The 72,089-nt window shown below is 41.0% G+C and overlaps 2 protein-coding genes across 5 annotated transcripts in view; both read right to left on the bottom strand.

Annotated features, from left to right (window-relative positions):
• Positions 1-13,400: 13,400 nt before the first annotated feature.
• Positions 13,401-39,187, bottom strand: LOC141272977 (uncharacterized). Of its 2 annotated transcripts, none has more exons than XM_073684220.1 (9): positions 39,070-39,187; positions 30,771-30,919; positions 30,445-30,630; positions 30,237-30,360; positions 28,853-28,947; positions 27,520-27,595; positions 20,496-20,584; positions 20,250-20,355; positions 13,401-16,118 (listed from the first exon to the last, which is right to left on the bottom strand). In XM_073684220.1, exons 2-9 carry the CDS (start codon positions 30,846-30,848, stop codon positions 15,028-15,030), a joined length of 1,845 nt encoding a protein of 614 aa, XP_073540321.1. In that variant the 5' UTR covers positions 30,849-30,919; positions 39,070-39,187; the 3' UTR covers positions 13,401-15,027. The 2 variants fall into 2 exon arrangements, with proteins under 2 accessions (XP_073540321.1, XP_073540320.1); XM_073684219.1 differs by having other exon boundaries at positions 20,250-20,379.
• A 9,094-nt stretch (positions 39,188-48,281) lies between these two features.
• The window catches only part of LOC141272978 (uncharacterized), a 26,448-nt gene continuing 2,640 nt past the window's right edge, over positions 48,282-72,089 (bottom strand). Inside the window, exons 2-5 of one of the 3 annotated variants that reach the window (XM_073684222.1) lie at positions 65,701-65,823; positions 65,414-65,605; positions 64,135-64,258; positions 48,282-54,697 (exon numbers count right to left, since the gene is read on the bottom strand). In XM_073684222.1, coding sequence (XP_073540323.1) covers positions 53,313-54,697; positions 64,135-64,258; positions 65,414-65,605; positions 65,701-65,808 — 1,809 coding nt within the window. In that variant the 5' untranslated portion in view covers positions 65,809-65,823 and the 3' untranslated portion in view covers positions 48,282-53,312. Of the gene's footprint in view, positions 54,698-64,134; positions 64,259-65,413; positions 65,606-65,700; positions 65,846-72,089 lie in introns of all 3 variants that reach the window. The other 2 variants (XM_073684224.1, XM_073684221.1) reach the window with 2 other exon arrangements.

Below are 72,089 nucleotides of genomic sequence, written 5' to 3' on the forward strand. Positions count from 1 at the left end.
GTAGAGCTGTGAAAATGTAAAAAAAAAAAAAAATATCTCATTTTTCCCACAAAAATGTACATTTAGCCCCAATTTTTTTTATTTTCACAAGGGTAACAGGAGAAAATGGACCTCAAAATTTGTTGTGCAATTGCTCCTGAGTACGGACATACCCCATATGTAGGGGAAAACTATTGTTTGGGTGCACGACAGGGCTTGGAAAGGAAGAAGCGACGTTTGGAACGCAGAGTTTGATGGAATGGTCTGCAGGCGTCATGTCACGTTGGAAGACCCCTGATGTGCCTTAACAGTGGAAAACCCCGACAAGTTACCCCATTTTGGAAACTACAACCCTCAAGGATTTTATTCAGGGGAATAGTTTTTACATTTTGAACCCACAAGTACTACACAGAATTTGATAACATTAGTTCGTCATATTGAGAGTTTCATTTTTTTTCCTGAAAATGTGGTTTTAGCTCCAAATTTGTAATTTTTTCCATTAATAATGGGAGAAAACGGACCCCCTAATTTGTTATGCTATTTCTCCCGAACGCAATGATGTCCCATACGTCTCAGAAATTACTGTTAGGCCACACGTCAGGGCTAAGAAGGAAGGAGCACTATTTGGCTTTTAGAGCATAGATTTGGTAGAATAGTTTGTGGACGACATTTGCGGAGCCCCTAAGGTGCATGAAAAGCAGAAAACCCCCAAAAGTGACCCCACTGTAGAAATTACACATCTCAATGAATTCATCTACTGTTGCAGTGACTATTATGCAATATCCACGACAGGCTTTATTCTGGAGAATTGCAAATATACCAGTTTAGTGCCTATATACTGTGCCCTCAAAGTGTAGTGCCCCCATATGTTGTATTCTCCTGGTGACACACACCCCGTAAATTGCTAAGTGCGCTCTCCCCGCTACAATAATGCCCAACATGTGGCCACTTACTGTGGTTTAGGCACAGTGGGGCTCAGAAGGAGGGGGGCGTTTGGATTTGGGAGCGCAGAATTTTATTTATGGATTTTATTTGAAGGGGTAGGAGCTGTCGCTTTTCCAGAGTCTTTGTTCTACCAGTAACGTGGAACCCTCTATTGTTCCAGTGAGAGATGACGGACCTGAGAGGGGGCTGGTTTTGTGTGCATTTAGGTGAAGGGTACATTGCTGGAAAAGGAAAAAAAAAAAAACTCTTTAAATCTCTTAGTTTGCGAGTGTGAACGAGCTGCGTGTGTCCGGAGTGTAAGTGCGAACGAAAGTAAGTGTGTGTCTTGTTTATGAGTGACTTTAGATTCAGGGAGTTTGGAAGGGAGGACTTAGGACTGAATTGCTGACTGTATTTCATTCTTTCTTTCTTTACTTTACTTTTTACTTAATTAATCCACCTGACCTACTTATCTGATTCCCCCGTCCATACTTGATACTTAATTGATCCCCCGTCCATACTTAACTGATCCCCCGCCGATATCTATTTGATACACTTGCACATCCCTAATTGATCCCCGTCCATACACCTATATATAAATAATTGTGTTTTGTACTTGTATATATATACTGACTGTATCCCCATATTTAGAATGACGTCCATTTTGGCCGGAGCCGTGCAGTGTACATCTTGCGCAATGTATGCATTCCGTGAGCAACCGCTCGAGGATCCATACTGCTGCGAGAGATGTGAGCATATTGTGCACTTGGAAGCCCAAATTCTGGATCTAAGTGCTCAGATAGCGGTACTGAGGAGCATCGACAACATGGAACGGAGTTTGCTGCTCACCGAGCAGACACTCAATGGGTCAATACTGGGGGTGGAGCATAGAGGGGAAGTGTAGGCTGAACAGGCAGGGAGCTGGATAACAGTTAGGAGGGATAGAGGGAAGAAGTATAGGAAGGCTGGTTCAGAACCGGCATTATTGGAGCACGACAGATCCTCTGACCGCCGGGGGAGTGTATGCTCCAGTAATGAGGGGGAGGGGGGAAGTGTAGGGCAGGCAAGACAGGTTCTGGTAGTGGGTGACTATTATTAGGGGGACAGACAGGGCAATCTGTCACAAAGACCGGGATCGCCGAACGGTGTGCTGCCTCCCTGGCGCTCGAGTCCGGCACATCGCGGATCGGGTTGACAGGTTACTGGGTGGGGCTGGCGAAGACCCAGCGGTCATGGTCCACATCGGCACCAATGACAAAGTGAGTGGTAGATGGAGGGTCCTTAAAAATGATTTCAGGGACCTAGGTAGGAAGCTTAGGGCAAGGACCTCCAAGGTAGTTTTCTCAGAAATACTACCAATCCCGCGAGCCACACAGGAGCGCCAAAGGGAAGTTAGGGAGGTGAATAAGTGGCTAAAGAGTTGGTGCAAGGCAGAAGGGTTTGGGTTCATGGAGAACTGGGCCGACTTCGCGGTCGGCTACAGGCTCTACCGTAGGGACGGGCTGCACCTCAATGGGGAGGGTGCAGCGGTGCTGGGGAAGAAGATGGCTAATAGGTTGGAGGAGTTTTTAAACTAGAGACGGGGGGGGGGAACCAAGGAAATAGGTGGGATGTGAGGCAAGCAAGGGGGAAGGGGAGAAGTGAATATAATGAGGGTGGAGAGGGGGGTGGGGATAGTACAGTTAGATCGTTAGAGAAGAATAGGATGCTAAATAACCCCAAAGTTTTATCTTGCATGCTGACCAACGCAAGAAGCCTGACCAATAAGGCGGATGAGCTGCAGGCGCTTATATCGGAGGAGAGGTATGACATCGTAGGTATAACAGAGACTTGGCTAAACGATAGCTACGACTGGGCGGTAAATTTATTAGATTATAGTTTATTTAGAAGGGACCGGAAACAGGGGAAAGGCGGAGGAGTCTGCTTATATGTAAAGTCATGTCTAAAACCCAGACTAAGGGAAGATATAGGAGAGGGAGAAGAGGGGGTCGAGTCCATGTGGGTAGAGATAGAGGGAACTAAAAATAATAATAAAATATTACTGGGGGTCTGCTATAAGCCACCAAATATAACAGAGGAGAATGAGAATCTGCTATTAGGACAAATAGACAAAGTAGCAAAACATAATGAAGTGATTGTAATGGGGGATTTCAACTACCCGGATATTGACTGGGAAACAGAAACCTGTAGATCTCAGAAAGGAAAAAGGTTCTTGACAAATATTAAGGATAATTATCTCTCCCAACTAGTGCAGGAACCAACGAGAGGGAAGGCCGTGTTGGACTTAATATTGACTAAATAGGCCTGATAGAATAACTGAGGTACAGATAGGGGGGCACCTAGGTAATAGCGACCATAATATTATCGACTTCAAAATGCCCTTCAGTAGGGTTATCAATAAGGGAACAACAAAAACATTAAACTTTAGGAGGGCGAAGTTTGATCAGCTGATAGAAAACCTTCAACTTATTGACTGGGACAAAGTTCTTAATCAAAGGAATACGAATAGTAAATGGGAAACCTTCAAAAGAATTCTGAATACTCAGTGCGAGAGGTATATACCGTATGGGAATAAAAGGGCCAGAAATAAGAGGAAACCAATATGGTTGAACAAGAACGTAAAAGGGGCGTTAAATAGCAAAAAAGAGGCATTCAAGAGATTAAAACAGGAAAACAGTAAGGAGGCACTAATATGTTACAAGGAAAAAACGAGAACCTGTAAAAAACAAATAAAAATAGCGAAGGAGGAAACAGAGAGACGTATTGCTAGGGAAAGTAGATCAAATCCCAAACTGTTCCTTACGTATATAAATAGTAAAAGGATTAAATCGGATAATATTGGACCGATAAAAAGTGAGGAAGGCAAAATCATAGAGAAAGATGAGGATAAAGCTAATCTATTAAATAATTTTTTTTCGACAACTTTCACAAAGGAAATCGAACTAACAGGAGAAATGAGAAGTGACAAACTTAATCCTCCACTAAGTATGACAAATCTAACCCAAGCTGGGGTACAGAAACGCCTCAGTAACATTAAAATAAACAAATCACCAGGACCTGATGGCATACACCCACGGGTACTAAGGGAACTAAGTAATGTGATAGACAGACCGTTATATCTTATATTTAAGGACTCTGTTGAGACTGGGTCTGTGCCACTTGATTGGCGACAGGCGAATGTAGTGCCAATATTCAAAAAGGGAGCAAAAAGTGGCGCCGGAAACTATCGGCCGGTGAGTCTGACGTCCGTTGTGGGCAAAATTTTTGAAAGCTTCATTAAAGAGGCAATTACGGAGCATCTTGATGCTAATAATCTTTTAATCCCGAACCAACATGGATTCATGAGGAATCGCTCCTGCCAAACAAACCTGATTGACTTCTACGAGGAGGTTAGCTCTCGATTAGATCAGGGGGAACCAGTGGATGTCGTGTATCTCGACTTCTCAAAAGCGTTCGATAGCGTGCCACATAATAGGTTGGTATACAAAATGAGAATGATGGGGCTGGGGGAAAATGTCTGCAAGTGGGTAGCTAACTGGCTAAAGGATAGAAGGCAGAGGGTGGTTATAAATGGAATATACTCAGATTGGGTAAGCGTCACTAGTGGGGTACCACAGGGGTCTGTACTAGGCCCAATGTTATTTAATATCTTTATTAACGACATAGTCAACGGGATAAACCGTAAAATATCAATATTTGCAGATGACACAAAGTTATGTAAAACAATTAATACAAAAGAGGACAGTGCAGACCTACAGAGGGATTTGGATAAGCTGGGTAGGTGGAGCATTAAATGGCAAATGAGGTTTAACGAGGAGAAATGTAAGGTCATACATATGGGAAGGAAAAATGGAAGTCACCAGTACTCACTGAATGGGAAACCATTGGGGAATTCAGAGATGGAGAAGGACTTGGGCATCTTGATTGATAGCAAACTAAATTGGAGTGCCCAAAGTCAGGCCGCTGCTGTAAGGGCAAACAGGGTAATGGGATGTATCAGAAGAGGTATAGCTGCAAAGGATGAGAACATTGTTCTTCCACTGTACAAAGCACTGGTCAGACCACACTTGGAATACTGTGCTCAGTTATGGGCCCCAATATATAGAAAGGATATAAATGAGCTTGAAAAGGTACAAAGGAGGGCAACAAAATTAATAAAGGGAATGGAGGGACTGCAATACCCAGAGAGGTTGGCAAAACTAGGACTATTCAGCCTGGAAAAGAGAAAGTTGAGGGGGGACATAATAAATGTGTACAAATATGTTAGGGGACAGTATAGAGATCTTGCCCGGGATTTGTTCAAAAGGAGGGATATTACGGTAACAAGAGGGCACTCACTAAGACTGGAAGAGAAAAGGTTTCAGCACCAGCATAGGAAGGGGTTCTTTACGGTAAGAGCAGTGAGAATATGGAATTCACTGAGTGAGGAGACGGTAATGTCGGATTCACTACACCAGTTCAAGCGGGGACTGGATGCATTTCTAGATACCAGGCAGATTTCAGCATATACTTAAAAATAAAATAAAATAGTAGGTTGATACAGGGATTTATTCTGACTGCTGGTTTCAGAGTCGGGAGGGAATTTTTCCTCAGGTGAAGATTGGCCAAATCATTTGGGGTTTTTGCCCTCCTCTGGATCAACTTTAGCAATTACAGAACTAACAGGTCGAACTTGATAGACGCAAGTCTTTATTCGGCTGTACAAACTATGTTACTATGTGTGGGATAAATTAGGGGTTTTATTGGTAACATTTTGGGGTACATAATTTTCGATCGCTTTCAGAATAAGACTGGATCGCCAGACTACACTGAGCACTTACGTCAGGGTTTCTGTGTAAATCCCACAAAAATGTGATTCAGAAGAAACCACCCACATAATGAGGCAGATGGAGAGACTTTGGAGTCCGTTTATTGTCTGCTCCAGTAATCTCCATCTTTTTAGGCACACACAGATCTGTGGTCGTCCACACTTGTGCGCTAAAAAAAAAGCTTAAAATAATGGGACGCTGCAGAACAGAGACCGGTTCAAAGGGACTCAATCGGCCTCATAAGTGAGTGGCTCCATCTGGGGTTTTGTCTGAATTACGGTTTTGGGGAATTTACACGGAAAACCCAACATAAGCATTCAACGGAAGAGCGCAGGATAAATGTGAGCCGAGCCATATTCCGATTTTTTTGGAGGCAGAATAAACAATAGACAGCAGTACAAGAATAGTCCTTATTTTTATTTTTGCGCCATTCACCGTGCGGTATAAGTGATAAGGCAGATTTATTCTTCGGGACGGTGCGATTACAGTGATACCATATTTATATGTTTGGTTTTTTTTTAGGTTTTGCAGTCACGAAGTAAAAATGCTTTTTTTTATAAAAAGTTTTTATCGTCGCTATATTCTGAGAGCTGTAACTTTTTTATTTTTTGGTGAACAGAGCTATATGAGAACTTATTTTTTGCGGCACGAGTTGCAGATTTTTTTGGTACCATTTTGGGGCACATAGTAATTTTTGATCACTTTTTATTCTGATTTTTCAGACGAGGAATGAACAAAAACCAGCAATTCAGTTATTTTTTTTATTTTTTCGCCGTTAACCGTGCAGTAAAAGTGATAAGACAGATTTGTTCGCTGGCTCGGTACGATTACGGCGATACCAGATTTATATTGTTTTTTTATGCTTTGCTATTTTTACACACTATAAACAGTATTTTACAAAAAAAAAATGATTTTGCATTGTCATATTCTATTTCTGAGAGCTGTAACTGTTTTATTTTTTTACCGAATGAGCCATATTATGGCTTGATTTTTGCGGGACGGTTGGCGCTTTTATTTCCATGCAACTTTTTGATAGCTTTTTATTCACTTTTTTGCGCTTCAGTATGATGAAAAAGCGTGTTTTTATTATTTTTTTTACACCGTTCGCCAAAAGGAATAAATAACGTGACAGTGTTATAGAGCGGGTCGTTCCCGACACGGTGATACCAATTATGTGTACATTTTTTTGTTTATTTTTGTTTTATCACAAACGCTGCGTTTTGAGTGGCGAAACAGATTTCAGTGATTTTTTTTATAGTTTTTTTTTTACATATTTTATTACTTTTTCACTAAGTCCCACTGTGGTACATATATATTTTTTATTTTGATCGCTGGTCTTATACACTGCAGTACTCCTTACTCCTGTACTGCAGTGCATGAGACCTGTCAGTGAGTCACTGACTCTGCCTGTGAGACCCAGCTTATTGCTGGATCTCACAGGCCACCGAACCCTGGGATCATCACATGATTTCAGGGTACCATGGTAACCATCGGGACCCTCGATTCTCATCGAGGGGGTCCGATGGTTACTAAGGGGGTCTTGCGACCCCCTTTAACCATTTAAATGGCGCGGTCACAATTGACAGCGGTATTTAAGGGGTTAATTGGCCCCGATCGACATCAAAACCGGCCGAGGCCGATACTGCAGGGTGTCAGCTGTCTGTGACAGCAGACACCCTGTCGGAATTGCCGCCAGACGGCGCTATTCACTTATTCCTCAGCGCCATGAAAGAGCGGTGCTGAGGGATAAGTACCCTTAACTGCCGCCGTAAAAATGCGTTACGGTGGTCGGTAAGGGGTTAATTGGTGGGGCATTGTTTACTTTAACACTATATGACTAATTTAATTACCACTAATTCAAACATATTTTAACCCCCTTCGCAACCCTGGGATTTTCCGTTTTTGCATTTTCGTTTTTTGCTTCCCTTGTTCCCAGAGCCATAGTGTTTTTATTTTTTGGTCAATATGGCCATGTGAGGGCTTATTTTTTGCGGGACGAATTGTACTTTTGAACGACATTACTGGTTTTACCATATAGTGTACGGGAAAAAAAACTCCAAGTGCGGTGAAATTGCAAAAAAAGTGCAATACCTCAGATATTTTTATTTTTTTTTTACCACGTTCACTGAATGCTAAAACTGACCTACCACTATTATTCTCCTGGTCATTATGAGTTCGTAGTCACCAAACATGTACAGGTTCTTTTTTATAGTTTGCTAAAAAAAAAAAAAAAATGGCGCCATTTTCCAAGACCCTTAGCGTGTCCATTTTTCGGGATCTGGAGCCGGGCGAGAGCTTATTTTTTGCGTGCCGAGCTGAAGTTTTTATTGATACCTTTTTGGGGTAGATCCGATGTTTTGTTCGCCCGTTATTGCATTTTACTGCAATGCTGCGGCGACCAAAAAACGTAATACTGGCGTTTAGAATTTTTTTCTCGCTACGCCGTTTACCGATCAGATTAATTTGTTTTTTATATTGATAGATCGGGCAATTCTGAACGCGGCGATACCAAATATGTGTATGTGGTTTTTTTTTTTTATTATTTCATTTTGAATGGGGCGAAAGGGGGGTGATTTAAACTTTTATATTTTTTTCAAAACATTTTTTTTCACTTTGCTTTGCTTTTTGCTTGCTTCTATTGTCTCTATAGGAGACTAGAAGCAGCACTTGTCTGATCGCCTCTGCTACATAGAGGTGATCAGCAGATCACCTCTATGTAGCAGAAATGCTCCTGTGCTATGAGCGCCGACCACTAGGTGGTGCTCATAGCGATCAGCTCATGACAACCACTGGAGTCTGCTCACCCATCAGTGACCCACGATCATGTGACGGGGTCACCGATGGGCGGGGCTAAGGCCATGCTTCCGGCGCGGCGATGTTAAATGCCGCTGTCGGAGATTGACAGCGGCATTTAACATGTTAACAGCCGCAGGTGAATCGCGATTCCACCCGTGGCTGTTGCGGGCACATGTCAGCTGTAAGAATCTGCTGACATGTGCCCTGTTCAGTGCGGGCTCAGCACCGGAGCCCCCGCTGAACCGGGGGTTGCAGCCTGGTGCGTCCCAGGCTGTAAAAGGGGTTTTAATATGAGTGGGGAGAAACAAAAATATTGCTTTTAAAAAAAAAAAAAAAAAAAGTACAAATCACCTTTTTAATGGGCATATTGATCTCCATTGGAAACCAAGGGGACTCATGTGAAGAAGTTAAGTGTACCCTTTTGATTACTATGGACTATTTTTGTTAACTGTACTTTCTATAGGGAAATACCTAGGGACATCCATCATTGAGTGAGGGTGCCATAACGCTCATTAGAGTGCCAACCTCTGGGGTAAGGCAGGGAGCAGTCATTTTTAAGGGCCTTTTATACGTTCTACAAGTGCTTTTCACTAAATTAGAATATCATCAAAAAGTTAATTTATTTCAGTTCTTCAATACAAAAAGTGAAACGCATATATTATATAGAGTCACTACAAACAGAGTGATCTATTTCAAGTGTTTATTTCTGTTAATGTTGATGATTATGGCTTACAGCCAATGAAAACACAAAAGTCATTATCTCAGTAAATTATAACAAAAAACACCTGCAAAGGCTTCCAATGCGTTACAAAAGGTCCCTTAGTCTGTTTCAGTGGGCTCCACAATCATGGGGAAGACTGCTGACTTGACAGTTGTCCAGAAGGCAGTCATTGACACACTCCACGAGGGTAAGGCACAAAAGGTCATTGCTAAAGAAGCTGGCTGTTCACGGAGTGCTGTATCCAAGCATATTAATGGAAAGTTGAGTGGAAGGAAAAAGTGTGGTAGCAAAAGGTACACAAGCAACCGGGATAACCGCAGCCTTGAAAGGATTGTTAAGAAAGGGCCATTCAAAAATTTGGGGGAGATTCACAAGGAATGGACTGCTGCTGGAGTCATTGCGTCAAGAGCCACCACACACAGACGTATCCAGGACATGGGTTGCAAGTGTTGCATTCCTTGTGTCAAGCCACTCATAACCAATAGATAACGCTAAAAGCGTCTTACCTGGGCCAAGGAGTAAAAGACCTGGGCTGTTGCTCAGTGGTCCAAGGTGTTGTTTTCTGATGAAAGTAAATTTTGCATTTCATTTGGAAATCAGGGTCCCAGAGTCTGGAGGAGGAGTGGAGAGGCACACAATCCAAGCTGCTTGAGGTCTAGTGTGAAGTTTCCACAATCAGTGATGGTTTGGGGAGCCATGTCATCTGCTGGTGTAGGTCCACTGTGTTTTATCAAGACCAAAGTCAGCACAGCCGTCTACCAGGAAATTTTAGAGCACTTAATGCTTTCCTCTGCCGACAAGCTTTTTGGAGATGGAAATTTCATTCTCCAAAAGGGTTTGGCACCTGTCCACACTGCCAAAAGTACCAATACCTGGTTTACAAACAACAGTATCACTGTGCTTGATTGGCCAGCAAACCCGCCTGACCTTAACCCCATAGAGAATCTATGGGGTATTGTCAAAAGGAAGATGAGAGACAAGACCCAACAATGCAGACGAGCTGAAGGCTGCTATCAAAGCAACCTGGGCTTCCATAACACCTCAGCAGTGCCACAGGCTGATCGCCTCCATGCCACGCCACATTGATGCAGTAATTGATGCAAAAGGAGCCCCGACCAAGTATTGAGTGCATTTACTGAACATACATTTCAGCAGGCCAACATTTTGGATTTTAAAAATATTCTTCAAGCTGTTGTTATAAAGTATTCTAATTTACTGAGCTACTGTGTTTTCTTTGGCTGTAAGCCATAATCATCAACATTAACAGAAAGGACTGAAATAAATTAACTTTTTGATGATATTTTAATTTAGTGAGAAGCACTTGTGTATCGATTATTTTTCTACTTTTCTATTTTTTTTGTCCTCTTTTTAGATCTCTTCTGGGAAAAAAAGTACATAATATTGTTGTACATTTGACCAATACTTGCTGATAGTATTGATACTACTTTCCTATTTGGATTATGAATTTTATATTATATGTCTTTGTAATATGGGATTATTTTAATAATTATAAAGATTTACTACTTTAGTACATGTGGGCTTTCTTCTGGAGTCATTATAAGTAATCTTAGCTTGCTTTGATATTTGCGATTAGAGACAGGTGATGGCTGTATAACACAACTGGCACTCGCTGTCTATGGAGCAGGCTCAAGTCCTTAACCACTTTACAGCCTGGGACGTATTAGTATTAGCTCCAGCGGTGAGCCCGCACTGAACCGGGCACATGTCAGCTGATTCTTACGTCTGACATGTGCCTGCAACAGCCGCGGGTGGAATCGCGATCCACCCGCGGCTGTTAATATGTTAAATGCCGCTGTCAATCTGACAGCGGCATTTAACATTGCCGCGTCGGAAGCATGGCCTTAGCCCGGCCCATCGGTGACCCCGTCACGTGATCGCGGGTCACTGATGGGTGAGCAGACTCCAGTGGCTGTCATGAGCTGATCGCTATGAGCGCCACCTAGTGGTCGGCGCTAATAGCATAGGAGCATTTCTGCTACATTGAGGTGATCTACTGATCACCTCTATGTAGCAGAGGCGATCAGACAAGTGCTGCTTCTAGTCTTCTATGGAGACTATAGAAGCAAGCAAAAAGTGAGAAAAAAAATGTTTTTAAAAATATAAAAAAAAAATATAAAAGTTTAAATCACCCCCCTTTCGCCCCATTCAAAATAAAATAATAAAAACCCCCACATACACATATTTGGTATCGCCGTGTTCAGAATCGCCCGATCTATCAATATAAAAAAAAATGAATCCGATCTGTAAACGGCGTAACGAGAAAAAAATTCTAAACGCCAGAATTACGTTTTTTGGTCTCCGCAGCATTGCAATAAAATGCAATAACGGGCAATCAAAACATCGGATCTACCCCAAAATGGTATCAATAAAAACTTCAGCTCGGCACGCAAAAAATAAGCCCTCACCCGGCCCCAGATCCCGAAAAATGGAGACGCTACGGGTCTCAGAAAATGGCGTGGTTTTTTTTGTTTTGTTTTTTAAGCACATTTTGGATTTTTTTTTCACCACTTAAATAAAAAAGAACCTATATATATTTAGTGTCTACAAACTTGTAATGACCTGGAGAATAATAATGGCAGGTCATTTTTAGCATTCAGTGAACGGGATAAAAAAAAATAAAAAAAAAACATCTGTGGTATTGCACTTTTTTTGCAATTTCACCGCACTTGGAAAAAGCAAAAAACAAATGCAAAAATGGAAAATCCCAGGGTTGCGAAGAGGTTAACATCCTCCTTACCTGTGCACCCAACATCCGCTATACATGTATGGCAGATGTCGGGAAAGGGTTTAAATATATAACTTGTTTTTATTTATAAACCATGCATTTATCAAATTGTGACGCATCTGTACATAACATTAGAACACACAGACCTATTAGAACCACCTTATCTGTGAATTGTTCATTAAAGTGCTTGGCAACTGTGTTTCGAATTCTAACAAATGTTCTAATTTGCCATCTCTCCCCCAATAAATTTCTAGGCAATAGGTTAGCGAGATGACGTGCTGTGCAATTCACCCAGTTAAACTTTTTTTGTATGTCCTGACACAATTATCTAATTAGTGAGTGGTGTGATGGTAAAAAGAGATACAACAGAAACATTGTCTTCATATAAAAGGACATTTACTCTTATATTTTATTAAATTTACTGTACTTTACAAAACATTTTATACTATACAGAGACGCCAAAATTATAAACTGTACTGATTGTTGGTACTTACCCATGCGGGATGTCTGGATAATACACTGTGTGCACAATTATAAGGCTTTTTGTAGATTAATTTTATTATGGAGCAACTACAGAGCTATCGATCAATCCAAAATGTTAATAAACCTGAATATTTAAGAAAGTAAAAGTGAGGTTTTGTCTTTCTTAGGAGACTATATATTTGTGCAGAATTATTGGGCAACCATTAGTGTACAGAATTATTATGCATCTAAATGAAAAACGTAAATTTTCCTATCTCAGTTGTTAAAGTGAGAATAATAACCAAATAACTCAATGTAGAAAAATACATTTCTGACATTTCCCTAAAAAATATCAGTGACCAATATAGCTGCCCTTCTTTTCAATACCAGTCATAAGCCTTCCAGTCATGGAGTCTATCAGTATCTTAAAGCGCACCTGTCAGCAGGATTGTGCTCAGTAAACTACATACACTGTCAGGTGGGCGACATTACACTGATTAAAATGATACCTTGGTTGATGAAATCCATCCTGTGGTTCTTATTTAATCTTTACTTTCAGTTTGGTGATAATGATATGCCCGTGCTTCGGGGTGGCCTGTGGGGGGGTGGAGCTCTATCTGATGCTCTGCTTACATATTCATCTGTATGCTTTTATGACAGGTTACAGACCCTTCACTAACCTGCCTCCTATTTAACCTAACCCCACCCTACTAGATGCATTATGTAAAATAGGAGGCAAGTCAGTGAAGAATCAGTGAGCTGTCATAAGAGCATCCAGATGAATAAGTAAGCATATTATACCAGATAGAGCCCCCCCCCCCCGCCACTCTGGAGCACGAGCATATCATTATCTCCAAACTGAAAGTAAAGATTACACAAGAACCAGAGGACAGATTTAATCAACCAAGGTATCATTTTAATCAGTGTAGTGTCACCTACCTGACAGTGTATGTAGTTTACTGAGTACAATCCTGCTGACAGGTGCACTTTAATCCGTTGATGATCAACGTTTTTGGCAGCACCAACCACAGCCTTCCAGACACTGTTCAGAGAGGTGTACTATTTTCCTTCACCATAAATCTTCCATTTAAGAAGAGCCCACAGGTTCTCAGTAGGCTTTAGGTGAGGTGAGGAAGGGTACAGGTCATTATCCTTTCATCTTTAAGGCCATTACTGGCAGCCAAGCAGTGGAGACTTCAATACATATGATGGAGAATTGTCCTACATTAAAATCATAGTTTCCTTGAAAGATGAAGACGTTTTCCTGTACCACTGCTTGAAGAAAGAGTCCGCTAAAAACTGGCAGTACGTTTCGGAGTTGATTAGGAGTCCATTTTCAACCCAAAAAGGTCCAACTAGCTCATCGTTAATAATATCAGCCCATAGCAGTATCATACCTCCACCTTTCTTGCTTCTGGGTCAAAGTGAAGGTCTTTACCCCTTACTGATCCAGCCACGTGCCCATCCATCTGGTCCCTCAAGAACCAGTCTCATCTCATCAGTCCATTAAACCTTTCAAAAATCAGTCTTCAGATATTTCTTGGTCCAGTCTTGACGTTTCAACTTCTGTGTCTTGTTCAGTGGTGGTTTGGTTTCAGCCTCCTTACCTTTCCTTACCTTGGCCATGTCTTTGAACACTGAACACCTTGTATTTCTGGAATATGACAGCACAGGAGGATAATGGCTTCCTGGTCGCTTCAAGTTATATTCTTCTGAAATCTTTGACAGTTAATGTGAGGCTTTTTGTTTCAACATGTTTTTCGTGAACATGTTGACTGTTTGCAACAAAATGTTTGATGGGTCTGTGCTGACACCTTAATATGTTAGCAATTTCTAGAGTTCTGCATCCCTGTATAAGACTTGTAACAATTTTTGACTTTCCAGGGTCAGTTAAATCTCTTTTTGCCCTATTTTACCTGAGAAAAACAAACTGCCTAATAATTCTGCACACCTTGATAAAGGGTGTTGTATCCTGAGTCCACAGCCTCCCTCATTACACAAATACACATCACCTGATCTGCTTCATCCAATAAGCATTCAGGTTTATACAGCGTGAAGTTGGAAAATCTGCATAAAAATGATGATATGGTCGAAATACTCACTTGCCTAATAATTGTGCACACAATGTAGAAGGACCAAACCAATTATTACACAAATTAACTAAAATACACTACTATAAACAGCACTAAAATGAAGCTGCAGTGACAGCGGTGCTCGTTTGTCAAATGAAAAAAACGAAAAACTTCTACTTGTCTCTTTAGGTTACCAATTCACAGTAAGCCAATCTATAACTGGTCTATGTCTATCCTTAGTGTGAATAGGATAATTCTGTTAATCAAAGTCAACAAACTAGTTTGCTAAGCTCTACCTGGAATCTGTCCACAGCCTTTTAAATTAGTGACCTTAGTGTCAGCCTTATGAAGGTAGTTTTCCTATTTGCTTTAGGTTTTTACAATTGTGTGTCTTTCTTGGAGGATTCATGATCCAGGGTTACATAAAGTTTCAATTATTCACTAGTCACCTCTTTATCCTTTAAAAAAATCACCACTCAATGGCTGTAAATTTTTTAGTAAACTAATTTCATGTTCTAATCATAAAGTTGACTTCTCTTCTATATGTTTTCTCTGATGATGAACAAGACTTGATTTCCTGGTAAAACATTTTCCACACTGAGAACACAAATACGGTTTCTCACCAGTGTGAGTTCTCTGATGAATCCCAAGTTTAACTTTAGTAATAAAGCATTTCCCACATTCAGAGCATAGAAATGGTTTCTCCTCTGTGTGAATTTTCTGATGGTAAGCAAGATCTGATTTCTGGGTAAAACGTTTTCCACATTCCGAACATGGATATGGCTTTTCACCAGTATGAAACTTCTGATGTTTAAGAAGGTTTGATTTCTGAGTAAAACGTTTCCCACATTCTGAACATGAATGTGGTTTCTCCCCAGAATGAATTCTCAGATGTTCAACAAGAACATATTTCTGGATAAAAGCTTTACCACATTGTGAACATGCAAATGGCTTCTCCCCTGTGTGAATTCTCTGGTGATCCCGGAGTGTGGTTTTACTAATAAAACATTTCCAACATTCTGAACAAGAAAATGGTTTCTCCCCTGTGTGAATTCGCTGATGTTCAACAAGACCTGATTTCTTTGTAAAACATTTCCCACATTCAGAACAAGTAAGTGCAAATGGTTTCTCACCTGTGTGGAGTATTTTGTGTCTGGAAAGAAATGAATTTCTAGTAAAACATTTGCCACATTCTGAACATGAAAACGGCTTCTCCCCTGTATGAGTCCTTTCATGCTGGTGGAGACCCGATTGACAGGTAAAACATTTCCCACATTCTGAACATGAGTATGGCTTCTCTCCTGTGTGAATTCTTTGGTGCACAAAAAGATTTGACTTTTTTGCAAACCATTTTGCGCATTCATCACATTGAAACATTTTAGTCCCTTTGTGGTCTGTACTTGGGATGGCAATCTGTGATTGATCAAGAGTAGGTAGCTCATTATTTGGGAAGTTAAAAGAGGGTTGATTTGTACTGTAAAGATCCAGATATCCTTTAGGGGCAATGACATTTTCTTCCAAAGAATGCTGCATGAGATTTTTGTCTTCTACTTTATGATTATTAGGCAATTCGAGAAAATTTCCGTCCAAACTGCTGCTGGGATTATTTGCTAAAATTAAAGAAAAACAATTTAATTTTTTTCACTATTGTCAAAACATAAACACTTTTTAACAATCGTATTCTAAAGCTTTGCTTAAAATAAACGTTTAATGCAGAAGGCTAAAACACTCGTCTTCACACTACTTAGTGTTGTACAACTAAGCGCAATATAAAATACCAATTTAGCCAATTTTAAAGTGGAAATCAAGTGAAAGTTTCCTGAACAGCCCTCTATTATTTTTCTTTTTTAAAGAGACCATAGGAATCTACATTTGCTTTTTTCACTTGAAAAAGACGCCGATACAGCGTTGAAACGCTTTGTGAATAAAAAGCCTTTTTATCATCATCATCATCTCTGAAGAATTGATTTACTCCAGCAGCGCAGCCCATGTAACGTGTTCATCCAACTGAATACTAGGAATCTACAAAGGCACAGGACACTTTTTCATTAATCAGGTGCAATGGCACAATCAAAACAAAGTAGGTAAACTGTTTGCATTCTTCACTGAGTCTGTTCAATTCCCAATCTATTTTTAATTAAAGTAGGCTAACCATATAACATACCCGGCTGCCCCAATGGCAATAAACCCTGTAGGAGACTTCCGATTAAAGAAGCACTTCAGGATTATATTTGTTTCCACGCAGGTTAGCCTCCCATTTTCTTCTCTTCATATTTCACTTAGCTTTTTTCTCATCTTTGCTGAGCTATGCATCAGCACATCAACACATGGACACTTAGAGACAGAAACACATCTGCCTGCTGGAAGGACAGTGTGATCATCTTTCTTTTTATGTTCCCTACAATCACGGGGGCTGAACTGTCATCATCTTTATTATTACTGTGATAGGAGCTGTCTAATTGTTATCAGTAACTGTGATGAGAGGGACTAATTACAGAATGAATTAAAAAATTTTTTAAAAACGACGAAACAGGAAAGAGCTATGATTCCATCTCCATACTTAAAAATCCAAAAATAGTATGTAGACATCTCTAACTAATATTATCTCATTTAAAGGGGAGGTCAAAGAAATTTTAATCTGAATCCCTATCTAACTGATGCCGTAATTTGAACAAATTTCTAATATGCTTGCACTAAAAATTCCCTACTGTTCCCCAACTACACTAACAGCTATTGTACTTTTTTTCCACCTACTTCCCGTGTGATGATGCTTCGTTTGAGAATCCCAGTGCATGCTGGGATATTAAAACGAAGCGTCATCAGAGCAAAGGCCAGAGGCTGCGGTTATTGTCAGAGCTCCTGAACCCTCCCTGAAACAAAGCGTCATCAGTGATGCTCATTATACGAGCTGGGCTAGTCCTTGCTCTTTCCCTGCACACTGTGCTATATGCACAATTACAGCACACGCTATGTGTTGCCAGCTCAGATCAGTAGTAACGAGCCGGTAACACATAGAAGAGCGCAATGTCAGAGTGCGGTGTTAGGGTACCTAGCATTCAGAGACCAGCGTTGCCCCCCGTAGTTTAGATTATGGCATCAAATAGATAGACAATACAAGTATAGCAATCTAACAACAAACTAACGGTGAACTCAACTATCAGAGCATATTAGACTATAAAAGTATGGACTTCTCTCATAAAAGAGCAATGGTGCTTCAAACCCCTTAAAGTGTAACCGTCGTTTCAATTTTTATTTTATAAATCAAATCATGAAAATAAGCTACTTTGTAATACTCTGCTTCTTTCTACTCCTGGGCTGATCTTTCACTCTCAGTTCATGGATAAAATCTGTAAAATTTGTACTGAGTGAAGACAGATTTTTACATTAATGAGACAGGCAATTAGAGTTGGTGCTTTTAGGATTTTATGGAGAGGGGAGGAGGAGAGATGAGCTAGAGGCAGATACAGACATACTCATTCTACTGTAAGTTCTATAGAACTTTACCTGAGAGTTGAGAATGTTGAGAATCAAAGCTCAGTCCAGGAGGAGAAAGTAGCATTTTTCTCTGATAACATATATTATAAAGTTACATATTTTCAAATGTATTATTGATTTATGAATTAAACAACTGAAACAGTTCTTTTGTTAACACCATTAACAGAATATAGGTAGCTTCTCCCTCTGTCTCTCCACTTCCCTCTCCATAGGATGTTCTAAATATCAACTGTCATCTCCCAGCGTCCCCTGGGCTGTGCGCGCGCCCCAGCGTCCCCTGGGCTGTGCATGTACTGCTGCATGTTCTTTTCAAAATTCATCGCCTGAGCTCCAAACCGATAAAAACTTGGAAAATCAGTTGCGAGTAGTATCATCACTACGATCTAACATCACAGCTGCACTAAAGAAAAGCATCACCAGCCATCACATTAGGGGTGAGTTAGTTAATTGTTTGACCACTGTAACACTGCTACTCACTTGGGAGCGATCTGAGATAACGCATGAAACGTTTCTATTTAAAAGTCCGGCTGTTTATTGCAGTCCTCATAAACCACATCACAGGAAACTTAAATACAGCTCTTGTACGGCACAAAATAAAACAAAGACCATACAATAGTTCTGGTTAGCCGGCCTGGCTTAGAGTCCATCTTCTGAGTCCTTTAGTAAAAGCACCCAAACCAGGTGATCTGCACACCTCCGTACACACAGACATGTGAGACAAACAGGCCTCATTTTACAAAGTGAACCACACCCAGGGGTGGAGATATGGTGAGCAGCCATCTCTCCCAACTCTTCAGATGCTCATAATCAACCTGTCATGGCTGATTAACCCCTTTTAGTCCTATATCTAGTAAAGCATTACTTCAGGTTGTTCAATAAAATATTAAGTTAAGAGTACCATGATTTTTGTCCAGGCCTATTTCATGAGTTTAATTTTTTTTTTAATTCTGTGGAAGCAGAAAAGCAATGTCTGACTTTAATTTATTCATTTTCATAAATTTTTATTTTATTATTACTTTTGTCAGATCCAAGTTATTTCTGTGACCATTGTGGGTTTTTCTTTCATTAAACGAGGGGTACCAACAATTTTGACCATGTGTGTAGCAGGATAAATTTCAAGTTAATAATTTTGTATGGTCCTCGAATTATGAAATAAATATCCAAATGGCCCCTGGCAGAAAAAAGGTTTCCCACCCCTGCTTTAATCAGTTCATGATCGGACCAATTTTTTTCTCAGTCGGATATTCAAATAAATTTGACCTCTTTTTTTCATGACACATGGGTCTCAATTTTTAAGCCATTTTTATATTCTTTTTTTCCTGATATCAGGAGAAAGTGTAAAGAAAAATAGGAAATAAGTGTCTGCGTATGTTTCACTTCTCTATTTTTTTTCACGACCATAAAGGACAACTAAAGACATTTTAAATTGTGTTCTCCTTTCCATATAAACTATTGGGGGAGGGGGGGGGGCATTTTAACATTGATACATTCTTTTTTGGGGGGGTGATTATCCTTGTAACTAAGGCTGGTATATTAGCCTTACCTATAGGGAAATTTCAACCTGAAGGCTGCATAGCAGAGATGTCTGGGTTTCCTAGGATCCAGCAGCTTCTGTTTCCTCCCTGCACCCATTGATCACATATTCACTGAGTCCAGTGGAGGAAGCAATGTAAGTGCATCCTAATCTATAAACACAGCACTAGTTAAGCACTGTGTATACAGAGATAGACAAAATAAACATGATAATAAACCAAGTCCATCTTCTCTGTGGGAAGTCTGGCTGTGTCTGACATACAACTTCCCTTCCCCACAGCTCTGCCGTCTTGTTAAAGCTGATTAGACTGCACTGACCTTTTATAACATCAATGCAAGAATATAAATGGACTGCCTGGGTCTATGGGCACCTCCATAAGTGTAAAGCAGAAGAGTAAAATTACCAAAGTGTTTTGCAAACATTATGAGAACTGTAACAATAAATAATTTTGCGCTACTGTTGTGTGTTGAAAAAAAGGGTAAAATGAACTGTTTAACTAATATCTGTGATTGTCATATGAGTTGTTACTATACAGTAAAAAAAAAACGTGAAAGGGACCGAGCACTACACCAGCGCTGCTGCACCTTCATACTCTGAGACCGTAGGGGACATTGAGGTCAGAAGCCCACTGATTGGGAATACCGTCTTCAATGTGACTTTTAGGTGGAGCTTCACTTTAACAAACCTCTCCAGTTAAATGGGCATTACTTACCAATACCAACATCTACTAGTGTCTTCTCCTCCTTGCATTGCTGGTCACCACTCACACGTGTCTCCTCTTCTTCAGCTTCTACTTTAATGTTAGTCACATCTTCTCCCTGATTTAAGGTGGAGTTTAAAGTCTAAGATTTTTATAAAAAAAACATCACACTCATTATGAGTACAAGAGACCAAAAAGATCCAGGCAAGCCCAATACATACTTGGTTACTTGGCATTGAGAGACTCTACTTCATCTACCTGATTATCTTGTAAGGCAGGAACATTTTCCTGTGGACAGTCCTGGGAATTCAGATCGGGAACATCAGGACATCTCTTACTGGATTCATCTGTCGGACAAACAGTAACGTTAAACCACATTGCCAAAGCAGTTGATACTAAAATATATTTAACAAATAATAACTGGTATAATTAAACAATGAAATGTATGACTTTTTTCATCTCAGTTTACTAAATATAGAAAGTGATTTGAAAAATCAGGCAATCTCATGAAAGAAATGTACTTTAGGTTACATGTATTAAAGGGGTTTTCACAAAACTGACATTTATTACCCATCCAAAAGGAGTAGTCTAGCCACTTGGGGCCCCACCGTCAGGACTCCAAAAAATCCCCAGACCAGGGGAGTTGAGTGAAATGGTGGTCGAGCATGCAAGGTGTCGCTCCTTTGAAAGTCTATGGGACAGACGTATGTATACATGCTCAACTGTTTTCCATGGGCCCTATACACAGAATCTAACCCAATGTAAAGGCCGGACAGCAGACACTATAAAGTTCTTCATAATTAAAGGGGTTTCAGGTTTTGGAAAATCCCTGTTCCCAGCAGCAGTTTGTATTGAAATAAAGCCCACAGTCGAAAAAAAAAAAAAGGCTATCTTTATCCATCCTCCTCAGCTCCAGTGCTGAGTCTACGCTGTTGACCTGAGGTTCTTTTATTGTCATCAGCACTAACGACAGTGCCACAGCCAATAACTGAGGAGCTTGGGTAGAACTTAGTTATCGGCTGCAGCTTTATCGACAAGAAGTCAGCGCTGCAAACAAAAACAGAGACCGGGGTGAGCGGAGGAGACTCAGTGCTGGACCAGGGGAGAGCGAGTAAGAAACAGTTTGCTTGCCTTTTATAAACAAACTCCAAGCAGGGAATAGGGGTATTCACAAACCGGAAACCCCTTTAACCCCTTAATAACATCTGACGTACTAATACGCGTCTGTGCCCTGGGACTTAAGAGCCAGACCCGTATTAGTACGTCATCGCGATCGCGCGCGCACACAGGCTGTGCGGGCGCGATCGCCGCCGGGTGTCAGCTGATTGTCACAGCTGACACCCGGTACTATGTGCAGGGAGCGGTCCTGCACCGCTCCCAGCACATTAACCCCCGTGATGCTGCGATCGAAGTCGATCGAAGTCGATCGCGGCATTGCGGGGGCAAGGGGAGGTGATCGGCGATACTCACCTCCTCTTCCGGCTTCCAGCGCAGTCTGCAAAGGCTTCCCGGGTGTTGCCATGACGACCCGATGTCGTCATGACAACATCCGGGTCACCAGAGAGCAGGAAGATTGCTTGGACATGCGCAGTGCATCTCCAAGCAATCTTCACACTGTGCACTTCTGACAGCCTTCATGGCATAGGGATGGTGCTCCATTCCTGTGCCATGCAGGCGATCAGAAAAAAAAAAAGTGAAAGTCCCAGAGTGGGACAAAGTAATAAAGTGTATAAACTGTGTGAAAGTGGGAAAAAAAAAAAAAAAAAAAGGGCAAAAATATTATAAAAAAAAAAAAAATAAATAATACACCAAAAATAAAAATATAATGTACCCATCAATAAATATTATTATAAAAAAAAAACAATAAAAGTACACATATTTGGTATCGCCGCGTCCGGAACAACCTGACCTATAAAACTATCCCACTAGTTAACCCCTTCAGTGAACACGGTAAAAAAAAAAAAAAAAAAACGAAGCAAAAAACAATGCTTTATCACCATACCGCCAAACAAAAAGTGGAATAACACGCGATCAAAAAGACGCATATAAATAAAAATGATACCGCTGAAAACGTCATCTCGTCCCGCAAAAAACAAGCCGCCATACAGCTCCATCAGCCGAAAAATAAAAAAGTTATAGCTCTCAGAATAAAGCGATACTAAAAAATATTTTTTTCTATAAAATAGCTTTTATTGTGTATAAGCGCCAAAACATAGAAAAATGATACAAATGTGGTACCGCTGTAAACGTACTGACCCGAAGAATAAAGCTACCTCATCAATTTTACCACACGCGGAACAGAATAAAAAATAAAAAAAAAAAACAATTCCTGAATTGTTGGTTTTTGTTTATTCTGCCTCCCAAAAATCGGAATAGAAAGCGATCAAAAAATGTCACGTGCCTGAAAATGGCACCAATAACAACGTCAAGTCATCCCGCAAAAAACGAGCCGTCACATGACTGTCTGCCAAAATCTGGAAAAATTATAGCTCTCAAAATATGGCGATGCAAAAACTAGATTTTACAAAAAATGCGTCTTTTAGTGTGTGACAGCTGTCAGTCATAAAAACCCCATATGATTCTGGCATTGCTGTAATCACACCGACCCGAAGAATAAAGTCGTCTAATCACTAATACCGCACAAGGAACGGCGTCAAAAATAAACTCTTGGGTTAGGATTGGGCTAGGGTTAGGGCTGGGTTTGGGGCTAGGGTTGTGCTGGGGCTAGGGTTGTGCTGGGGCTAGGGTTGTGCTGGGGCTAGGGTTGTGCTAGGGTTAGGGCTGGGGTTGGGATTTTTTTCAAAAGTAAGAAAAAAAGATGACGATATGGTGACTAGTGTTGAGAGCAAGTGCTCGCTACTTGAGTTTGCATCGGGTGCTCTGGTATGCATTGAGTATCGTGGGTATTTGAGTGACATGCTCGAGTCTCTGCCCCATATGCTTCGCGGCCAAAAAACTTTACGGGGATTGCCTGCCATGCACGAGCGATCCCCGCATGTTTTTTTTTGGGTGTCTAATAACCGTGAAACATGCGGAGCAGGGACTCGAGCATGTCACTCGAGCACACGCTGTACATGGTGCATACCTGAGTACCCGATGCAAACTCAAGTAGCGAGCACTTGCGCTCAAGACTAATGACAACTTATTCAATATGATGACCTAATGTAAACAAATAATGTGCCGTACCTTTGGGTTCAAAATGTTCACTATACACCTTAATAAAATCCTTGAGGGGTATAGTTTCCAAAATGGGGACACTTGTGGGGGAGCTCCACTGTTTAGGCACATCACGGGCTCTCCAAACGCGACATGGTGTCCGCTAACAAATTGAATGGAAAATCGGCTCAAATTGTTAGCGGACGCCATGTTGCGTTTGGAGAGCCCCTGTGTGCCCAAACATTGGAGCTCCCCCACAAGTGACCCCATTTTGGAAACCAGACCCCCCAAGGCACCTATCTAGATGCATAGTGAGCACTTGGAACCCCCAGGTGCTTCACAAATTGATTCGTAAAAATGAAAAAGTGAAAAAAAAAACACTTTTTCATTTTTATGAATCAATTTGTGAAGCACCTGGGGTTCCAAGTGCTCACTATGAATCTAGATAGGTGCCTTGGGGGGTCTAGTTTCCAAAATGGGGTCACTTGTGGGGGAGCTCCAATGTTTGGGCACACAGGGACTCTCTAAATGCAACATGGTATCCGCTAACAAATTGAATGGAAAATCGGCTCAAATTGTTAGCGGACACACATTGCGTTTGGAGAGCCCCTCTGTGCCCAAACTTTGGAGCTCCCCCACAAGTGACCCCATTTTGGAAACTAGACCCCCCAAGGCACCTTTCTAGATGCATAGTGAGCACTTGGAACCCCCAGGTGCTTCACAAATTGATTCGTAAAAGTGAAAAAAAAAACACTTTTTCATTTTTATGAATCAATTTGTGAAGCACCTGGGGTTCCAAGTGCTCACTATGAATCTAGATAGGTGCCTTGGGGGGTCTAGTTTCCAAAATGGGGTCACTTGTGGGGGAGCTCCAATGTTTGGGCACACAGGGACTCTCTAAATGCAACATGGTATCCGCTAACAAATTGAATGGAAAATCGGCTCAAATTGTTAGCGGATATCATGTTGCATTTGGAGAGTCCCTGTGTGCCCAAACATTGGAGCTCCCCCACAAGTGACCCCATTTTGGAAACTAGACCCCCCAAGGCCCCTATCTAGATGCATAGTGAGCACTTGGAACCCCAGGTGCTTCACAAATTGATTCATAAAAATGAAAAAGTGTTTTTTTTTCACTTTTTCATTATTACGAATCAATTTGTGAAGCACCTGGGGGTTCCAAGTGCTCACTATGCATCTAGAAAGGTGCCTTGGGGGGTCTAGTTTCCAAAATGGGGTCACTTGTGGGGGAGCTCCAAACGCAATGTGGCGTCCGCTAACAATTTGAGCCGATTTTCCATTCAATTTGTTAGCGGATACCATGTTGCATTTAGAGAGTCCCTGTGTGCCCAAACATTGGAGCTCCCCCACAAGTAACCCCATTTTGGAAACTAGACCCCCCAAGGCACCTATCTAGATGCATAGTGAGCACTTGGAACCCCTAGGTGCTTCACAAATTGATTCGTAAAAATGAAAAAGTGTTTTTTTTTTCACTTTTTCATTATTACAAATCAATTTGTGAAGCACCTGGGGGTTCCAAGTGCTCACTATGCATCTAGAAAGGTGCCTTGGGGGGGTCTAGTTTCCAAAATGGGGTCACTTGTGGGGGAGCTCCAAAGTTTGGGCACAGAGGGGCTCTCCAAACGCAATGTGGTGTCCGCTAACAATTTGAGCCGATTTTCCATTCAATTTGTTAGCGGATACCATGTTGCATTTAGAGAGTCCCTGTGTGCCCAAACATTGGAGCTCCCCCACAAGTGACCCCATTTTGGAAACTAGACCCCCCAAGGCACCTATCTAGATGCATAGTGAGCAGTTGGAACCCCCAGGTGCTTCACAAATTGATTCATAAAAATGAAAAAGTGTTTTTTTTTTCACTTTTTCATTGTTACGAATCAATTTGTGAAGCACCTGGGGGATCCAAGTGCTCACGATGCATCTAGATAGGTGCCTTGGGGGGTCTATTTTCCAAAATGGGGTCACTTGTGGGGGAGCACCAATGTTTGGGCACACAGCGGCTCTCCAAACGCAACATGGTGTCGCTAACAATTTGAGCCAATTTTGCGTTAAATTTGTTAGCGGACACCATGTTGCATTTAGAGAGCCGCTGTGTGCCCAAATATTGGAGCTCCCCCACAAGTGACCCCATTTTGGAAACTAGACCACCCAAGGCACCTATCTAGATGCATAGTGAGCACTTGGAACCCTCAGGTGCTTCACAAATTGATTCATAAAAATGAAAAAGTGTTTTTTTTTTCACTTTTTCATTGTTACGAATCAATTTGTGAAGCACCTGGGGGTTCCAAGTGCTCACTATGCATCTAGAAAGGTGCCTTGGGGGGTCTAGTTTCCAAAATGGGGTCACTTGTGGGGGAGCTCCAAAGTTTGGGCACACATGGGCTCTCCAAACACAACATGGCGTCCGCTAATTATTCAAGCAAATTTTACAATCAAAAAGTCAAATGGCGCTCCTTCCCTTCCGAGCCCTGCCGTGCGCCTAAACAGTGTTTTTTCCCCAAATATTGGGTATCTGCGTGCCCAGGGGAAATTGCACAACAAATTTTGGGGTCCATTTTTTCTTGTTACCCCTGTGAAAATAAAAAAAATTGGGTCTAAAGTAACATTTTTGTGAAAAAAGTTAAATGTTCATTTTTTTCTTCCACATTCAAAAACTTCCTGTGAAGCACCTGAAGGGTTAATAAAGTTCTTGAATGTGGTTTTAAGCACCTTGAGGGGTGCAGTTTTTAGAATGGTGTCACTTTTGGGTATTTTCTGTCATAAAGACCTCTCAAAGTGACTTCAAATGTGATGTGGTCCCTAAAAAAATGGTTTTGTAAATTTTGTTGGAAAAATGAGAAATCGCTGGTCAACTTTTAACCCTTATAGCTCCCTAACAAATAAAAATTTTGGTTCCAAAATTGTGCTGATGTAAAGTAGACATGTGGGAAATGTTATTTATTAATGCTTTTGTGTGACATATCGCTCTGATTTCAGGGCTTAAAAATTCAAATTTTGAAAATTGCAAAATTTTCAAATTTTCGCCAAATTTCCGTTTTTTTCACAAATAAACGCAAGTGATATCGAAGAAATTTTTCCACAATCATGAAGTACAATATGTCACGAAAAAACAATCTCAGAATCAGGGGGATCCGTTGAAGCGTTCCAGAGTAATTACCTCATAAAGTGACAGTGGTCAGAATTGTAAAAATTGGCCCGGTCATTAACGTGCAAACCACCCGCGGGGCTTAAGGGGTTAAGAAGGTGGCGGTCAAGTGAGTAGTCACAATAAAGTTACCCTGGCTCCATTCTTCTCTGTGCAGTTGCTGAAAACGTTGTTGCTTTCACAGGAGCGAGTGGAGCCAGTAAGGCTGTGTGCCCACAATGCGTTTTTGGTGCGTTTTTTGGTGCGGATTTGCTGCTCGGAAAAGCTCCAGAAACGCATTGCATACCTTATCCCATGACTTCCTATGACATTCTGCAAGTTCTGTGCACATGGTGAGGATTTTTTCTGCGTGGATTTTACTTGCAGAAAAAATCCGGACATGACCAATTCTTGTGCGTTTCTGCATGCAGTTTTGCCTATACAATGCATTGGAAAAACGCATAGCAAATATGCATGCAAAAACGCATGTACCATCCACATGCGTTTTTCTGCCAAGGAGATGCAGAAATGCTCAGGAAATGTTCTGCTTCATTTCTGCATCGTGGACACATGGACAAAAGCAGTCCTGTGATTACTCACATGACCTCTGCTATATGGAAGTGGTGACCGCTGCTGCTCGTGGGAAGCAGAGGGGTCTGAAACACTGCACAGTGGCAAGCAAGGGGGTTACTTATGATTGCAAGTAACTGTTTAGGGCAATTTATAAATGTCCCCACCAGGGTAGCCAACCCCTTTTAGCAAAATAGGAGAAAAATAATCATGCATAGATTTAATTTTCTAACCATCATACAAGTGAAAATGCACCAAAGGTGTGCTCCTTAATAAGTTTGGAGCAAATCAAGTGACCCCTTTATAATTAGACTAGAGTAACAAAAAATGCATAAGTAAAAGATGAGAGCCATTGTCTTTAGATGATGATGAGATGATAAATGTATCTTGGGACCCTCAAACCTCGTCTTTGCTTACACTGCTGTCCTACCCTGGTATACAGATCCTCTTTTTCATCAACAACTTCAATTTTAATATCAAGGAGATCTTCACCCTATAGACATAATAAAGAAAGGAAGAGGTCAAGTAAAAATACCTTAAAGGGTTAGTTAGAAACTAAAATGTATTTTAATCCTAAATGCCTATTTAATTCTATAATTGATTCTCTTTTCTAATATACGTTAATTTAAAAGATCCTACCAATCCCTCCCTACTCTAACTGCTTTATTTTTTTTACTACTTCCTCTTCTATGATGCTTCATTTGAGAATACTCAGTGCATGTTGGGATAGTCAAACATATCATTATTACACAGGAAGTAGTATAATAAAAAAAAGCATGTAGATAGATTAGTGAGGGAACAGTAGGGACTTTTTAATTCAAACATATTAGAAATGATTAGATTATGACATTAAATAGATAGGCATTTTGGATTAAAATAAATTTTAGTTTCGGACCACCCCTTTAAGTCTTGAAGTTAAAGGGGTTTCCCCACTAAGCTAAATCAGTCTAAAGTTATGCATGAGTTAAAAACAAACATATTTGCTCTCTATCCCGCTCTCCATCTTACTGTATTGATGTACATGGGAAAGCCGCAGTAAAACGTTTTGCATACTGGGAGGCGGAGGACTGTGCATGCACAATAGGGACCAACAATGAAGACTCACTGCTGGACCCAAGGAGAGTGAGAAATGAACAGGTTTTTTTTAGATAAAATAAAAAACTGCAGCCGGGTGACAAGGGTTTTCCAAAAAGAGAAACCCCCTTTAATCTAGTATAATAATTCCAGGGGGTTAGAGGAAATGTTTTAGCAACTATTCTACAAACTTAAAAAAGGACCTTTTACATTGCACTGGGGGATTGTTAGAGAATGGCTCCAAGTCGTGCCATACACAGTCTACCCATATTTCTGGAGAAAATAATTAGATCACACGGGGAAAACAAAACCTAAAATCTATTTTTTAGTCCTCCCCAAAATATTGGCGCATTATGTTATTTATTTTACTCACTTATATAGCGTCATTAATTCCACAGTGCTTTACAGACATTATCATCACTGTCCCCATTGGGGCTCACAATCTACATTCTCTATCAGTATGTCTTTGGAATGTGGGAGGAGACTGGAGAGCCTATGGGAAACCCACACAAACACAGGGAGAACCTACAAACTCCTCGTAGATGTTGTCCTTGGTTGTACATTTTTCATAATTTATGTGGAACACATTATGCAGCAACCTCTGCTAACGGGAAAACCCCTTTAATGATCTAATATTTGACAAGACTTTGATTTTATCCTGAACATACGGATCTACCTGAATAAACTGATGAATACTGCGACCTTCTGGACAATCCTGGGAATACAGACGGCCGGAACATCTCTCTTGTGAATTTTGCTTCCTGGATCCATCTGTAGGAAACACACCAGAACTGAATACATTCTATACAGTGCATGTGATGATAGATCATAACATTATAGACTAACAGTGGGAAAAAAAGGTGCAAAAATACTGCCTGCAAAAAAAAAGGGAACAGAATACAGACAATGGAATCCTAAAGCATTAAATGGGTTGACGGATACTAGTTTTTTATTAAAATGAAGCCCAGGGTCATGTAAAAGTAAGAACAGATACTCACGTTTTGAACCCCTACGGTTACTCCATAGCACTGCCTGAGTTTCCCGCTGGCTTCTTCTGGCTCAGACAATCACACTGTCTGCAGCGGTCACAAGATGTCTGAGCTGTGGGACAGGTAGGACACAGGCAATGCTGCACAGGAAAGGCAAGGGTCCAATAGGGTAGTATATGTTCTGTTTTTGGACTTTATTTACAAGACTCTGGACCAAAGAGAAAGTGCTTTGCCGATGTAAACAGCATAAACCGCTGAGCTCAGTGATTGCCTGCAGCAGAGATGTGCACTGTGGTCATGGCATCACTGCAGCAGTCAGTAAACACAGAATAGAGCAGCAGCGTCACAGTGCTGGACCGGGGGAGGGTCAATATCGCAATAGTTATTGTTTTAAACATGTACAAACCTTTAGACTAAAAAAAGGTGTATTTCCGGACAACCCCTTTAGTGGATCTGCAGCTAATGTCTAGGTGCTAGATACCATAGGACACCTTCAGAAGGACTGTGTCAAAACTGTTGACAGCATGAGAGGGACCTACACAATATTAGGCTTTAATTTTATATATAATCAATGTATGTACAGCTGATATTCATTTTCACTAAGTGGCAGGATTGCTTTCTAATTATTGATAGATTTCAGCTGGTGTGATGACTTTTCATGGCTTTTTGCACCTCTTTTTCTACATGTATTCAATACTTTTTTCCCTGTGTCATTTCTCATTATTACACATAAATTAATTTAAGGACATCTATGGTTTGATTTCCTTGCCTGTGTGGATTGGATGGGCTGCTACTGACATCTGGTGAGAATTTCATGTCAATAGCACCTATAGAAATATATTTACTTAGAAAATTGGTGACGTGTTCAATATCTATTTCACACGCTTTGTGTGTGTATGATGTATGTATGTACGTACATACATATATATATGCACATAATGGTGTGATGGTTTCAACTAGGCTGCCAGAATACACAAGTGACCACAATCTTATAATGTCAACTACCAAGATGATCACAAAAATGCCCCTAATAAAGTGCAAAAGGAATTTTTCTTCAAAGTTTCTTCTTACCCGGTGATATTTGGGTCTTGTCGTCCTCCATCATGATGTCCTTGTACAGATCCTTGTGTCCGTCTATATACTCCCACTCCTCCATGGAGAAATGGACAGTGACATCCTGACACCTTATAGGAACCTGACACACAATGATACATCATCATCCAGACACATCATCCCTTGTGTTCCTGTATAATGCCCCAGTATTCCCAGCAGATCTCACCTCTCCAGTCAGCAGCTCAATCATCTTGTTAACAAGGTCCAGGATCTTCTGATCATTGTTTTGCACTTGCTGCAATGAGTGAGGTGTAGGCAAGGAGACAGGGATTCTGCTCCATCCTTCTGACATGCAAGGATAGCTGGTATGAGTTAGACACTCGTCAGATGTCTTCCGTACTACCGTGTAATCCTGTGTATAAAGAGGAACTCTAAAAAGTTTTACTATGTATATTCCCAGTATCGCTCACCTCTCCAATCCTATATCTATGCTATAAGCAGAGAGGAAAGATGAAAGATGCACTTTGTGACATCATGCCTTGCATTACTCACCTCTCCCGTCAACAGATAGATGATCTCCAGGGTGAAGTTTAATAACCTGTTGGCAATCTTATTCTTGATCTGGTCCATCCTCAGTGGTTCAGTAACAAAATTTAGGATTTAGGATGGGAATAGGAAACATCAGCTTGAGGGTTCTTATGCTGTAGACATTTTAAAAGGAAAAAAAACAGCTTGTTAAATTTATACAAAAGAAAGCTTAAAGGGTCATTGTTATTTCAATAAACATATCTCCATTTGATAGCCAGCGTACTAAATAGCAAAATTGTAAATCACTTATTTTACAGAAAATGTTTTCTTACGCCTGTAAAAATCCCTAAAGCGTGAGCCACAAGGTGACTTCCTCTTCTCTAATGTGCTACCCACAGCCTTGTGTGAGGTCAAAGCCGCCTCTAGTAACAGGGTAGCCTAGATGAATCACATGAAGAGGGGGCAAGGCTTATCTTCTTCTAGCTGTCTATTTCTGGACATAGAGAAGATAGTGTCTGGGGATCTGCCCTTCATTCACAGCTTAGCCATAATCCCTCTCTTCTCCCCCTCCTCAATGTCTGCACTGTCCACAACCTTTGCTCCCCACATAGTAATCAGTAAAATCAGACTGCAACCACTGCCAGGCTAGCTCTGGTCAACCATCACAACCAACTTTTTGACTCTTCACCCCTCCCCCATACACCGTCAGCGACTTTTAGCAGTAGCTCACAGATTTCACTCGAAACCCAACCACTCAGTGTGCATTTGTGTCTCTCCAAGCCCAATATCAAAGAGGTCAAGAGGCTGTGCCTGTAAAACCCTTTGAAACCTTCAGACCATAAAATAAGAGGGGCTGCAGTAGAAGAATTGATTTCTTATGTGGACTTGGTTGGAGGGGGTCCACCAGCGAGATTCTCCTCCATCTAACTACATAGATGCTGTGTTTGCTTTTGGCTTTGTTCATATAGGAGTTTGGAGTTATATGCGATCCCTGTTATTGCCCAGAGATATTGGCTGTTGTCCCTTTTGAAAAAACACTACACATGGCATGGGAAACTAGCGCGTCATGGAAATGGAAATTGCTATTCACAGTGACATCACTCAAAAACTTGTGTCAAGAGGGCATTCAGGTGTGGACTTCCACAGCCCCACTGAGAGAGTCCAAGGCTGGAAGCCACAAGGAAAAACCAACTGATGGAACATCACAAGAATCCAGTACAACCCCTGGCAAAAATGATGGAATCACCGGGCTCGGTGGATGTTCATTCAGTTGTTTAATGTTGTTGAAAAAAACAGATCACAGACATGGCACAAAACTAAAGTCATTTCAAATGGCAACTTTAGGGCTTTAAGAAACACTAAAAGAAATCAAGAAAAAAAAATGTGGTACTCAGTAAGGGTAATTTTTTTTAGCCAAAGCAGAGGGAAAAAATTATGGAATCACCCTGTAAATTTTCATTTCCAAAACTAACGGCTGCATCAAATTAGATTTGCTCGTTAGCCTGCATGTAAAAAGGAGTGATCACACCAAGTGGACTGACATGAATCATGGCTCCAAAGATGTCAATTGAAACAAAGGAGAGGATTATCAAACTCTTAAAAGAAGGTAAATCATCATGCAATGTTGCAAAAGATGTTGGTTGTTCACAGTCAGCTGTGTCTAAAATCTGGACCAAATACAAACAACATGGGAAGGTTGTTAAAGGCAAACATACTGGTAGACCAAGGAAGACATCAAAACGTCAAGACCAGAAACTTAAAGCAATATGTCTCCAAAACAGGAAATGCACAACAAAACAAATGAGGAACGAATGGGAGGAAACTGGAGTCAATGTCTGTGACCGAACTGTAAGAAACCGCCTAAAGGAAATGGGATTTACATACAGAAAAGCTAAACAAAAGCCATCATTAACACCTAAACTACAAAAAACACGGTTACAATGGGCTAAGGAAAAGCATTCGTGGACTGTGGATGACTGGATGAAAGTCATATTCAGTGATGAATCGCGAATCTGCATTGGGCAAGGTGATGATGCTGGAACTTTTGTTCGGTGCTGTTCCAATGAGATTTATAAAGATGACTGCATGAAGAGAACATGCAAATTTCCACAGTCATTGATGATATGAGGCTGCATGTCAGGTAAAGGCACTGGGGAGATGGCTGTCATTACATCTTCAACAAAGTTTACATTGATATTTTGGACAGTTTTCTTATCCCATCAATTGAAAGGATGTTTGGGGATGATGACATCATTTTTCAAGATGATAATGCATCCTGCCATAGAGCAAAAACTGTGAAAACCTTCCTTGAAAGAAGACACATAAGGTAAATGTCATAGCCTGCAAATAGTCTGGATCTCAATCCAATTGAAAATCTTTGGTGGAAGTTGAAGACAATGGTCCATGACAAGGCTCCAACCTGCAAAGCTGATCTGGCAACAGCAATCAGAGAAAGTTGGAGCCAGATTGATGAAGAGTACTGTTTGTCACTCATTAAGTCCATGCCTCAGAGACTGCAAGCTGTTATTAAAGCCAGAGGTGGTGACCCAAAATACTAGTGATGTATTGAAGTGTTCTTTTGTGTGTTTGTTTTTCATGATTCCATAATTTTTTCCTCAGAATTGAGTGATTCCATAATATTTTCCCTCTGCTTGGTCTGAAAAAAAATTACCCTTACTGAGTACTACATTTTTTTTCTTGATTTCTTTTAGTATTTCTTAAAACCCTAAAGTTGCCATTTGAAATGACTTTAGTTTTGTGCCATGTCTGTGATCTACTTTTTTTCAACAACATTAAATAACTGAATGAACATCATCCGAGCCCGGTGATTCCATAATTTTTGCCAGGGGTTGTAGATATGATCAAGTGACTGCTTCAGGCACTGCAGGAATGGAGCTCTGTACAGTATCAAGGAAACATTAATACTAAATCTTAATTCTATATTTGTTCAATTAAATGTTTTATGTTCTCAGTAGACTCATTCTTTACGTGATTGTGAGAACAAGCCTGATGTTACGATTTTACAACAGTAAATTTGCCATTACTAATTAACAATCATTTATTAAAGAGTCAGAGTCTGGAAAGGTAGAGGAGTCAGAGTTTTTGGCTTGCCAACTCCACTGCCCTGCTTTTGAGATAAAACCCTCACTCACATTGTCTTTTGAAGTTCACGCCATCAGACTCTTCCATCTATTCTCTCTACAAGTGGTGACTGTGACCTGCCCTCTGTGAAAAACCCAGCAGGTTCTGGATCTCTTTGCAACATGGCTTCATCACTTCTCATCGCTTTGATAAGTTTTGGTTTGTTTTTTTTTAGAATATTTGGGAAAACAACAATAAACCCATCAGTAGCACACACCCTATTGCAGTTCCTTGAGGGCAGCGTAGGAGTGACTGGTTCTATAATTAGGCTGTGTGACCACGATGCGTTTTTTAAGGAGTTTGAGCAGCGGCAAAGACGCTGCAGAAACGCTTAAAAAAACGCATGGTAGAAGGCCTGCCACGTTCCCCAATGATAATCCGCATGTGCTGTGCACATGCTGCGGAAATTTCCGCTGCGGATTATCATTGCTGAAAAAAAATGCAGCACTACCAATTATTTTGCGGAAGTGCTGCGTTTTCGCCGCCATTGACTTGCATTAGAATGCATGTATTCCGCTTCACTAGAAAAGTACATGCGGAATACATGCGTTCAATGTGCGGATGGTACCCAGGTCTAGAGGACAGGAGACTCTCCTCCGAACCTGGGTACCACAGAAAACTGTAAAAAAAAAAAAAAAAAAAAAAAAGAATAAAATAAAAAATAAATATATACTTACCTTCTGGCGGCCCCCGATGCGCTTCTCCTCTCATGCCGGCAGATCGCGATGGACTGGAGGGCCTGCGCTGACGTCATAGTCATGTGACGGGTCATGCGCCAGTGACGTCGGCAGGTCCTTCAGTGTACCGCTGCCGGCAGCCGGGACCGAGCGAAGCAAGTCACCGGGGGCCATCAGAAGGTAAGTATAGATTTATTTTTTATTTTTTGACATTATCTCGGGTCACACTATATAAATCCATGCCGTTTGCTAAATCGCTTGGAAAGCGCTTGTCACCCGCATGCGGAAATGCATGTGAAGATCGCTTCACATCCGCATGTGCCTGGCAGGAAAAACGCATGTGCAATCCGCATGTACAACCCGCATGTACAACCCGCATGTACAATCCGCATGTACAATCCGCATGTACAATCCGCATGTGGTTTTTTTCTGCCAGGGAGATGCAGAAACTCTCAGGAAAAATCCGGAGCATTTCTGCATCGTGGGCACATAGCCTTAGTGTGATTTGGTTTATATATTCATGTTTCCTACATCCGGCAGCTAGTGTAGACTAGGCTGGAGACTGCTGGTCGTATATTCACACACACACACACACACACACACACACACATACATACATACATACATACATACATACATACATACATACATACATACATACATATGATACACAGTACAGACCAAAAGTTTGGACACACCTTCTCATTTAAAGAAATTTCTGTATTTTCATGACTATGAAAATTGTACATTCACACTGAAGGCATCAAAACTATGAATTAACACATGTGGAATTATATACTTAACAAAAAAGTGTGAAACAACTGAAAATATGTCTTATATTCTAGGTTCTTCAAAGTAGCCACCTTTTGCTTTGATGACTGCTTTGCACACTCTTGGCATTCTCTTGATGAGCTTCAAGAGGTAGTCACCGGAAATGGTCTTCCAACAATCTTGAAGGAGTTCCCAGAGATGCTTAGCACTTGTTGGCCCTTTTGCCTTCACTCTGAGGTCCAGCTCACCCCAAACCATCTCGATTGGGTTCAGGTTTGGTGACTGTGGAGGCCAGGTCATCTGGAGTAGCACCCCATCACTCTCCCTCTTGGTCAAATAGCCCTTACACAGCCTGGAGGTGTGTTTGGGGTCATTGTCCTGTTGAAAAATAAATGATGGTCCAACTAAACGCAAACCGGATGAAATAGCATGCCGCTGCAAGATGCTGTGGTAGCCATGCTGGTTCAGTATGCCTTCAATTTTGAATAAATCCCCAACAGTATCACCAGCAAAGCACCCCCACACCATCACACCTCCTCCTCCATGCTTCACGGTGGGAACCAGGCATGTAGAGTCCATCCGTTCACCTTTTCAGAGTCGCACAAAGACACGGTGGTTGGAACCAAAGATCTCAAATTTGGACTCATCAGACCAAAGCACAGATTTTCACTGGTCTAATGTCCATTCCTTGTGTTCTTTAGCCCAAAAAAGTCTCTTCTGCTTGTTGCCGGTCCTTAGCAGTGGTTTCCTAGTAGCTATTTTACCATGAAGGCCTGCTGCACAAAGTATCCTCTTAACAGTTGTTGTAGAGATGTGTCTGCTGCTAGAACTCTGTGTGGCATTGACCTGGTCTCTAATCTGAGCTGCTGTTAACCTGCGATTTCTGAGGCTGGTGACTCGATAAACTTATCCTCAGAAGCAGAGGTGACTCTTGGTCTCCCTTTCCTGGGGTGGTCCTCATGTGAGCCAGTTTCTTTGTAGTGCTTGATGGTTTTTGCAACTGCACTTGGGGACACTTTCAAAGTTTGCCCAATTTTTCAGACTGACTGACCTTCATTTCTTAAAGTAATGATGGCCACTCGTTTTTCTTTACTTAGCTGCTTTTTTCTTGCCATAATACAAATTCTAACAGTCTATTCAGTAGGACTATCAGCTGTGTTTCCACCAGACTTCTGCACAACACAACTGATGGTCCCAACCCCATTTATAAGGCAAGAAATCCCACTTATTAAACCTGACAGGGCACACCTGTGAAGTGAAAACCATTTCCGGTGACTACCTCTTGAAGCTCATCAAGAGAATGCCAAGAGTGTGCAAAGCAGACATCAAAGCAAAAGGAGGCTACTTTGAAGAACCTAGAATATAAGACATATTTTCAGTTGTTTCACACTTTTTTGTTAAGTATATAATTCCACGTGTTAATTCATAGTTTTGATGCCTTCAGTGTGAATGTACAATTTTCATAGTAATGAAAATACAGAAAAATCTTTAAATGAGAAGGTGTGTCCAAACTTTTGGTCTGTACTGTAATATATATATATATATATATATATATATATATATATATATATACACACATACACACATACATATACACACACACAAAAATAAAGGGAACACTCAAATAACACATCCTAGATCTGAATGAATGAAATATTTTCTAATTGAATACTTTGTCCTGTACAAAGTTGAATGTGCTGACAACAAAATCACACAAAAATCAACAATGGAAATCAAATTTATTAACCAATGGAGGCCTGGATTTGGAATCACCCCAAAATTAAAGTGGAAAAACACACTACAAGCTGATCCAACTTTGATGTAATGTCCTTAAAACAAGTCAAAATGAGGCTCAGTATTGTGTGTGGCCTCCACGTGCCTGTATGACCTCCCTACAACACCTGGGCATGCTCCTGATGAGGCTGTAGTATTGTGTGTGGCCTCCACGTGCCTGTATGACCTCCCTACAACACCTGGACATGCTCCTGATGAGGTTGTGGATGGTCTCCTGTGGATCTCCTCCCAGACCTGGACTAAAGCATCCGCCAACTCCTGGACAGTCTGTGGTGCAAGGTGACATTGGTGGATGGAGCGAGACATGATGTCCCAGATGTGCTCAATCGGATTCAGGTCTGGGGAACGGGCGGGTCAGTCCATAGCTTCAATGCCTTCATCTTGCAGGAACTGCTGACACACTCCAGCCACATGAGGTCTGGCATTGTCCTGCATTAGGGGGAACCCAGGGCCAACCGCACCAGCATATGGTCTCACAAGGGGTCTGAGGATCTCATCTCGGTACCTAATGGCAGACAGGCTACTTCTGGCGAGCATATGGAGCGCTGTATGGTCCTCCAAAGAAATGCCACCCCACACCATTACTGACCCACTGCCAAACCGGTCATGCTGAAGGATGTTGCAGGCAGCAGATCGCTCTCCGCGGCGTCTCCAGACTCTGTCACGTCTGTCACATGCGCTCAGTGTGAACCTGCTTTCATCTGTGAAGAGCACAGGGCGTCAGTGGTGACTTTGCCAATCCTGTTGTTCTGTGGCAAATGGAAAGCATCCTGCACGGTGTTGGGCTGTGAGCACAACCCCCATCTGTGGACGTCGGGCCCTCATTCCACCCTTATGGAGTCGGTTTCTAACCGTTTGTGCAGACACATGCACATTTGGGGCCTGCTGGAGGTCATTTTGCAGGACTCTGGCAGTGCTCCTCCTGTTCCTCCTTGCACAAAGGCGCCCTCCATGTCTCCTGGTGTACTGGCCAGTCTCTTGGTAGCACCTCCAGCCTCTGGACACTACGCTGACAGACACAGCAAACCTTCTTGCCACAGCTCGCATTAATGTGCCATCCTGGATGAGCTGCACTACCTGAGCAACTTCTGTGGGTTGTAGAGTCCGTCTCATGCTACCACGAGTGTGAAAGCACAACCAACATTCAAAAGTGACCAAAACATCAGCCAGAAAGCATTGGTACTGAGATGTGGTCTGTGGTCCCCACCTGCAGAACCACTCCTTTATTGAGGGTGTCTTGATAATTGCCAATAATTTCCATCTATTGTCTATTCCATTTGCACAACAGCATGTGAAATTGATTGTCAATCAGTGTTGCTTCCTAAGAGGACAGTTTGATTTCACAGAAGTTTGATTTACTTGGAGTTATATTCTGTTGTTTAAGTGTTCCCTTTATTTTTGAGCAGTGTATCCAGTGAGAGCCACTTGAAGTCACTTAATTGCTCAGACTTGGGGTAAAGTAACTGTGTTTATCTGCCGATGTGACTGAGGTTTCCAGGGTTTGGACCACATCGGAATGTGGTAATTTTACATTTAAGGCGTTGACCGGTGAAATTATCACCAAAATACAGGATAGGTGATAAGTGGGGGTCTGACTGCTCGGCAAAAGGTTAAAACGGTTACCCCTGTCAGTATGGTGCGGCAGTGCACATGCTTGACCTGCGCTCCATTCATTCTCTACGGGACTGCTGATCTCTGCACTCAGCTTTTTCCGGCAGCCTCATAGAGAATAAATGGAGCAGTGGTGACACTTTGTAACGGGAATAAAATGCGAGTCCCAATGGTGAGAAACCCACAGAACAGCAAGCTACATGCAGGTGAACACATATTTAATACGGCTCTTTTGAGCGAGTGGAGTCAAATGATCCAGATCACCAAAAGAGTCAGACTGCCCATCACTAGGATAGACCCCTATACAATACACACAGCACAAAACCCACCAGTGACTACAGGGCATACGACCTGAACTTCATATGTAGCTGCTAAATGGTGACAGCAGGACCTGCCGTGACGTCACATCACATGACCAGTGCTATAGGATAGTAAGGGAACTTAGTGACTGCAGGACCCGTGCTGTGGTCATGTGACATCAGAAGGCGGAGCTCAGCAATGACAGACTGTGCTGGGAGTTGTGCCTTCTTATTCCTCCCTCACTGCAATGCACACTGATATCCCACAATAACACCGTGGACGTGCTGGAAGTTGTAGTACTTTCTCCTAATACCTCCTCCCCTTAATGACCTCTCAGACCCCAAACCTACAGCCTGGAAATACTGGGTCTTGTAGTTTTGTCTTCCAATTTTATATAACATACACATGCTGGGATTTGGAGTTCTGGCCGCATCTCAGCAGTTCCCTTATTGCACATAACCCAGATGTACTGGAACTTTTTAACCCCCTATATCTTGTCATATACTGGTATTCTCAGATATGTTGCTGAGACTTGTAGTCCTATCCTAATATGATCCTCACCCTTTTAGGTCCTCCACTTTTCCATAACAACCGTGATATCCTAAGACTTGTTACTTTCCTCATTTCCTCGTATGATGATGGGGCTGGTTCTTTACGTCAATAGGATTGATTTTCTTGTCTTTTGGTAGGAATATGACCAGATCCGGAAATAGAGATAATCAGATTCACAAGACCCTGGTCCAGCTGCCACTTCGGTAATCCAGCATATTTCCTCCAACCTGCTGGAATCCACGGCACCGATTCTGATTCTTAGGTCACGTTCACACTATCCGTATTTGGTCAGTATCTCTCCTCAGGATTTACAAGCCAAAACCAGGAGTGGGTGATAAATACAGAAGTGGTGACGTGTTTCTATTATACTTTTCCTGATCGTTCCTCTCCTGGTTTTCGCTTACAAATACAAATGTAAAATACTGACCAAATACTGAACGTGTGACCGTAGCCTTAGGCCCAGCACAGTGTCATCATTGTGACGCACACACAGTGACGTAACGGTAATGGTGGCAGGCCGCGCTGCTGCTATGGGCCCCGCCTCCCGTCATTGTAAGTTTAACTGTATCGGCATCTTGGATGCCGATACAGTTGAAAGCAATGATGAAAGAGGAAGCGTCAGCGGGCACGATGATATAACTACATGGTGCCTGCTGCACTGAGCAGTGCAGAGCTTCAGAACTCCCGATGCAAAGACTGAAGCAGCGGCAGAACGAGGAGGGGTGAGTATTGCATTTTCTTTTTAAAGCAGTGAGAACATTGTGGAGGCCATTATACTATATGGAGGACTATGAGGGCGTGCATTATACTGTATGGAGGACTATGACGGTGTGCATTATACTGTATGGAGGACTATGACGGTGTGCATTATACTATATGGAGGACTATGACGGTGTGCATTATACTATATGGAGGACTATGGGGGTGCATTATACTATATGGAGGACCATGGGGGGTGCATTATACTGTATGGAGAACTATGGGAAGTGCATTTTACTATACGGAGGACAATGGGAAGTGCATTTTACTATATGGAGGTGCATTATACTATATGGAGGACTATGGGGAGTGCATTATACTGTATGGAGGTCTATGGGGGGGTGCATTATACTATATGGAGTACATTATACTATATGGAGGACTATGGGGAGTGCAGTATATTATATGGAGGACTGTGGGGAGTGCAGTATATTATATGGAGATAAGGGGGGATTGTTCCTCTGTAAAAACCTTGAAAAAGGTTTTCCTACCGAAACGTGCGTCGGGGTGACGGTAGCAGAGCCTGTCTGGTGGCCTTACCCAGGTACATAGCTATTTTAGCTTATTTATGACCAATTGGTTGTATTACTTCCATCTGTATAAGGGTTTTAACCCTTTTGTTTCTGGGTATTTTGATTGTGATGGGATATTATTGCTTTGGGGGTACTATTTGTAAAAGGTATTCATGATGGGTGGTATATATTTATTAATACATGTGACCCTGTCGCTCCCCCCCCTTATATTTCCACTTGCTATATAGGCTGACCTTTCGGGCGCTGTGTCACAGTTTTTAACATTGTTTTATTCATGTGGATCCAGCACTCTGTGTCTACTCTGTCGTCCGCATTTATCTTTGTAATTTGTGTTTACTACATGTGTTAATAAAGGAATTTTCTTACTTCTTTACAATTTTGAACTTGTGTGGCCATCTTTTTGTTTCTCTGCTTCACAGAGGAACAATCCCCCCTTATCTTTATTGTTACAAGATGATGGTCCGTTCTCTTTATTAGTCCTATATGCAATAACATGGGTCCATTGGGATTAGATTTATCTTCACTGTGTTGTTTGCATCTGAGTTTCTGTCTCTCACTATATATTATATGGAGGACTATGGGGGGTGCATTATACTATATGGAGGACTATGGGGAGTGCATTATACTATATGGAGGACTATGGGGAGTGCATTATACTATATGGAGGACTATGAGGGGTGCAGTATATTATATGGAAGACTATAGGGAGTGCAGTATACTATATGGAGGATTATAGGGAGTGCAGAATACTATATGAAGGACTATGGGGTGCATTATAATATATGGAAGGCCATGTGGGGGCTATTATAATATTTGGAGGGCAATGTGGGAGCCTTTATTCTGTATGCAAGCAATTATACAGTTTGAAGGTTGGTGCGGGGGCCATTCTACAGTGTGGAGAGATGTAGGGCCATTATACTGCATGGAGGGCTGTGTGGGTGTCACAGTTGGAGGATCATACTCTGTTGGGGTCGCCATACTATTCCGGGGGAGTTGAGGTACAGTAGGTTCATCAAACTGTGCATGTGGAGGGTACTGAGGAGGAATTCACTGTGGGGGTATCATACAGCCTTTTTTGGGGCACTTTTGTTGACATCATATGTTATAGGTGCAATGAAAGGGGAATCTAAGGCTCCAGTAGGATAAAAATCTCAGCTTTTAACTCAGCTCGGTCCAAGTTAAAAACAAAACAAAAAAAAAAATCAAACTTGTGCGAGGCATCATAGAATAACATTGGTCCCAGGGCAATCCGATGTTTTGTCAAATCGCACTCTGATGGAAAATATGATGGTGTCTACCTGGTCTTCTGCATACGGATTGTCATCAACACTCCCATCTGCACCCAGACAGATAAAAAGAAGAGTAACCATCACTGTACAAGCTATGATATAGACACCCACAGACTTAACCCCCTCGTGACCTTTAACATATCTATACCTCATGGTTGGGAAAGGGTTCTCCCACGCGATTGGCATCCCCGATGACGTTATCGTGGGCTACCAATCGTTGTCATGGCAACACGAGGTAGTCTGGTCTGGGTCTACCTGCTACAGTAGCTTGTTTAGACCATGCCAGGGGCTAATAATGCATTATACCAGTGATCAGAGTAGTAAAAGTCAAAGTAACATAGAGGGACTAAAATAAATAAATAAATAAATAAATCACAAAATAAATAAAACATCTAATACCAATAAATAGGTATATTTATGTAAAAACAAAAATAAACAAAATAAGAACACATACAGTGGGTACGGAAAGTATTCAGACCCCTTTAAATTTTTCACTCTTTGTTTCATTGCAGCCATTTGGTAAATTCTAAAAAGTTCATTTTTTTCTCATTAAAGTATACTCTGCTCCCCAACTTGACTGAAAAAAAACAGAAATGTAGAAATTTTTGCAAATTTATTAAAAAATAAAAACTGAAATATCACATGGTCATAAGTATTCAGACCCTTTGCTCAGTATTGAGTAGAAGCACCCTTTTGAGCTAGTACAGCCATGAGTCTTCTTGGGAATGATGCAACAAGTTTTTACACCTTGATTTGGGGATCCTCTGCCATTCTTCCTTGCAGATCCTCTCCAGTTCCGTCAGGTTGGATGGTGAACGTTGGTGGACAGTCATTTTCAGGTCTCTCCAGAGATGCTCAATTGGGTTTAGGTCAGGGCTGTGGCTGGGCCAGTCAAGAATGGTCACACAGTTGTTCTGAAGCCACTCCTTTGTTATTTTAGCTGTGTGCTTAGGGTCATTGTCTTGTTGGAAGGTGAACCTTCGGCAAAGTCTGAGGTCCAGAGCACTCTGGAAGAGGTTTTCATCCATGCTCTCTGTACTTGGCCGCATTCATGTTTCCTTCAATTGCAACCAGTCGTCCTGTCCCTGCAGCTGAAAAACACCCCCATAGTATGATGCTGCCACCACCATGTTTCACTGTTGGGATTGTATTGGACAGGGAATGAGCAGTACCTGGTTTTCTCCACATATAACGCTTAGAATTATCACCAAAAAGTTCTATCTTATTTCTCATAGTCTGGGAGTCCTTCATGTGTTTTTGAGCAAACTCTATGCGGGCTTTCATATGTCTTGCACTGAGGAGAGGCTTCCGCCGGGCCACTCTGCTATAAAGGCCCGACTGGTGGAAGGCTGCAGTGATAGTTGACTTTGTGGAACTTTCTCCCATCTCCCTACTGCATCTTTGGAGCTCAGACACAGTGATCTTGGGGTTCTTCTTTACCTCTCTCACCAAGGCTTTTCTCCCACGATTGCTCAGTTTGGCTGGACGGCCAGGTCGAGGAAGACTTCTGGTGGTCCCAAGCTTCTTCCATTTAAGGATTATGGAAGCCACTGTGCTCTTAGAAACCTTGAGTAATGCAGAAATTCTTTTGTAACCTTGGCCAGATCTGTGCCTTGCCACAATTCTGTCTCTGAGCTCCTTGGACAGTTCCTTTGAGCTCATGATTCTCATTTGGTCTGACATGCACTGTGAGCTGTGAGGTTTTATATAGACAAGTGCATGCCTTTCCAAATCAAGTCCTATCAGTTTAATTAAACACAGCTGGACTCCAATGAAGTAGTAGAACCATCTCAAGGAGGATCACAAGGAAATGGACAGCATGTGACTTAAATATGAGTGTCTGAGCAAAGGGTCTGAATACTTATGACCATGTGATATTTCAGTTTTTCTTTTTTTAAAAATTTGCAAAAATTTCTATATTTGTTTTTTTTCAGTCAAGAAGCTGGTACAGCTGCCACGTGTGCCCGCTGCTAAAGGGAAGTGAATATTCCCTCTTCTCCACTCCCATGGGCGTGGAGAAGAATGAATATTCATTCTTTTTAGTAGCGAGCACAGAGAAGTGCTGAGCTGCAGCTCTTGCTGACAGTGCCCACTATTAAAGAGAATGCATGTTCACTATTCTCCACACCCATATTCCCGACGTGGAGAGGAGTGAATATGCCGGCAGCTCACATCAGCGTCTGAGAGCGCATGCGCTGCTCAGATGCTGACATGAGCTGCTGCAGCAGAACAGGACGCAGCGCTGGAGCAGAGGTGAGGAAGGAAGGGGAGTATAAGTATTTATTTTTTTGTGTGCGCAGTTATGGGGCCATGCATACCAGGATTGGTGGATGATGGGGTGCCATACATACCAGGATTGGTGGATGATGGAGTGCCATACATACCAGGAATGGTGGATGATGGAGTGCCATACATACCAGGAATGGTGGATGATGGGGTGCCATACATACCAGGATTGGTGGATAATGGGGTGCCATACATACCAGGATTGGTGGATAATGGGGTGCCATACATACCAGGATTGGTGGATGTTGGGGTGCCATACATACCAGGATTGGTGGATGTTGGGGTGCCATACATACCAGGATTGGTGGATGTTGGGGTGCCATACATACCAGGATTGGTGGATGTTGGGGTGCCATACATACCAGGATTGGTGGATGATGGGGTGCCATACATACCAGGATTGATGGATGATGGGGTGCCATACATACCAGGATTAGGGATGAAGGTGCCATGCATACCAGGATTGGAGATGAAGGTGCCATGCATACCAGGATTGGAGATGAAGGTGCCATGCATACCAGGATTGGAGATGAAGGTGCCATGCATACCAGGATTGGGGAAATTTACCAGTAGCTGCTGCATTTTCCACCCTAGGCTTATACTCAAGTCAATGTGTTTTCCCAGGTTTTTTTGGTAAAATTAGGTACCTTGGCTTATACTTGGGTCAGCTTATACTCGAGTATATACAGTAATCGATAAAACTGTCCCACTAGTTAACCCCTTTGGTAAACGGCAAAAAAAACTAGGCAAAAAATATGCTTTTTATCATACCGCTGAACAAAAAGTGGAATAAAATCACTGAAAAAGTCATCTTGTCCCACAAAAAAAAACAAGCCACCATACAGCTCCATCAGCGGAGAAATTTAAAAAAAAAGTTCAGCTCTCATAATATAGCAATGCAAAAATTCTTTTTTAAAAAATAGTTTTTGTAAAACCACCAAAATATATAAAAAATATGATATAAATGTGGTATCGCTGTAATAAAATTGACCCGGGAATAAAGTGGTCGTATCACTTTTACCACAAGGTGAATAGCATTAAAAAAAAAAAACCTAATCCTGAATTGCTGGTTATTGTTCATTCTGCCTCTCAAAATCTGAATAGAAAGCGAACAAAAAATTGTTGTTTGCACGAAAAAGGTACTAATAAAAATGACATCTCATCCCACAAAAAACAAGCCCTAACATGACTGTCAGCAGAAATATAGAAAAATTATTTTTTAGAAGCCAAACATAAAAGAAATAATATAAATCTGGTATCGCTGTTATTGCACAGATGCAAAGAAAAAAGTTAGCTAATCACTTATACCAGACGGTAAATGGCATAAAAAAAATGATTAAAAATATTCCTTACCTGCTGTTGATTTCTTCATTCAGCCTCCCAAAGATCGCAGTAAAGCTCGGCTCACATTTATCCTGCGCTCTCCGCTGAGCGCTTACACCGGGGTTTCCATGTAAGTCTCTGAAATACATGATTCAGATCCCTGGCCGGAAGATTCCCTATAATGATGCAGATGGAGGCACTGTGGACGCCATCTGGCCTATGATCCAGCGGTGTCCATCTTTTTAACCCCTTCATGACTTGGCGATTTTACGATTTTCATAACTTTTTTATTTCTGTCAATATAGCTGTATCAGAGCCTGTTTTTTGCAGGAAGAGTTGTACTTTTGAATGACACCATCCATTATAAAATCATTTAGTGTTTTATCATATAGTGTACTGGAAAATGGGAAAAATTCCACATATGTAAAGATTTTATTTAAGTGGTGAAAAAAAATTCCGAAATTTGTAAGAAAAAGAATTTAGCTTATGTCGCCATTTTTTTGAGACATGTAGTGTTTTCATTTTTCGGAATCTGGGGCTGGGTGACATTTTTATTGACACCATTTTGGGGTAGATACGATGTTTTGATCGCCACTTATTGCACTATATTGCAATGTTGCGACGGCCAAAAAAACGTAATTCTGGCATTTTGATTTTTTTCTCGTTACTCTGTTTACCGATCTAATTTATTTTACATTTTGATACATCAGACATTAATGGTTTTATTTTCAATGGGGAGTGTATTACATTTGGATTTTTTTTATTTTCTTTAGGTTATTTAAAACCCCTTTTTTTTTTATTTTACCGACTTCAACAGTCCCCTTAGGAGACTTGAAACTGTGATTGTTCGATCGCCTATGCTATAGATAGCACATCGCGAAGGGGTTAAGCGAGTATAAAAGCACGGTTGGACACAGTTTTGTGCACCTCTGAAAAGCAGGACAAAGCTGAACAGAGGTCAGACGGAGTCCAGAATAACTCTGCTGCCTCATTATAGAGAATGGATCCCTCGGGGGTTTCATCTGAATCACATATTTCGGAGATTTAGATGGAGACCGCTATGTAAGTGCTCAGCGTAGAGCGCAGGATAAACGTGATCCCAAACGTTATGAAAAATGTTCACAACAAAAGCGTCAAATCTACGCTAATCCTTTATGGGTAGGGCACACTTGGTGAAGATGATAAGTATGGCAAAGCTCATGTATCATCTACAAATCTTACCATTACTTTTAAAACACTCAGACGTTACTATACTTAATAGAGCTTTTAGTTCATCTGGAAGGGAAAACGTCCTAGAATTAGTATGAATAAACTGATAGCCTCCAAGGAAGAGGGAGTCATCAACTTTCCATGCATTAGAAATTACAACCTAGCTTGCCTTTTTTCGATATATAATAGATTGGCTTCATAAAAGACATACATATTCGGACTACTCGCTAGATTCTGACTATGCATCCCCATACAACTTAACAGCTCTCTTCCACTCACGTTTTACCTCGCTACCCTTAGTAATCAAGAAATCAGTGATCTTTAGAGATACTATCTGTACATGGAAAGCAGTCAGGAAAAACATGGCCTTTCATTCAGAATCTCAAAACACCTTCCATTGTGGCACAACCCAGAATTGTCCCAAGGTAGTGAAAATAAATTCTTTATAAAATTGCAACAAGCAAGTGTTGTGAACATATCTCACCTTCTTCACCCAATTGAACAGAGATGGCTAACATGTGCAGAAACTTTAGGAAAATATGAACTACCCCCACAGCACTATTTCCAATATGAACAGATCAAACTCTCCATCATGGCTAACTTAAGGGATGTTACTTTTGAAACTTCCCGAAATGAACTGGATAATATCCTGTCATCTCACATGGGTACGCCCTCAATATCTACACTATATATATCAATGAAACCTAACCTTGTGGAAACACACCCAGATACCTTTTATAAGTACTGGAAACAACAATTTGATAATGTAGACATCCCCGAGAAGATTAGAACGGGTTGGAAGATATTCAGGAAACATATTATAAATGAGTCGTGGAGAGAAACGCCTTTAATCTACCAAAAAAAAAACACTTTCTAATAGACTATTTGCATGTCCCAAGTGCCAATATCCACACTCTGACCTCCTACCCGGCCTTTGGTCCTGTCCTGCATCGGTTTCCTATTGGGGCCGGGTAGCTGACATGATTAACACCACATGGGGACCAGGATATGTCCTTTCTCCATGTTTAGCCCTGCTGCATGTTTGGACTAACATAAATAACCCTAACCAATTAATAGGGAGTCCCCCCAAGTTACTACATACCTGGCTTATATTGGCGAAAAAAACAGCTCCTAAAACATTGGCTAGATCCCAGTATACCCCCCATTACGGAACTAGTAGCACAAATGAAGCATTATATGGAGGTAGAACAACAAGATGCCCTATGTAATAAAGAGAAGCAAGCAGGCAAATTCCTTCTAAAATGGAAACAGTTTATTATAAATTGCTGTTCAATAGAGGACAAAAGGAAAATGGTAGAACCCTTTACATCTACTGCATGGTATATACTAGAAGATCTCAAAAATAACTTATGTCCACTTCATTTAACTTAAAATGAAGAAGAGAATGGTGAGGAGAACAATCAATGGGCCAGGGTTTCTGCCATAGATATAAATGCATTAATTATCCATCATGGCTTCAATGAGATATAAGACCTACTGTCAATTAATTCATTTCGTTGTTTGTTATATCTGTTATACCAATTAAATATGTGAATAGAGTTGTTATAGACCCAGTCTGCCTACGGGCACTCTTACCTCTCTATGTACCAGTTTAGATGTATGTTATGCATTTGTGTTTTGAAAAAAATCAAATAAAAATGATGTTGGAAAAAAAGCGTCAAATCAATCCACAAAAAAGCAAGTCCCCACTCAGGTCCGTTAGCTGTGAATGGAAATGTAGGAGCTTCCATGTTACTGGTAGCACAAAGGCTCTGGAAAAGCATTATCGCTCCTCGCCCGTCAAAAGAAATCCAGCGAATTCTACACTTCCAAATCCAAATGCCTCCCTCCGTTCTGAGCCCCAGAGTGGCCTGAACCACAATTAGTGCCCACATTTGGCAATTCTGTAGCGATGAGAGCTCGCTTAATTTACAGGGTCTATGTCTCCAGAAGCATGAGCAGGGCACATTGTACAAGCACTACAATGTACCGGTACTATAATGTGTGGGCACTACAATGGGAGATTTGCAATTTTCACTCAGCAACATCCACTGCTGTTCGTTTTTGGAGAACACCCAAGGGAGTCAAAATAATCATTACACTTGTAGACAAGTTCCCAAAGGGCTGTAATTTCCAAACTGGGGTCACTTGAGGGGGGATTCTGCTCTTCTGGCACTTAAAGCCTTGGTATATAGAGTCCGCAAATTATTCTACGATAATTTGTTCTCCAAGAGTCAAATAGCGCTCCATCCCTCCTGAGTTTCGCAGTGTGGCTAAGCAGTACTGTACAGCCACATATGGGGTATTGTCACATTCAGCAGAAATTGTGTGATAAATTTTGGTGCCCTTTTTAGCTATTTCATGGGTGAAAATGTAAAATCTGAGCCTAAAACATTTTTTTTGCTGTAAAAATGTAATTATTTTTTCTTCACCGCCCAATTGTATAAAATTATGTGACCCACCTGTGGTGTCAATATGATCACTGCACCCTTAGATAAATTCATTGCAGGGCTGTGGAGTCTGAGTCGGAGTCCATTTTGGTGGACAGACTCAGACTCCTAAAATATATAATAAATTGGGTACAATAGTTCAATGCAGTTTGTGGGGAATATTTTTTCATAAGAATTCTGGAAAGTTATGAAATGTCCTATAAATGTCTGTCCTATTCCTGATCTAAGGGTCTAGACTTTTAGCTGAGATGAATCTGTGCTACAGTAAATTTATCACTTAAACATGAGCCTTGTATGAGGGAGTCAGAGTCGGAGTCATGGAAATTGAGGAATTGGAGGTTTGGTTTACCGACTCCACAGCCCTGATTCATTGAGAGGTGTAGTTTGTAAACTGGGGCCACTTAGGGGGGCGAGAGTTCTGCCTTTCTGGAACCTCAGTGTCCCTTCCAGTGGGTCATGGTACCGGCAAACCAGTCCAGTAAAATCTGCACTACAAGAAGGCAAAAAGTAGTTCCCGATTACATGTAGGGTATCAGTGTACTCAGGAGAAATTGCACAAAAAACTGTGAGCTCCATTTTTTCCTATTAGTCCTTATAAAAAATAAAAACTTGGAGCTGAAAACATTTTAGTGGTAAAAATGTAATTATTTTTACTTCATCGCCCAATTGTATGGGAGGGGAGGGTTCTGCTGTTCTGGCACCTCAGGGGCTATGCTAATATTACATGGCACCCTCAAACCATTTAAGCAGAATCTGAACTCCAATATGGCGCTTCTTCCCTTCTGAGCTTTGCGCTGTGCCTCAAAAGTAGTTTGACCACATATGGGGTATTGGCGTACACAGGAAAATTGCTTAACTGTACTGTTCATGTTCTCCCATTATCCCTTTTGAAAACTTGAAGCCAAAATAACATTTTAGTAGAAAAAAAATGGTAATTTTCCATTGACTCAACCCAATGTAATACAATTCTGTGAAACGCCGGAGGGTGAAAAATGCTCACTACACCCCTAAATTAATTCCTAAAGAGGTGTAGTTTCCAAAATGGGGTCACTTTGGCGATTAAGCAACATTTTTGCGGGAAAAATACATATTTTCATTTTCAAGGCTCAACGTTATAAAATTCTGTAAAGCACCTGTGAGTTCAAGGTGCTCAGTACACCCCTACATAAGTTCCTTGAGGGGTGTAGTTTCCAAAATGGGGTCACTTGTGGGAGATTTCCACTGTTTAGGCACATCAGGGGCTCCCCAAATGTGACACGATGTCTGCTATATATTGCAGCCAATTTAGTACTCCAAAATCTGAATGATGCTCCTTCCCTTCTGAGCCATGCAGTGAGTCCAAACAGTAGTTTTCCACTAGATATGGGGTATTGGTATCAGCGTACTCCAGAGAAACTGCACAACATATTGCAAGGTCTATTTTCTCCTGTTACCCTTTTGAGAATGCAAAATTTGGGGCTAAAGCAATTTTTTTTGTGGGAAAAAGTACAATTTTCATTTTTTCCTTCCACATTGCTTTAACTTCTGTGATGCCCCAAAAGGGTTAATAAACTTCTTCAATGTGGTTTGGAGCAATTTGAGGGGTGTAGTTTTTAAAATTGTGTCATTTTTGGGTATTTACTTTCATATAGGCCCCTCAAAGTCACTTCAAATGTGATGTAGTCACTAAAAAATTGGTTTTATAATTTTTGCTGGAAAAATGAGAAATTGCTGATAAACTTTTAACCCTTCTAACTTCCTAACAACAAAAAAAAAATTCAAAAATGATGCTGATGTGAAGTAGACATGTGGCATATGTTATTTACTAACTATTTTGTGTGTTATAAATATCTGGTTTAAGTGCATAAAAATTCAAAGTTTGAAAATTGCAACATTTTTCAAATGTTTTGTCAAACTGTTGACATTTGCAAAAATAAAAAACACAAAAAATATTGACCTCAATTTACCACTAACATGAAGTATAACAGGTCATGAAAGAACACCTCAGAATCACTGGGATATGTTGAAGCGTTCCAGAGTTATTACTTCAAAGTGACTCTGGTCAGAATTGAAAAAATGTACCTGGTCATGAAGGTGAAAATAGGCTGGGGGTGAAGAGGTTAATATGGAGTTACACTTATGCTTGTGCTGGTTACAAGAGCGCATTTGATGGTGAACTCAGGAACCAGACCAATCGGCAACTATTTGCAACATCTATTATGTATATAAAAAAAGACCATGTATAATGTCAAGTTACACTTTAAAGGGAATCTGTCAGTAGGATCATCTCTCCTAAGCCGTATATATGAGCATGCAGGTCATAGGAAGCCGAATAAAATAGGATACATTGCATTGTAGATATCAAGGTATTACTCCAGAGAAATCAATGTTTTTGTGAATATGTAAATGAGCTGTTAAGAACTATGGACCGGACATAGATCTGCCTGAGAATCTGCCTCTAGAGCTCATTTTAAATTAAAGTGAGAGTTACCAGTGTGAGACATGTAATGGCTGACAGTCTGCTCTCTTCATGTGTCAGTCAGTTTTTAGTCTTCTTTTTCAAACAGGAAGAGTAAACAATAACATAAGATATTGACAAAGTTACAGATTAGTTCAAAGCAATCATGGTATTTCTATATACAGATGTCAATTAATCAAACACAATAACAATAAAGCAACAGGAATTGGTATTAACTAACCACCTAACCAAGAGCCGATTCTCATTAACTGTTCTGTTATATGGTTCTTATTTTGATTATTCCTTCCTTTCTCCTTTTCTCAAGGCCTAAGTGTAAGGCCACATTCACACATTCAGTATTCAGTCAGTATTTTACATCAGTATGTGTAAGCCAAAATTAAGAGTGGAACAATCAGATGAAAAGTATTATAGAAACACGTCACCACTCCAGGTTTTGGCTTACAAATACTGAACATGTGAACATGGCCTAAGAGCACGGAGGACAGAAAAGATTTTTATTCAGCTTTCTAGGACGTACGTCCCCATATAGACGGCTTTCAGATTCCCTTTAAGAAGTGAAAATGAACAAAACATTCAAATTTCACTTTGCTTTTTGGTTTTATAAGTTACTGATCTGATTTGATTCCCTGGTATGGAATAATGGAAAAGCAAGATATAAATCATGCAGATTTTTTTTAAATTATTATTATGTTGTTGGTTTATATAGAGCCATAAAGGACTTTACAACTTTTGAGAATATTACTTCACATCTAATGAGTGGCTCTGTGGCTCCCGGTATCCACACAGTGCACACAAACAGTATGACCATTCAATGGATTGAATGCTGAGCTCAGAATAACCCCGCCCGCACTACTGATTGGCAGTTTTCTGCCTATGTACAGTGTACACGAAAAGCTGCCCATAAGTGGTGGTGGCAGGGTTATACAGAGCTAATGAATATGGAGGACTATATGGCAAGCAGGTTTGCTAGCCCTCTAATGATAATCTCCTGCTAATAAAATAGTGAGTTTATGAACACTACATTAAGCTGCGCAGTAAGTGATACATCACCGTAATCAGTGTCTGTCTCTAAATTATGCTGCTCTCAGATGAGGTGCAAAAACCTAGTGCCAGATTCCCTTTAAAAACAGTTTTTATTCTCCAAGTATAAGGCCATCAAGTGCAGTTTTGATGCATTCCAAAACTGAATGCAGTTTACTTTTTTGATTGCATATTGTTTAATAGCGCCACTTCCACATCAATTAAATTGCCCTCATAAATTTGGGTTATGCTGTGAAAAAAAAACACACTGCTAAATCCATGTTTGCTTATACCAAGACTGTATCTAAACTGCAATGCCTGGCCTTACCCTACTGGCAAATTATACCTGAATTCTGAATAATGCATTTATCATCTCCCAAATATGAAAATTGGCTATTTCTGTTGGTGATTTTTTTGATGTGCATTAAGGCCTGCTTTTTGGGCAAAAGTTTTACCACATACTGAGCAGAAATATGGTTTCTCGCCAGTATGAGTTCTTTCATGTGCAACAAGGCCTCCTTTCTGGGCAAATTTTTTGTCACATTCTGGACATGAATATGGTTTCTCGCCAGTATGAGTTCTTTCATGTGCAACAAGGCCTCCTTTCTGGGCAAATTTTTTGTCACATTCCGGACATGAATATGGTTTCTCTCCAGTGTGAATTCTTTGATGTGCAATAAGGCCTCCTTTTTGGGAAAAACACTTCTTACATTGATTACATTTAAATATCTTCTCCCCTATGTGAATTTTCATGTGAGCTAGAAGGTTTGCTTTTTGGGCAAAACCTTTCCAACATACCACACATGAATATGGTTTCTCTTCGGAGTGACTTTTCTGATGATCAGCAAGATCTGACGTCAGGCTAAAACATTTCCCACTTTCTGAATATGAAGACGGATTCTCTCCTTTGTGAATTTTTTGGTGGGAAATCAGTTTTGACTCCTTAGTAAAACTTTGCTCACATTCTAAACATGAAAATGGCTTACAACCTGTGTGGCTTTTCTTATGTTTAACAAGATCCGGCTTCTTGGAGAAACATTTTTCACAGTCTGGACAAGCAAATCGCTTGTCTCTCAAGTGAAGTTTTGGATGTTGAACTAGTTTTGATTTTGTATTCATACGTTCCTCACATTCTGATCGAGTTCTTTGCTGTCCAACGAGATTGTATTTCTTGGTAAAAGTTTGACGAATTTTAGAGCGTAAAAAGGTCTTCTCTTCGGTGTGAATTTTCTGATGGTGGATTTGTTGTGATTTGCTGGGAAAACCTTTTCCACACTTGCTACATGAAAAAAGCTTCTTTCGTTTTTGACATTTCTGACGTTTAGTAAGAACTGATTTTTTGATTAAACATTTCCCACATTTAAAATGTTTGACACACAGCGCACGTGAAAACTTCTTCACAGGTTTATAAATCCCCAGATGATTACGACAACTAGCTTCTTGCTTAAGATATTTCATGCCTTCAGAACACTGAAGTAGTGCAATATCCGTCAATGTCCTCTGAATAAAAAATTGTGTTTCCTGTGTAAATTTTTTCTCCAGCCCTGATCTTAGAAATAATTCTTGTCCACTGTGTTCTGTAATTAGATCTGATGTACGAGAAAAAGGTTGCTCTTGGTTAAAATTAGGTGATGATAGATCTCTGCTATTGTGTTCTGGATTAACAATTTGTGTAATGATTTTTCCTCTTGGAGAATCTTGTGTGACATTATTTACATTTCTTTCGCAAGTGGGTAAATTGGAGAGGTTTTTCTTCAACCCTTTGCTGCAATCATCTGCTGGAGATAAAAGAATTTTTATTTTTCTGTGGCTTGAAATACAAAGGAGATCAAGATATATCTGGAAAGTTTCCTTCGCCACGTCTAAGGCATAACTAGAACAAGAACAAAGAGAACGTGTACTATAACTAGAACAAAGGCACATTTACATCAACCAAAAATTGGTGAACATGTATTCATAAAATCGCTATTTCTTGTTCAGCCAGTATAAACATGTGGACAATAACTGACAAACAAGTAAAGCAATTGTTCATCAGATGATTAGACTATTTAATGCCATTAGACTATTGTCGGCTGAACCTGCTGATATTGATAGGTTTGGAAAAACTCTAATGTGTACTGATCGTCACGGGAAATGTCGATCAAAAATAAGAACAGGAAAAAAACTGACACTCATCTCGTCATTAAAAGGTTATCCCTTTATGGCATACCGGCGGGGGATACTGACAGAAAAAAGAGAAATGGCTGTTTCACGCTGCCAAGAGCTTCATCCAGGCTCTTATCAGCTCCACCCAACCTCTCTTATATCCTGTTTTGTCAGGTGGGTAGAAACGTATTATAAAAAACAATTAACATAGTAACACACAATTTACATAAATAAATCAGCTCCCTGTTGGGGAATCAAACCCCGGTCTCCCGCAACACAAATCACTTTCGTAGTAATAAATTATGATTATCTCCCCAAAATGCTAGTTGGTCAACCTGTGCTACTCCTGCAAATCGCACTGCTCGTGAATTACCGTTATGAAGGGAGGTTGGGTGAAGGTGATAAGACAGCCTGGATGAAGCGCTTGGCAGAGTGAAACGGTCATCACTCTTTTATCTGTCTGTATCCTCCGCCCAGTATGTAATAAAAGGAATAACTTTTTAGCCATGGGGTGAGTACCACAGTTTTCTCTCTGTTCCTATTTCTGATGTTGCCTGTCTCTTGTCGAGCACAACATGTGGCTATGTTATAACTGACTCAGGACTTAAAAGGGTTGTCCAGTACTTGTATTTTAATGATAAATAGAAGCTTCTTTCTAATCACCTCCTGGTGCTGTTTCGGCCTGTGAGCGGCACTATCACTGGCCGCTCACAGGCAGCACGTGACCCCCGCTGACGTCACGTCAAGTGAGGCGTGACTCAGCGCTCAGGTCCCCACGGTGGCTGCTGAATTGTGGGCGGGGTTATTCCCCACGTCACACCCAGCATCCACCGCGCGCTTTCCCAATGAATGGGGACAGGGAGAGTGCGCGGTGGATGCCGGGTGTGACGTGCGAGGATAACCCCACCCACAACCCAGGAGCCACCAGTGGAACGTGGAAGAGGGACCCTCGGCTGCAGCCTAGACTTGTCGTGACGTCAGCGGATATCAGACCCGGCTGCAGCCAGGGGTCACGTGCTGCCTTTGAGCGGCCACCGATAGCGCCGCTCACATGCAGAAACAGCACCAGGAGGTAATTAGAAAGAAGCTTCTATTTATCATTAAAACACATTGTTAAAAAAAAAAATATATATGCCAATCATTTTTATTAAAGGTTTTAACATTTGGACAAAGCATGAGTACAAAGATTTCACATCAAAGCTTTACATGAATACTCAAAGATATAAAATCCCCCCTACCCTTCTCCCCTCCCAAAATGCAGCAATTTATGTAATGTATAACATCTTCCATACCTGAAATAAAACTCATCTAACCAAGCAACTCTGTTCGTTTTAATTTTTGTCCGCCCTATTGTCCATGTTACATGGTTACAAGTGTCCCAGAACCACCTGACTAGACCTTCAAGATCCCCAGAGTGCCTTGAATGTCGTTTAATAAGTACCACTCGGAATGAGCAAATGGCTGAACCACTCCTACGATTTCCTCTTGTGAGCATTTCCTTTCTAGGAATTGTCTCCACTTTTCAAAGAATTTCCCGGTCGGTTTGGTCTTATGCCTTTCTGCCTCCAATTTTTCTAAAAGCATCAGCTGTTTTAGGTTGGACACCACTTCCTTCACGGAGGGAGCCTTCTCCGATACCCAATTTCGTAGAATGCATTTTTTTGCCAAAATCATGATACTGTGTATTAGGGTGTGTCTGCGTCCCCGTTGACCTATATCCTCCCCTTCAAACCCTTCTCCTCTGTAATGAAAAATCCAGAAGTATGGATCTAATGCCCAATTTCCCCCCCAGATCCTCTTAACCAGACTCCTAATACTTTTCCAAAAAATTTGAATTGTTTTACATCTCCATAACCCGTGAAACATGTCAGTATTATCTTCTTGACAATTCGGACAGGGCCTCCGTCGGATTCCACTCTCCCCCTGAATCGGGACATTGAACCCATAAATGGCCCTTTGAATAATCCTAAATTGGGTATCTCTCCATGCCTCATTAATCACGTTTTTTTTCATTGTTACCCATCCTTGTAGGATCTTATCAGCTACGTCCGGGTCATTAAGCTGTTTTGCCCATCCCTTGAAAATTGTTTGCTCGCCTGTCGGGGATAGAGTTTCTCTCAATGCGCCGTAGATTCTTGATACATTCAGAGCATACAGATCACCCTCTACTAATTTGTCTATAACATTTTTACATAACTCCCGCTCAATCGAACACAAATCTTTCATAATCCAGCCTTTAAGCTGTGAGTATTGTATACTTTGAAAGGGACTGAGATTAAATCGTTCCACCACTTCCTTCTCAGTCATCCATCTCTCTTCTGTCACATGCATGATATCTTTCATCCATCTCACCCCTTTTTCCTTCCATTCCTTAAAGAGTTTATTTTCCTTTCCCAGCTTAAAATACGGATATGCCCAAGGTTCCAAGTATTTAGACACTTTCCACGAAAGCCCCATCTTTTTCCGTACCGCTTTCCAAGTTAACAACGTGTCGCGACATATTATGGAGTTTCTAATTTTCGGGCCAATACATGACATAGGGGAATGTAGCAGCGAGGCCAGGGCCCAAGGACTACAAAATTCGCCCTCTAGTTTAATATCCGAATGTCTCTCCGATCCCCTAAGCCAATCTATTAAGCGTCTGGTGAGGCAAGCTAAATTGTATGCTCTGACATTAGGAGTGTCTAGCCCTCCCCACTCAGGAGCTTGCATTAGAGTGTTCAAACTAATCATAACTTTTTTTCCCTTCCGCAAGAAAGATGATAATGCTTTATGTAATCTACGAATATCTTTGCGTTTAAGCAGTAAAGGAATTGTCTGTAAGGGGTATAGCAATCTTGGAAAGCACATCATTTTAATTAAGTGATTTCTTGCTAACAAGGGTAGTGGCAGACCACTCCAGCCCTGCAATTGCTTCTCCATTTTGGATATTAGAGGCGAATAGTTTAGGTTGTATACTATATCTGCGGTGCGGCCCAGATGAACCCCTAGATATTTAATAGATGTTTTCGCTATTGGGATCCCACACATGTCGGCTCGCCTCTCCTTTTTCCCTTTATCATTAAGTAGTAGAATTTCGCATTTCTTTTTATTAATTTTAAAACCTGCAAAATCTCCAAATTTCTCTATCAAAGATAGCATATTCCCTAGATCTTATCTTGGATCCATCATGAATAAGATAATACCGTCGGCAAACAGTGCCGACTTTATCTCCCTACCCCCTATCGGTATACCTTCAAAACTGTCCCCACCATTTAGAACTCTCGATAGCGGTTCTATAGCCAGGTTGAATAGCAGAGGCGATAGCGGGCATCCCTGACGCGTCCATTTCTTCAGAGGGAAGATGGCCGATAGAAACCCCGGTGTATATATTCTCGCCTGGGGGTTGGAGTAGAGACCCTGAATGAAGGTGCGCATTGCACCTCTCAAACCTAATCCATCCAGTACCTGTTCCAGCCATGGCCACTGTATGTTGTCAAATTCTTTTTCAGCATCTAATATGACCATGGCTGGAAGACCCCCTATCTGTCCCCCTCTCACCACATCCATAATCAACATGGCCTTTCTAATATTCGTTACGGAGGACCGTCCCTTCACAAAGCCGACTTGGTGGGGCGTAATTATTCTAGGCAAAACCACTGCTAACCGATCAGCCATGATCTTTGACAGCATTTTTAGGTCTTGATTAATAAGCGATATCGGTCGGTAATTGGCATATTTTTAAAAGTACTGGACAACCCCTTTAAACAATATTGATCTCCGTATGTTACTCCATTAATTTGACTGCAATTACTAGTAGAGCCAACCTATCCTCTTTTTATTTGTGTGGAAATGTTGATTAGGTATGTCCCATTTCAGATTTCCAATTCCTTTGTTCTCCTAGAGATAAGCTGTCTGCAGAGATTTCTACCTATGGCTTTCTCATAGATAAAACAGGAGCACTCACTCAGCCTGGGGAAGGGAGCAGAGATGTCTGCCTGCTGAATACTCGGCCAACGTATCGTTTGGACGACAGCCATCTGACGTGTATGGCCAGATTCACGCTGACACATTGCATCCTCTACATAGGAAATTTGCTGACAAATTGTATGCTGTATTAACGATCTTTTTTGTTCCCATACCGCTTGTGTCTGCCCAAGTGAACTGGCCATTAAATGAGCAGGAATAGGCCTATAATTTTGATTATGGGCTGAACCAGGCCCATGTAAGTACAAACAGGATGTATGATTTTAATACAAAATTCCACTACTGGGAAGCGTAAATGGGTAACCAATAATATTTTGTATTTTACGGACTATAATATAAGACGCACCCTAAATTTTGGGGAGGAAAATAGGGAAAAAAAAGATTTTTCATAAGATGGGGGTCCGTCTAATAGTCCGAATTAAAGGCATCTTACCTGGGGGCAGTGGAGCAGGGGTCACAGGAGGTATGGTCCCTTCCTCAGGAAGCTGGTGGCAAAAGTGGGGCAATGCTGTAGGCCCTGGGTGGGAGAAAGGGGTGTCCCAGCGGTGTGATGCTGCGGGCTCGGTGTCGGCGGTGAGGCAGAGCGGAGTGCACTGCTTTCCTGGCGGTAAGCTTCAGGAAAATGGCCGCCGCTGGAGGGACCCTGCCTCCTATGATCCCGCTCCACCACCGCCGCAACCCCACTCCCTCCCCCAGTAAGCTACATTCGGACTATAAAACGCACCCCCCATTTTCCTCCAAAATTTGGGGGGAACAAAGTGCGTCTTATAGTTTGAAAAAATACGGTGCACACAGACAAATTGTTCGTACCCTTCTGGTAAAGTAAGAAATACCCATAATGATCACATAAATAATATAAACCTGACAAAAGTATTTTTCAATTTAACTAATGAAAATCAGATATTGCTTTTGAGTTGTGGTTCAGCAGAAAAAAATTAAAATGTCAAACAAAAATGATGGTTTCCTTAGAAAAAAAAACTAATTTCGCCATAGGGATATGAGAAATTAAGGTGTGTCCAGCAATTAGCGTCACATGTGTCTACAAACTTGTACTCAGTCAGTCTGCCTATATAAACGGTGAAAAGTAGTCACTGTGCTGTTTGGTGACATGGTGTGTACCACACGGAACATGGACCAGAGGAAGCAAAGGAAAGAGTTGTCTCAGGAGATTAGAAAGAAAATTATAGACAAGCATGTTAAATTTAAAGGTTATAAGACCATCTCCAAGCAGCATGATGTTCCTTTTACTACATCTGCACATATTATTCAGAAGTTTAACGTATATGGGACTGTAGCCAACCTCCCTGGACGTGGCCGCAAGAGGAAAATTGATGATAAATTGAAGATACAGATAATATGAATGATAACCAATGAGCTCAGAACATCAGTGTCAGATAGCACCATCTATCACTGTATAGGCTAAAGTGGACTTTATGGGAGACGACACAGAGGAAACCACTTTGGAAAGTAAATCATAAAAAAAGAGACTGGAGTTTGCTAAAATGCAAATTGACAAGCCACAAAACTTCTAAGAGAATTTCATTTACAGATGAGGCTAAACTGCAGCTTTTTGACAGGGCACATCAGCTCTATGTTCACAAACACAAAAATGAAGCATACAATAAAAAGAGCATTGTACCTACTGTGAAACATGGAGGAGGCTCAGTTGAGTTTTGGGGCTGCTTTGCTGCATCTGTGCAGGGTACAATGAAATCTCAAGACTATCAAGACATTCTGGAGTGAAATATGCTGCCCAGTATCAGAAAGCTTGGTCTGAGTCGCATGTTATGGGTCCCCCAACAGAATAATGACCAAAAACACAAAGCTAAAACATCCAAGAATAGATAGGAGCCTAGCAATGTACTGTTCTAAAGTGGCTGCCATGGGCATTGATCTATATCCTAATGAACATCTGTGAAAGGAGCTGAAACATGCAATCAGTAGAGGACACCCTTCTGAGACAGCTGGAGGAGTTTGCTCAAGAGGAGTGGGCCAAAATACCTGGGGACAGGTGCAGAAGTCTCCTTGAGAGTTACAGAAATCGTCTGAAGTTTTTGCCTCAAACTGTCGTGCAAAAAAAGGGAACAATCATTTTATTCAATTATTTTTTTTTACATTTTTTCTGTTAAATCGCGATTCAAAAGCAAAATCTAATTTTCATTAGTTTATATTCAGTAAAGTTAACTTGAAATTGAGAAAAGTAATTTTTAGTTTATTTCAATGACCCATTGTGGGTTTTTCTTACTTCAACAGAAGAGCAACAACAATTTTGTTCATATGTGTAATTGGTGGTCCATGTGTTCATATCAATGTACAGGTGTTTATGGCTAATCCATTCCAAAATACATGATAAGTTGTACCAAATGACAACTTCATATGTGTCACATATGGAGTTATGTTTGTTCTGCTTTATAGTTTTACACTTTCAAATCATTACAATATTTACAGTGGCTTGCGAAAGTATTCCCCCCCCCCCCAATGGCTTTTTACCTATTTTGTTACATTACAACCTTTGTTTAAATATTTTTGTAATCTGATTTGTGTGTGATGCATCAGCACTAAATAGTCTAAATTGGTGAAGTGAGGAAAATATAGGCATAAATTAAATTTATGGGATCAAATAACTAAAAATTGTCATGTGCATATGTATTTAAGCTTTTTGCTATAAAGCCCTTAAAAATTTCTGGTGCAAACAATTACCTTCATAAGTCACATGCTTAGTGAAAGGAAGTCCACCTGTGTGCAATAAGTGTCACATGGTCGGTCAGTATATACACAGCTTTTCTGAAAGGCCACAGAGGCAGCAACACCATTAAGCAAAAGGCACCACTAACCAAGCAACACCATGAAGACCGAGGAGATCCCCAAACAAATCAGGGACAGAGTTTTTGAGAAGTACAAGTCAGGGTTGGGTTATAAAAAAAAATAAAAATAATAATAATATTCCAATCTCTGATGATCCCTCAGAGCACCATAAAATCCATTATCATCAAATGGAAAGAACATGGTACCACAACAAACCTGACAAGACTGGGCCAGCCACCAAAAATCTCAGCCCGGGTAATAATCAAAGAATCAATAATCATTTCCGCCGAAGAAGCTAACGCAAAACTCACGTTGGGGTACCTGTCCTCGCTCCATCCAGGTAGTACAGATGAGTAGCTCATATGTATTAGCATACTGAAACTGTTCTGTGTACCATCTGTTTCCTATCTTTATGTGAACTAGCGCTATTGGATTGATGTAACTGGACATATTACCAAGGGTATATTCCCTATCTATAGTATGGACACTGATGTTTGTGCTTTTGTCAGTTCCATGTGCTCCCATATATAGATATATTCATTGAATGTACTCTTTGGTATATCATTGACTGTCTCACTTGAGCATTCAGACTATTCATTTGATTACATAAATATTCTTTGTTATCTTTTGTTATAATCCTAATCCCAGAGTTCATTTTATTATTAACTTCTACATATGAATTAACAGAGTATATATTGTCTGGACTACTTATTTAGATTGCTGTCTATATGATCTGGATATGTGGGGTCTCTATATCACGTTTCCCCTTTAAAATATTTTTATTGATTTTAATGATAAAATAGTAATTTTTATTTAATCTATTCTGAAGAGAAAATTTGCATATTTTATTATATAGCTGTATCAGCTTCCTGTTCTCCTTTTGGTCTTCATTAATCAGTGAGGCAGCACAGTGACCAAAGGTAACCCTGAAGGAGCTGCAGAGTTCCCAAGCAGAGACTGGAGTATCTGTCCATACGACCACAATAAAACGTACACTCCATAGAGGTGGCTTTTATGGAAAAATAGGCAGAGAAAGCCTTTACTTGCACACAAAAATTATAAGGCTCATTTTGAGTTTGCCAAAAGACAAGTGGGAGACTCCCCAAATGTATGGAGTAAGGTGCTGTGGTCAGATGAGACCAAAATTTAACTTTATGGCCACCAAGAAAGGCTATGTATGGCGCCAAACCAACACAGCTCATCGCCCCAAGAACACCATCCCCATAGTGAAACATGGTGGTGGAAGCATCGTGCTGTGGGATATTTTTCAGCAGTAGGGACAATAAAAACGGTCCGAGTCGAGGGGAAGATGGATTGTGCAAAATACAGTGATATTTTTGAGCAAAACCTGTTTCAATCTGTCAGTGATTTGAGACTGGGATGGAGGTTCATCTTCCAACAAGACAATGACCCAAAGCATACTGCTAAAGCAACACTCGAGTGGTTTAAGGAGAAACGTGTAAATGTTTCGGAGAGGCCAAGTCAAAGCCCAGACCTTAATCCAATTGAGAATCTGTGGTAAGAGTAGAAGATTGCTGTTCACCAGAGGAAACCATCTAACTTGAAGGATCTGGATCAGTTTTGCCTTGAGGAATGGGCAAAAATCCCAGGTGCAAGATGTGGAAAGCTCATAGAGACTTATCCAAAATTACTTGCAGATGGAATTGTCGCAAAAGGCGGCTCTACAAAGCAGGGCTGTGGAGTTGGTAAGCCAAACCTCCGACTCCTCAATTTCCCTAACTTCCCGACTCTGAAGCACTGCCTCACTACTGAGCATGTACATAAAGTGCAGCACAGATTAATCTCACCTAAAAGCCTAAATCCTTAGATCGGGAATAGAACAGACATTTATAGGACATTTTATAACTTTCCAAAATTCTTATGAAAAAATTTATAGCACATACTGCATTGAACTACTGTACCCAACTTATCATATATTTTTGGAGTCGGTCCATTTTATACCGACTCAGACTCCACCAAAATGGGCTCCGACTCCACAGCCCTGCTACAAAGTACTGACTTTAAGGGGAGAATAGTTATGCACACCGAAGTTTTCAGTTATTTTGTTCTATTTGTTGTTTGCTTCACAATAAAAAAAAAAAAAAAAATGTTCACAGCTGTAGGCATGTTCTTTACATGAACGGATGCAAAGCCTCAAAAAAAAAAATTCCAGGTTGTGAGGTAGCAAAACACCAAAAATGCTAAAAGGGGTGAATACTTTCAAAAACCACTGTATATTTGATGATCCGATGAAGGGCCAATATAGGTAATCCTGAAAACTGTTCTCGTCTCAACTTACCCATTAATGCAAAGGGCTGTTTAGTCTCCATCATGACGTCCTTGTACAGATCCTTGTGTCCGTCTATATACTCCCACTCCTCCATGGAGAAATGGACAGTGACATCCTGACACCTTATAGGAACCTGACACACAATGATACATCATCATCAAGACACATCATCCCATGTGTTATTGTATAATGTTCCAGCATTTCCAGCAGTAGAGATGGTGCAAATCGATTTGCATGACCCGGTCCAGCAGCCAGATCAGTGATCTGTAGCTGTCGGATGAGAGCCCTGAAAACTCCCTCCCACCTTCCACAGCTCTTCTTTTAATATCAAAAGAATTGTGCAAAGGGAAAAAGTTAATGAGAATATCAAAAGTTTATTAAGGATAAAAACATGAATAATAAATAAAGTGAGTTTGTCAATGGATGGCACTACACCACAGCAGAAGAAAATGTTAAAGGGGTATTCCCATCTCCAAGATCCTATCCCAGTATGTAGTAGGTGTAGTAATAATAATAATAATAATAATAATAATAATAATAATAATAATATTAGCAAACACCTCCAATTAGAAATGTAGCATGGTTTTTCTGATTCTCTGTGTCACTTATCTCATGTGCAGGCATTGCAGGACCTTAGGTATCCATGGTTACGACCATTGATAAAGTGAGTTAGCTCATTGCTGATGGCCATAACCATGGATACCTAAGGTCCTGCCAATGCCTGCACATGAGGAAAGAGAATGAAAAAAACGGAAAACTATACTACATTTCTAATTGGAGATATTTGCTAATATTATTATTATTACACCTACTACATATTGAGATAGGATCTTGGAGATGGGAATACCCCTTTAAGTTTATAATAGAAATATAAATCAGAACTGTGGAAATATAATGCAGACTCTGCAAACCGATCTGTCATACTGTGCAAATCTAATTGATCAAAAAAGTACACTATGAATATACATAACCACAAGCGACTGATCGAAGAGTAGACAAAAATAAAATGTAACCGAGACAAGTTGTTACCTCCACTGTGGTGTGGTGCCACGTCCCCGATGCACGTTTCGGCGATTGCACCTTCTTCTAGTGGAGCCTGGCCTGGTACAACATCACTGCAGCATGACACACATGTGATGCTACACCAGACCAAGTAATCTAAAGAAGATCCGTGGATACAGTCAGGTAGGAGGTGGTTCTCAGGGCTCCTGTCTAGCAGTCACAGCTTACTGACATGGCCGATGGACCAGGTCCTGTGAATGCACCAACTCATTTCACTAGCACTCACCTCTTCAGTCAGAAGCTCAATGATCTTGTTTGTGAGGTCCAGGATATTCTGCTCATTGTATCTCCCAGGGATCTGTGAGTGAGGTTGAAGATCTGTCATAGGCCCCTGGGTTCTGCTCCATCTTTCTGACACACAGGAACAATTTCTGGGAAACAGACACTCACCAAATGTCTTTTTCACTATTGTGTAATCCTGAGGATGCAGACAGATATCACTATATACATTCCCAGAATGTCTCGCCTCTTAAGTAATGTTTCTGCATAATTAAGAGAAACATAATTCCTCACCTCTCCCGTCAGCTGGTAGATAATCTCCAGGGTGAGGTTTAATATACTATTTATCATCCCACTTTTGTCCTTGTCTACCCTTTGTGGTTCATTCAGGTAGAGGATCATTGTCTTGTAAGGAGACTTCAACAGAAAATATATTTTACTAAAGAAACACGAATGAAAACAAGTTCATTAGCATAGTTTTCTAACCAACTGCTTAAAGGGAACTTGTTCTATCAAGAAACACTATGAACCTGCAGATGTAGTGGTAAAATGGAGGTAAATAGCATTTAAATCATGATTGGCCAGCCTTCTACAAGAACCACTACAGGGAGAAGTTAGGTTATATTCTCCCTGCAGCTGCACGCTTCCAGTCACCTGGAGAGGTATACCAGGCATCATTCACTACACAGTGAGAGCGCAGTATGCACTCCCCATCACATTGCCTGTAAGCCTGCTCTGTACCCAATTTGGCTGTCTGGCAATCAATGTGAGGAGGAGTAATTACAATGCGTTCACTGTGTAGTAAGTGGTGACTGTAATGCTATGTTCACATAGCGATTGACCATAGGTTCAGTGGCTCCATTGGGACTTAATATAAACCACCGGATTCGGGCCATTGACTATGTAGATGAAGTCACAGTGTGCCCCGTCAGAAATAATTTTCAGCATACGTTTGAATCCCATTTTGCGGGGGTCCGCACATAAGCCCTCATTTAGCCACTGAACTAAGTGACGTGAACCCTGCTGAACAGCACATTGAACAATCTGAGTTGCACAGCTTTTACAAGGTTATGGAATGTGGGACGTTTTTGAGACATTTTCACCTTTTGCTCCAATCCCGATTCTTCCTTTTGTTGCACAAACCATGGCCCCAATTCATGAAAGCAATTTGACCCTTTGTGTTTTTCGATGCATTTTCCAGCATGGTAATAATGCATTTTTAAGTATAATATGAGGTGTAGCAATAGAGTGTTTTTCTGGTGTATTTCCCCTGCAAATACCTTACCAAGACATGCATAAAAGAAAAATAGCATTCTCCGAGATTCATACAACACACCAAAGAATTGACATGAAGCTTTTTCTAAAATGCAGGAAAAAATGCATCATGCACTACAGCCACGTTTTCTCATTCAAATCAATGGCAAACTTGTTGCAAGCAGATTTAGAGTAAATGCATCTTCATTAATTTAAGTTCTAGAAAAAAGCTGCAGCAAAAATAACAGAAAAAAGCCAGTGAAACCTTTTTAGGAAAGAGACAGCCAACCTTAGTGGCCCTGCGTGCATCTTAAAGACTTTGTGTGCACATACAACTAATGAGGTTTTTTTTAACGTAGATTAAGGCATGGAATTCATTCGCCAAAATACTGTGTGAACATATCTTAATGGCTATGTACATACAAAGTCTTTTTACTGAGTTTTTGGAGCAGAAACTTGCTATGGTGCACAGTTTTTTTTTGCCTTTTTTGGAACAGAAACTGAGCAGTAATCCTCCTCCAAAACGCAATACTCCTCAAAAACATAGCGTTTCTCCTCATATTCTGCTTCAAAAAGACTCCATGTACAGATAGCCACTGAGTGTAAACTCTAAGTTTTTGAGATTTGGACAATTTCAGCTAAGTTTCTGCTCTAAAAACTCTCCGAAAAACTAGGTGTGCACTTAGCCAAAGAGGATAAGCAACAGTGAGAGCAATAACTCCAAAAGCTGTGCACCAGTAATAAAGATTACTTGACTTGAGACAACTAGAATCATTTTTAGGAGGTGCCGAGTGCGCATTAAGAATAATTGCACGTTATGTTCTATAATCCTTTAAAGGGATTTTCTGGGACTTTAAGGCTGTGTGCCCACTATGCGTTTTTCAAGCGTTTTTGATGCGGAATTTCCACTGCAGAAACGGTTTAAAAACGCTTGGTAATCCGTGCCCCATGATCCCCAATGAAAATCTGCATGTTCTGGGCCCATGCTGCGGAAAGATCTGCAGCATGTACATTATTTGTGCGTTTCTGCATGCGGATTTGAGGTTCCAATGCACTTGAAAAACGCAAGTCAAATCTGCATGCAAAAACGCGTGTAAAATCCGCAAGCGTTTTTGACTGCCAAGACCACGCAGAAACGCTGCAGAAATTTTCTGCTTCATTTCTGCATCGTGGTTACATACCCTAACACTGATGGCCTATCCTTAGGATAGGTCATCAATGTCTTGATCAGTGGGGGTGCGACACCTGGCATCACTGCCAATCAGCGGTTCCCGATGTCGGCCGGAAGTGCTCAGTTACGGAGCAGCCCAGCTCTGACGACAGAATAGTGGCCGAGGCCGGGTACTGCACATCCATCCCCCTATTGATCAGAATCAATGTTAAAAGTTCCAGACAACCCCTATAAAACCTCTGACTGCAACAGCAGAAAGTCATAGAGGGAAGATTTACTGCAGGACAAATGAAACCTTTGTTTGGCAGAGCATTTTGTTATTATCAATGCTCACTCTGAAGGAATCCAATAGGAAAGTGCTGCGAGACATAGAGCAGTAACTATACAGTATGACCTGCAGTATATGTTATATACCAGCCCTAAAATATGTGCAGCCTCGCTGTAAGGAGTATACGGCAGAATTATAGGCTACGGATCCGCTCTGAATATTAGGAGAGTGCAGGAATGACCTGTATATAAAAGGGCACAGTTAGGCTATGTGCCCACGATCCAAACCACAAAAAGAGAGCAACCGAACAAAAATAGACCAAAAGTAAACGGATACATAAAAAACCTTTATTAAGTCATGGTTTGGCCACGGGTGGCACTGCATAGAGAGGCACTCACATAAGTCTGGTACATTAATAAAAACAAGAGAGTATCATATCCATATATATATATATATATCAGTGTAATAACTGGTCATAAAGTGCATATACAGTCAGACATAATAATATATCCTGCATATCTAAAGTGCATAGTATGTATCATGAGTAGAAAAATATATCTATATAGCTTTAAATAGTATAAATGTAAAAACCTTATAATAAGTCCACAATGTCGCAGATAAAGGGACAAAGCTTTACCAACCCAAATAGGGGCAACACAATAAATCACTCATAAGCAAAATGCATCATAATGTATCTGACCATATGGTCATATATAGTGTAATCCACTCCTATTCACTGGCCACTCAAATAGGAATGACAAAATACCATAGGTTAAATTCCATACTAGCAGCTTGTCCAATAAAGCTCATATATGAATAACAGGAATTGTCTGTAGCATGCACGTGTATATCTATATACTATACCAGAACCTGGTGGCGCCTACCCCGACGCGCGTTTCGGTATCGCACCTTCGTCAGGGGGTGGGGCTATGCTCGAGAGAGGAGTTTAAAACTGTTATCGCAGCCAATAGGAAGAGGGAGGTGGGAGGTGTGACTCAGATGACGCGCACGCTGTCAAGGATTCATCGGAGGCACATCTGGTTTCGGCGTCACGTGCGCATCGCATCAGGTCACATGACCCGATGACGTGCGCATCGTATAGACACCGGCGCCGCGGCCTCCGGATCCAAGGCAGCGCATGCGTGCTAGTCAGAGCAATTTAAAGGGCGGAAGTACGCGTACCGCCATCTTATTAGTGGGAAGACCTTATAGTCTTGGAGGATAATTAGTACGTATACATCCCTATATATGCAAAATACACCATAGGTGAATATAATTCTATCCATCCTCTCAGCCATCACTTTGGACATATAGATGATCATATATTTAAACATCCTTAGTTATGTAACGGGCACACAGTGGAAAGTGTTATATCCCAAACAAAGTATTCATAGATCATATAGAAAAGGCTATCACCCAGACACACTTAGCAGTGTATGGGACACAAATGTACGAATATATATCCATCTTGGTTTCATCTCAGTTATTTCATTACACCTTTCCATCAATAAAGTATTGATAACTGATATATATCACACATATTCATGTCCCGTAGTTGTCTCCACTAGGGTGCAACCCCGGTAACAGCCCCAAAAAAAAATTTTTTGTCACATACAATGTCCATAAGTTATTCACGTTCCATCAGGTGTCCATTTTGGTGTTTCCACACTCAGGTACGTATCTATGGTTCAAATTTGTCCAGATGGCAGTACAGGTCCAATGGTATTAAGAATATTATGTTGTTTATGATGTCATCTACGCTCTGATAGCGAGCATCTATGAGTATAATGTCAACACATCGAGCCAAGTACTAGATGGACCATATATCACCACCTCCTCCAATTCCAAGCTGTAAATAAAGAAAAATTAAAAACAAGCAAAAAAGGATGCATACTAAAAAACTAGCCCAACATAAAAACTGGCAAAGTCATCATAGGAATGGAGCGAAACTGAGGTTTTCATTGAGACCGCGAGGACATATAGTATCGAGAGTCCAAATCCACTTGGCCTCAAGTCTTGCCAACCGGTTACTGATGTTGCCACCACGTTCGGTTGGCAATATCATGTCAATCCCTCGTACTTGTAGCTGTGTAGCATCACAATCATGAAAATTTCTAAAGTGTCTAGGTATAGTTTTCAACAATGAGACATCTACAACTTCCTTAGCGGCAATAATACCATTCACGTGTTCCCTGATGCGGACTTTAAGTTGCCGCGTTGTCAATCCAATATATACTAATGAACAGGGGCACGTGGCATGGTGTAGGTGACAGTCTCGTAATGAGTCATTATACAAATAACCCAACTACCTTTTTAGACAATATGAGGCCTAGTTGGGGATGTAAACCCTGTGGGAGATGTGTGGCATGCCCTAATGTCATACGGACTGATTCCTTCCCCAATGCTAATGGATCTAGAACATTTAAAATTAGGCATTCGATTACTTGTACATCCAAAGCGGTAGTATACCATGCCACGTGCCCCTGTTCATTAGTATATATTGGATTGACAACGCGGCAACTTAAAGTCCGCATCAGGGAACACGTGAATGGTATTATTGCCGCTAAGGAAGTTGTAGATGTCTCATTGTTGAAAACTATACCTAGACACTTTAGAAATTTTCATGATTGTGATGCTACACAGCTACAAGTACGAGGGATTGACATGATATTGCCAACCGAACGTGGTGGCAACATCAGTAACCGGTTGGCAAGACTTGAGGCCAAGTGGATTTGGACTCTCGATACTATATGTCCTCGCGGTCTCAATGAAAACCTCAGTTTCGCTCCATTCCTATGATGACTTTGCCAGTTTTTATGTTGGGCTAGTTTTTTAGTATGCATCCTTTTTTGCTTGTTTTTAATTTTTCTTTATTTACAGCTTGGAATTGGAGGAGGTGGTGATATATGGTCCATCTAGTACTTGGCTCGATGTGTTGACATTATACTCATAGATGCTCGCTATCAGAGCGTAGATGACATCATAAACAACATAATATTCTTAATACCATTGGACCTGTACTGCCATCTGGACAAATTTGAACCATAGATACGTACCTGAGTGTGGAAACACCAAAATGGACACCTGATGGAACGTGAATAACTTATGGACATTGTATGTGACAAAAAAATTTTTTTTGGGGCTGTTACCGGGGTTGCACCCTAGTGGAGACAACTACGGGACATGAATATGTGTGATATATATCAGTTATCAATACTTTATTGATGGAAAGGTGTAATGAAATAACTGAGATGAAACCAAGATGGATATATATTCGTACATTTGTGTCCCATACACTGCTAAGTGTGTCTGGGTGATAGCCTTTTCTATATGATCTATGAATACTTTGTTTGGGATATAACACTTTCCACTGTGTGCCCGTTACATAACTAAGGATGTTTAAATATATGATCATCTATATGTCCAAAGTGATGGCTGAGAGGATGGATAGAATTATATTCACCTATGGTGTATTTTGCATATATAGGGATGTATACGTACTAATTATCCTCCAAGACTATAAGGTCTTCCCACTAATAAGATGGCGGTACGCGTACTTCCGCCCTTTAAATTGCTCTGACTAGCACGCATGCGCTGCCTTGGATCCGGAGGCCGCGGCGCCGGTGTCTATACGATGCGCACGTCATCGGGTCATGTGACCTGATGCGATGCGCACGTGACGCCGAAACCGGATGTGCCTCCGATGAATCCTTGACAGCGTGCGCGTCATCTGAGTCACACCTCCCACCTCCCTCTTCCTATTGGCTGCGATAACAGTTTTAAACTCCTCTCTCGAGCATAGCCCCACCCCCTGACGAAGGTGCGATACCGAAACGCGCGTCGGGGTAGGCGCCACCAGGTTCTGGTATAGTATATAGATATACACGTGCATGCTACAGACAATTCCTGTTATTCATATATGAGCTTTATTGGACAAGCTGCTAGTATGGAATTTAACCTATGGTATTTTGTCATTCCTATTTGAGTGGC

This window comes from Phyllobates terribilis, unplaced genomic scaffold, assembly GCF_046119375.1.
Source record: "Phyllobates terribilis strain yellow unplaced genomic scaffold, ASM4611937v1 Scaffold_5__5_contigs__length_657084704, whole genome shotgun sequence".
Classification (NCBI taxonomy): Eukaryota; Metazoa; Chordata; class Amphibia; order Anura; family Dendrobatidae; genus Phyllobates; species Phyllobates terribilis.

Excerpts from the sequence above, each read along its gene's own strand:
- LOC141272977 (XM_073684219.1), bottom strand. The coding sequence starts at position 30,848 with ATGGACCAGATCAAGAATAAGATTGCCAACAGGTTATTAAACTTCACC. Across the intron at positions 30,631-30,770 it reads TCTATCTGTTGACGGGAGAG|GATTACACGGTAGTACGGAA; the intron begins GTGAGTAATGCA and ends CTTTATACACAG. Across the intron at positions 20,585-27,519 it reads TACCAGGGTAGGACAGCAGT|ATGAATCCAGTAAGAGATGT; the intron begins GTAAGCAAAGAC and ends TTTGTCCGACAG.